This window comes from Vombatus ursinus, unplaced genomic scaffold, assembly GCF_900497805.2.
Source record: "Vombatus ursinus unplaced genomic scaffold, bare-nosed wombat genome assembly UNPS02010461.1, whole genome shotgun sequence".
NCBI lineage: Eukaryota > Metazoa > Chordata > Mammalia > Diprotodontia > Vombatidae > Vombatus > Vombatus ursinus.
The window spans coordinates 7576561-7641493 of NW_020950239.1; the positions used below are offsets into that span (position 1 = coordinate 7576561).

General features: G+C 38.1%; 1 protein-coding gene across 1 annotated transcript; it reads left to right on the forward strand.

Annotated features, from left to right (window-relative positions):
- The first annotated feature begins 6909 nt into the window (after window positions 1-6909).
- Window positions 6910-37223, forward strand: EREG (epiregulin). Its single transcript, XM_027854500.1, has 7 exons — window positions 6910-6951; window positions 7186-7331; window positions 7859-7938; window positions 24334-24420; window positions 31752-31875; window positions 33222-33371; window positions 34136-37223. Exons 1-7 carry the CDS (start codon window positions 6910-6912, stop codon window positions 34224-34226), a joined length of 720 nt encoding a protein of 239 aa, XP_027710301.1. The 3' UTR covers window positions 34227-37223.
- The last annotated feature ends 27710 nt before the right edge of the window (window positions 37224-64933 follow it).

Here is a 64933-nt window from a genome sequence, read left to right on the forward strand (position 1 = left end):
TCTCTTTTGTCAGTAGGGTAAAACAAAAATTCCTCAGTCTGGTGTGTAATACTCACCTTCTAGACTTACTTCACATCACTGCCTTTCATGCAATCTACATTCCAGGCAATCTGGCCTGGCCTACTTACCAACAATTAAAGTCAACATTCTGTCTCTTCCCTCCTAGATGCTGTACACACTTGCACGGATTCCTTTCTTTTCTTCACCTGTTCTAATCCCTGACTTCCTTCAAAGATCATTCCAGGTGTTACCTTCTACAGGAAGTTTTTCCCTATCTCCCTAGATATTGATGCTCCCTCTCTCAAATGAGCATATATGTATCTGTTTCCTTGTTGGATAGCCCAGTAGAAAGGAAGTCTCTTGTAGATAGGGACTGTATTCATTTTACTTTGGGCTCCATGTCTAGGGCAGTGCCTTGCACACAGAAGGCGTTTAGTAAGTGTTTGTTAAATTGAATTAGTCCAGAGGAAAGGAGAGGATTTGGTGTGGTCTAGTAACCTTCAGGGGTTCTTGTAGCTTACTTTTTTTAAGATTGGTCAAAAGATCAAAAATCTAAAGCTATAGGGCAAGAATTGTTAACTGGGGCCCTCAGAAAGATTCCAGGAGGTCTGAGAAACTGTTTGGAAAAAAGTCTTTATTTTACTATAAATTGACTTAGTAATAAAAATATTCAATTTATGCAATTTAAAATATTCTGAGAAGGTAACCATAGGCTTCACCAGACTGCCAAAGAGACAAAGGGACAAAAAAAAAAAAGGTTAAGACTTTCCAGTGTGAAGGAATTTAGAAGCTAGTTAGTCTATTGGCTTCATCTTATAAATGAGGAAACTGAAGCCCAGATCACATGGTGCCACATTTAGGACCCTTTCCCCAACACTGCACTTGTGGTCAGATTTCTAGAAAAAGTCCCCTTTTATTCTTTGTCCAAAGTTGCTGGACAACTTTGCTGAAACAAAGTCCAAAGACTAAATCACATTAATATTCATGTTAAAGATGCATTCAGTATTGTAAGATGGGTTCTTTAATGCTGCTAATTCTTGGTGCAAAGTCTTTGGTCACAGAAGCCTTTTTATTTTAGGAGGTTGCAGAAGAATTAGCAAGAATCAGCAGGAGATATGAATATTGATGCTTCCTGGACATGACTAGAAAATCCTACAAAAGTCATTTCAATAAGGACAGAGACATTCCAAACTTTAAGGAGAGATTTCCAATTAAACGCCCTTTCTGTATCATTTTCAAGTGATACCTGAATATCCCAGACATTTTTATATTTAATATTCTATGAGTATTCATAAATCAACTTTCAGATAGAGACTGTTAAAAAGTCACAACTAGTGCTATGTTGAATAATAGTTTCCAAGAAGTATCAAAATCAATATATCATGTAATGAGCCAAACTCTCTAGGAATTTAAAGATTACTGAGCATGTGTATGTGTGATGAAGCCCAAGGGGCCGGCTCTTTGGATGTGCCACTTTCTAGCTGTTATTACTATTTGTAAATAAACAAAATCATGTTTTCAAGGGATGACTTGCCATCATAACACAGATGGAGTATGTTGCTGGTGCTTTTAAAATACTCGATTATGTTGCATATATGCACTATTCTAAGATCATTTCATTGCTTCTCTCTTTCGATAAAAGCCAGTAACCCTCAGATTTCCTTCCTTCCATAGACCTGAACTCAAGCATAACTTCACAGACAGAGGATGTATACTTATATGCCAAGTTACCTTTTGAGGTATGTGATTGTAATGGAATATTATTTTTCTATAAGAAATGACAAGCAGGATGATTTCAGAAAAACCTGGAAAGACATACATGAACTTACACAAATTAAAGTGAACAGAACCAGGAGAACATCATACATAGCAACAGCAATATTGTTCAATGAAGAACTGTGAATGACTAAGCTATATTCAGCAATACAATGATCCAAGAGGACCACAAGGACTAATGATGAACCATATTATCCATCTCCAGAGAAAGAACTTAAATTAATTGAGTGCAGACTGAAGCATGCTATTTTTTTTCACTTTCTTTTTTCATTTTTTCTTTTATTCAAGTCTTCTTGTACAAAATGAATAATATAGAAATGTTTCACATAATTGCACATGTATAACCTAGATCTGACTGCTTACCATCTCAAGGAGGGGAGAGGAGAGGGAGGGATAGAATTTGGAACTCAAAGTTTTAAATGAAAACATTAAAAATTTTGGGAAAAAATTTAAAAATACTTTTCAATACATTCTGAGGAGAGGAGAGCCAGGAATATAAAAATGGTCTTCCACCTAAAGGTTAAAAGGAAACTGCAGAGGTCCTTTCTCATAAGAAATCTTGGGTTGTTTTTCCAAGTTTTATTGATATGTTTTATTTTTACATTACAAACATTTACACAATACTCCCACTTTGTTAGAGGTCTTTTGTAACAAAATTAAACAGTTGAGTAAAAGTAATAATACAATGACCTCATCAGAAAGTACATGCAACAGTTCATATCGGTTGCATCCCCCTTTTCTATTAAAAAAAATAACACATCTATTTTTATCTCTTTCCAATCTCCCACCCCATTGGAAAAAGAAAAAAAGAAAGAAAAGAAAGTGTCTCACAGCAAAAATGCACAGTTAAGAAAAATAAATTATGCAGAACTATATATGTTTCATTCTGTATCCTAAATCCATCAGCTCTCCGTAATGGGTAATATGTTTTATCATCTGTCCTCTGGAATCATGACTGGTCATGGTATATTGATTATAGTTCTTACAGCCTTCAAGGTTATTTATCTTTACAGTGTTGCTGGTGCAATATAAATTGCTTATTTCACTCTTCATCATTTTATAAAATTCTCCAGAGTTGTTCCTTTTGTAATCTTGATAGCATACATTGCTCTGGCCCTATTGACTTCATGATACACTAGTTCATATCCTTCTGTTTCTTGTTTAAATCATCAATTTCCTCACATTCATTTACCACAATTTATTCAGTCATTTTCAAGTGTTGCACGAAATAGAAATCAAACATATAAATTTCCCCTAGAGGTCATCAAAGTCTCTTAAGTTGTTTTGTTTTGTTTTAAAAGAAAGGTTACAGGTAAAGGGTGATTGATTATACTAGGTAGTATTTAACACCTCAAGATAGTCAGAGTATAAAGATAGAGAGACTGGACCTGTGACTTTATTGCTTTAGGGAACTCCCCAGGTGAAGTAACTCTATCTTCCAATGAAGAACAGTACCTGCTCTACAACTTAAAGGCTCAGGGAGCTACTTAGAGCATTGGGAGATGAAGTGCCTTGCCTACTAGTAGTCACACAGCTAGAATGTGCCAGAGGTGGACTTGAAACCAAATCATTCCAATGACGTTGAAGAAAATCTTCCCAATGATTCTCTCCCTCATTGCCATGTTCCTTAGAGTCTGATCTTGAGCTTGAGAATCTTGATTTTGGGCAAGATACCAAAATTTTCAAAACTCAGGTTATAACAATGTAATCCAATGTCAATCTATTTATCTTAGAAGGATGCAATAACAGCAACAATAAATATAAGCATAATAATTATGTGTATTATTATAACTTGTCTTTATGTAGCACTTTAAGATTTCAAAGTGCTTTACATATGTTATTTCATTTGATCTCAAGAACCAACTAACAACTCTCCACAATCATCTCGTGATTTAAATTCAAATTCATTAGCAGGTTTAAGTCCAGTAGTCCTTGTGAAGTATACTTATTTCTTATTGAAAAATAACTTTTTTTGGCATTCCAAATTCCAGATATAATTGACCCTAGCTTGATGGACCACCAAAAGATGAAATGGGCCTTGGAAAGTAGAATTGCAAGATCTGCTAGAGTAATCTTTTTTTGTTTAGGGTTATGGGTCTTTGAATGGGAAATGTGATTATTTGTATACTTCTTACTTATTATCTTAGTTCTAGCACTGTGTGACCTTGAACAAGTCAAATAAACTCTCTTGGTTTTAATCTCATTTGTCAAATAATAGGGTTGAACTAGATCAGGAGATCCTAACCTGCGGTCCACAGACTCTCAGGGAGCCCATGCATAAATTTCAGAGGGTCTGTAAACATTTATAAAAAAACAACAACAACAATCCTACGTCCTTATTTCAATATAATTACTTTGCTTTGTAGTCTTATGTATTTTATTTTATATTATACATTTAAAAACATTATTCTAAGAAGAGCTAAGAATACTTCACATTGAAATCTCAGGGCATACTCACAGCTCAGACACAGAACTCATTTTACAGTCTGTATCCTTTTTCAAAACATTTTTGCTCATGGCTATTTATCCTGTTTTTTTTTTTTTTGACATATAGTACCAAAACCACAATGAGGTAGCAGCAGAATTTTATGTCTAATTTCACATACTAGAGAGAGTAGAGACCTGGCTTTTTTTTTTTTTAAGAAGAGATCGATGGGATTCACCAGATTGCCAAAGGGGTCCATGACACAAAAGAGTTAAGAATCCCTGCTTAAGGTCCCTCCCAATCCTCACCTTTCTTATAACTTGAATCTCCAAAATTTTGACACAACCATTTCTTTAAATGAGTTTTGTGTTCTTTAAGATTGGCCAAGATGATATTGTCTATACATGCACTTGGATACAAATCCATGATTTATAGTTCTTGGTTTAAGTGGGGAAAAAACCCTCAAAGGAATAAATAATAAGTAATGCTAGTACAGTCAAGGGCCAGTGAGCTTCTTAATGTATCATGAAGAAGCCATTTGTAAAAGCTCATGGCTAAAAGATTGAGTAAACATAGAGCCCCAAAAAGAAATGTGTGTTCACACCATATGAAATCAGACTCTGCTATGGAAAATTTTGGAATCAAGGTTGGAATTTTTTTTTCAAACAGATGATAAGATCTATGTTTATAGGCTTAACCAAGGATGAAATAATTCTTCTCTCCAAATCAATACCATAATGCTGACTAGTTGTGCCTTGAACCCATTCTCCTCATTTCCTCCCCTATATCATCTTTCTCTTAACCAGGCAGCCCAGCTCTGGGTTAGCTTAACTAAAATACATTCAAATTGAATGCATTTTTCCTTCTTGTCCCTGCTTGTAAAGACTTGACAGACTTCACATTGAAATCTAAGGACAGACTCACACTTCAGACACACCAGGCTTTTCATAGTCTGTATCCTTTTTTTTCAAACATTTTTGTTCATGGCTATTTATCCTGCTTTTTGAAATACATAGTACCAAAAGTCACAATGCGGCAGCAGCAGAATTTTATGTCTAATTTCACAAATTAAAGAGAAACCTAGCTTTCCTTAAAAAAAAAAAACCCTAGATCTGTGATTTTATTGGTATGTAGGGAGTTCCTCTACCAGTGCAGAGAAGTGCCTTCTCTGCAATTTATGGTTTTGGAGAACTGCCTGGTCGTAGTGGCAGACTGAGAGGTTAAGGGACCTGCCTGGAGTCACACAGCCAGAACATGTCAGGGGAAGGATTTGAACTAAGTTCTACCTGACTCCAAGGTTGGCTCTCTCTAGAGAGAGAGACAGAGACAGACAGACAGACACACACACACACACACACACACACAGAAAGACAGGCACAGACAGAGAGACACATAGACACAGTGAGAGAGAGACAGAGACAGACAGAGACAGAGACAGAGAGAGAGAGAAAGGGAGAGAGAGAGAGAGTGGGAGAGAAAAACAGAGAGAGAGACAGAGAGAGAGAGAGAGAATCGATTCATTAAGCAGTTTTCCTTTGCCTATATGATATTCTAACCCATTATACATCTCAATCTGATTTGTTATTCTCCGGTTTCATGTCACAAAAGAACATAGTCTGACCTAAGAATTTGATGATGAATACAGTTTTCGGGGTTCCATATGGTGTTTTGAGGACTTAAGTTTTAGAATGTAAGTCAGTTTTTGTTTAATGTAAGACTGTTGAAAGCGAAAAGAAATTTCTGAGATGGGGAAAGAAGAAAATAAGAAGTAGGCATCATCAATACTGATCAGTTTACTTATTCAGTACATACTTACGGAAACCTTTGAGAGACACGAAGTTGAGTACTTGCCCTCATGAACTTACCATTTAGATGGGAAAACAACATACACACAAATGAAAAGTTAAATAATATTAAATGACAACATATGATTGGATTTTTTTCCAAACATACACACACACACACACACGTAAGTATATAAGTTTGGAAAGATTTTATTGAAAGAAGAGATCATTGGAAGCTGGGGTAGTCAAGGGCTGCTTTGTGAAGCTAAAACTAGACCTTGAAGTATGGATGGTAAGATTTGCCAAATCTTATGTCAAAGTGGGAAATGCATTCTCAAGGACACATAGGTGAGAATGAACAAAGCACAACGCCGAGGTATAATGAGTAAATGAGCCAGTTTATGCTGGAGAGTTTGTACTGGGGAATACTGGAGTTAAGGTTGGAAAAAGAGAGAGAGATACTAAATAAAATGTCAAGCTAAGGAGGGAGAATATACACTTACAAAGTGCCTACTCTGTGCCAAGCACTTTACTAATTTTATCTCATTTGATTCTCACAACAATCCTGTGACACAGGTATTCTTATTATCTCCATTTTACAGTTGAGGAAACTGAGACAGAAAGAGGTTTTAGTGACTTGCTCAGGGTCACCCAGATAGTGTCTGAGAACAAATTTGAACTCAGGTCCTCTTGATTCCAGGACTTTATCCACTGCACCACATAGGTTTTTGAACACAGAAATGAAATGGCAAAACTGGACTTCTCGGAAGGTTAATTTAGCAACAGAACGCAGGATAGATGGGGGTGGGAGAAAAATTGGATGCAGGGAGCAGTAAAGAGATGACAAGCGATCACCTAGATTGGAAGGGGAGGGAGCAAAAGATAGGAAAGCATTAAAAAAGAACTTCAAGGGATTGTTCTTGAATGAGTGATTTGCTGATCCAATCCCCACCGAGCCCAAACAAGGTGAGGCATTTATTTTTGATGGCCTCACACACACAAACAGCCACATTCCCTAAAACCACGCAATGGGCATCTTTTCCAGGGAAAGCCATTCTTTCTCGGGAACTTTAGCTCGTTCCCTTCATGGATAGTCGAAGTCCTCTTTAATTGTTCCAAGCTTCTGCTAAGCTGACCCCCTCCCCCCTCCACCCCTCGAATAAAGCAGCCAGCCCAGCCAAGAGACTTGGATATTCATAGGGGGCCACCCCCTGTTTCCTTTGCTCCTCCCACCAAGTCACTGCTCTTTCCCTAAGGAACTCAGACCTTTTCGGCTTTACCAGCGCCGGAATTCCGGGCTTTTCCACGTCCCTGCCCTTCATTCCTAAACCGGAGACAAGGACCTGGTAATGTTGGCGGAATTAGCCACGCGATCACACACCCCAAGGGGAGAAGCAGATTGTTTTCGCCTTAGCGAGGTCCAGGTGGGCGAGGATAGTGGGAGAGCTCAACCTCCTTCCATCCTGGCCATGGCAACGTCCAGGGCAGTGTCCTGGGTCACTCCTCCTTCTCCCCCCGCCCCAACCCGCGATCTGGCCCAGCGACTCTCCCCCAAAACTATTACAACATTTTAGGAAGTTATCCACTGGACGGAGGCCCCTCCCATTGGACTTATAAAAACAAGTCACTGGTCTGGTCCACCTCACTCGTCGGACAGGACCGGCTGCATTGCCCCACACATCGTCCGGGTAAGGCACACCTGAGCCCGACGGTCCGTCGCACCAGTCCTCGGCCAGCCAGTCCGGCCTATCGCCACTCGGGATCCACCTTATCTGCCTGCCCCCAAAAGGCCAGTTCCAGCTCAGCCAGAAGGCCACTCTGCTCAGGTCAGCCAGCCCAGACTAAACGTCCCGATTTCTCCATTCATTCTCAGCCAGGAAGCAAAGGCGTGGACACGCTCCCCCACGATGGACAGCTACTTCTGGAGGATCTCTGCTGTGCTGCTCACCATGGGTAAGGTCTTCTACTTTGCCTTTTCCGTTCTTTTTTCTTTCTAATGGAGTTAGATTATAAAATGCTGGATTTAGGCTTGGAAGGCACTGCAGAGGTAATCTAATTCAGTGGTTCTCAGGACCCCTTTGAGCTCCTGAAAATTATTGAGGACCCTACAAAGAATTTTTGTCTACGGGCGTTACGTCTATCGTTATTTACTGTATTGGAAATCAAAATGTCTTAGCATTATTTGTGAATACAGTTTTAACCTCGAGGACTCCCAGGGGTTTTCCGACCTGTTTTGGAAAAAACCGCTGAAAAAGTGCGACCCCACCTTTTTAAAGAATGAGAAAGTGAAGTTCAGAGAATTGAAAGAACTTGTCCAAAGCCGATTAAGTAGAAGTGGCAGAACAGCTTATCTGAACACAGGTCCCCCAGACACAGTAATCTTTCACCTTCTGCTCACTGCCTACATCTGAAGGAGCCTTTTGGGGATGAAAATAGGACCAAGAGGGAAAATAAGACTTGTGCCTTCCCTTCTAAAACCTGGAAAAAGAAAACAAAACCATTACGCAGTTAAACGTGCTGGGCGCGTTCCCACTTTGCCTGATTACCAGAGAGGATGCCTGTAAAATACTGCATGGCATTCCCAGGCACCGGAGAGTGAGAAGGGAAGTGTGTGGGTTCTCTTCCCCCCCCCCCCCCCCCCCACGCTTTCCTCTCTCGAGGCTTCACTCGAGCTGCGTCTTCACCTGCGCCTTACAGGTAGCTACTCCAAACCAGTGCTCATTGCTTCCTGTCCTGTGTGGTCAGTCAATGTGTCACTTAGAGTCGGGCTTTTCTTGGATGGATTTATGGATTGATCTTCATTTATCAGGGGGTTAGGGAGATAAGACCGCTGCTCACAGAGCTCCTCTAGGAAAAAATCTGGCTGGTTCAGGTTGAGCTTTAGTAGAAGGCTCAAGTGTTTCCCAATAGATCTGCTGGAAAGGAGCACGATTGTTCTCGCTTCCCGTCTGAGATTCGAGTGGGATTCCGCTGACCGCAGTTTTCGGCTTTACCAGCGGCGGAATTCCGGGCTTTTCCACGTCCCTGCCCTTCATTCCTAAAGCGGAGAGAAGGACCTGGTAATGTTGGCGGAATTAGCCACGCGATCACACACCCCAAGGGGAGAAGCAGATTGTTTTCGCCTTAGCGAGGTCCAGGTGGGCGAGGGTAGTGGGAGAGCGCAACCTCCTTCCATCCTGGCCATGGCAACGTCCAGGGCAGTGTCTTGGGTCACTCCTCCTTCTCCCCCCGCCCCAACCCGCGATCTGGCCCAGCGACTCTCCCCCAAAACTATTACAACATTTTAGGAAGTTATCCACTGGACGGAGGCCCCTCCCATTGGACTTATAAAAACAAGTCACTGGTCTGGTCCACCTCACTCGTCGGACGGGACCGGCTGCATTGCCCCACACATCGTCCGGGTAAGGCACACCTGAGCCCGACGGTCCGTCTCACCAGTCCTCAGCCAGCCAGTCCGGCCTATCGCCACTCGGGATCCACCTTATCTGCCTGCCCCCAAAAGACCAGTTCCAGCTCAGCCAGAAGGCCACTCTGCTCAGGTCAGCTAGAGCAGACTAGACATCCCAATTAAATCCGCAGTTAAATCATCCTTTGGCCACCTTGGCCTCAGAAGTAGGTAGAGCAGTTGAAAAGCATGCTATGCATATTTCTAATTTACATTACAAGGGCAGGGACTGGGTCTAGATCTTTGAGGGAGGAATTAGGTTTGGGAGAATGCTTCCTGAAGGAAACAAGATTCGATAATCGCCCTGACTTTCTGCTGCTACATTCTAAGGAATTAAAAAATCAAATCAAATCAAATAGTTTGTCCCCCTGTATATTGGCAACCAGGGCAACTAGGTGGCACAACGGATAGAGTACTAGACCCCCTGAGTTCAAATCTGGCTTCAGATACTTACTATCTGTGTGACCCTAAGCAAGTTATTCAACCTTGTTTGCCTCAGTTTCCTCATCGGTAAAATGAGCTGGAGAGGGAAATAGCAAACCTCTACAGTATCTTTGACAAGAAAACCCTAAATGGCCTCATAAAGATTCAGAAGTAACTCAACAACAAGATATTGGCAACCATTTATGGGGGGGGGGGGGAAGAATACAAAATTTTCAATTGTCAAGATTTTTGTTGTTGCTTTTTTTTAAAATGGACTTAGGAAATTAACCTAAACGTCAAAATCTCTTGGCATTACCTTTACACCTCATGTAATATCATCTTACAATGCAGGTAGCTGTTCGGCAACTAAAAATTCAATATTCAAATATGAAACTCTAAGGACCTATAAATAAACTGATTAATTCCTAAGGAGTGTGTTTTTTGTTGTTGTCACGAAAGTGCTTAACCATTTTATTGCACTACTTAGTTAATTATAGTTGACCTGTTTCATCAGCTACCCAAGCCTGTTTCCAAAGAAGCCACTTCAGTTTCTGTTTTCCCAGTTTGTTTAGATATGTCCATACCTCTTGAAAAATTTGAAGCTTAATTCTTTTTATTCTAGTCACTTACAATAATGTAGTTGCCAAAGTCAATGAAATAGCCAATGCCACCTAAGAATTAACAATACGATCTCTATTTTTAATGTGATAAATTACATAGAAAGTGGGTAAGGGATAGAATCACGGAAGTATCAGAATTGGAATGGTCTTTAAGGTAAAACCCGAGTGTACCAGTAACGGGAAAAAAAATTCACCTCAAATGTCAGGAGGAGATTACATTTCTTTGGCTCTTGTTATATGCTGGAATAAGTTACTGAATACTATAAAAATTTCTTTTGAAAAGGACACATTTTTTCTAGGCCTATCAAGCTTTTTGCTGTTGCTTGTGAAAACTCCTTTCAAATGTTATTCTTGAAAAAATGTATAGAATATGGTCAAGATGAATTCAATGTAAATCAATGCTTCTAGGTTTAAATTAGTGTCCCTTTTCATTTGGTGTTTCTTTGTTGCTTTATTTGCTTTTGCAAAATGTAAGTGTGTGTGTGTGTGTGTGTGTGTGTGTGTGTTCTATGCACTTTGATTTCCCCACTGTACAAATTCGAACATTGATTCACAGGGAAATCAGATGACTTACCTAAAGTCACAAAGTACACCAATGGAAAGAAATCAGACTCCTTCAGTTTCATTTCCTTGAGCAACAAGCAGAATAAGAAAGGATCTTAAAGAACTTAAAGATTAGAAACTGTTTCCCTAATTGGCCAAATCAGTTGTGTTGGAGCAAATACTGCTTTGGTGATTGTCCCAGAAATGTGAGATAAACTCTTTCCCAATACTTCTATAAGATTTGCCCAAATTTATAGTCTTAAAATCCAATTCTTATTGATTCCATAAAGATAATGAACACAGTCTAAACTAAAAGAGTTTTGCCATGAGCTTTAACCAAAGGAAAAAAAAAAAGATTCCATTCCAGCATCAAAAAAAAGAAAGTCTTCTTCTTAAACCTGAGAAGTTTTGATAATTGTTATCTTAAGTTTCAGCATGGCAGAAGCAGAGAGTTTCAATTCATGAAACTGACAAGCAAACATTTGGGAGCATTTCTTTACTTAAAAAGCTTCCAAAAGGAAAGTCTCCAAAGAATTATGCTGTTTCTAAGATGCACCCACTCTGTCACTCTTGGTTTACCTTGGAATTATGTCCAGAGTCAGAGGGTGTGGTTGCCACTTGAAGCATTCCCAAACAGACTGACCTGAGCCTTTGGCTGGTTCTAATATCAAATTAACATAGGAAGGTAGTTACGCTCCACGAATTTAATCCATTTATGGAAAGCAGGACCTTTCTAGACTAGGGTTGTCTTGGGATGATCTTGGGCCTTGATTTCACTCAAAATCAAGTAACAAGAACTTTGCAATTTTTTTTCGTTATGTTATATATTGTAATACCTTGTTGAAATGCATATACTAAGGGAAAATATTTTCCAAGAAAACATAATAATATTACTAGCTCGTATGCATACAGTGCTTTAAGATTTGCAAAGCTTTTCATATTTGTTGTCTTTTTGATTCTGACAACAATCCTATGAAGTAGACCTACTGTAAATGATTCCCATTTTTACAGACAAGGGGACTGAGGCTGGCAGTAGTTAAGTGACTTGTCCAGGTCAACAAGAGCTATTAAATTTCTAAGGCAGAGTTTAGACTCAGCTCTTCCTGACTCCAAGTCCAGAACTCTGTTCACTTGCGCCATCGGTCTCAAAAAAAAAACAACTGAATTCCTTTAAACTTGTTTTGCATTAGGACCTTCTATTTCCTATTTAATGATCATTTGTAGTTATACAAATATCCCATCAGAAATCCCATTTAAAGAATCCTATATAAAGAAGAGGTTTCTGTACCCATGGATCCCAATAAATTGGAATTTATTTATTTATATTTGTATATAATATAAATTTATTTATAATCTGATTGCTATAAATCTAACTTCTAATCAGGCCATTCTAATAGATGACAAAGGAAATTCTACTCTAAAATATAATCCCAGAGGTACTTGCAGAGGAGGAACACGATGATCAAAAGACTAGTATGAGAAATTTAGATTATTTTTTAAGTGAAAAAATGCAACAGAGTGAATATTGCCCAATAAAAGCATATGTATGTATATATTCATATACATATGAATATAAAATATATACCATATAATCTCTCTCATATAATATATTAGATATATCTCATAATATGTGTATTGTGAATTTGCATATATATGCATCATTATTGGCCAAATATATTTCACAAAATTCCATGGTAAAGTAATGATTTCCTTAACTTAAACACCATTTAAAAGTTTAAAAAAATGTTTTCACCTCCTTCTCAGGTCAGCTTATTCCCAACAGATCCTTATGACATCTCCTGTGAATTTATCGTATATTATAATAATGTGTATATGCAATCCACCGCTCCACTCCCATGAGAGCAAGGACTTCTTATCTCAACTTTGCATCTAGTACAAACTTTGCTTCTTTCTTCCTCAGTGCGTAGTGAAATGCTTAGTATGCATTAGACGTTTAATAATGTTTTCTTAATTAAATTGACTTTGCACGAAAGCAAGAACATCTACAGGTATCTCTTTACTTAGGAGATGTCAAACAATTTTAATATTGATGGGACATTGATGAGGTAATAGTGACATTATTGGGGACATCACTGAGGGAAATGATTTGAAATAAACACAGCTTGCCTAGAAAAAGCAATTTCCCCTACAGTTGATTAATTAGGAAGTAATCTCTTAGAATCACAAAAGAGAACACATTTCCATGAGGAAATTTCATACCGCATCTCTGATCTACATTCGTAGATTTTCAGGATACTATCACTGACATTAGTGAACTTTTTTATAACATGGAATAAGAGTTGAATAGAGGCTTATAAAAACTTTTCTCAGATGAAGGAAAGATCCTAGATGCCACAAGATTCTAATTAACACTTTCTAAATCCCTCTATTATGTTTAAATGTTTTACTTCAACCAGTTACTCTTGGGAAATGTTCTTATAAGCAGCAAATGAGCTTAAAAAATTTTAGTCAGAATTGTATTTTATTTGAAACTTAAATTCTGGTATCTTGAGTTCATTTAAATATCCCACATGCTTCCTCCTTTCCCCATTCCAGATTCTATGGTTTGTTTGCAATTTCAATATGAACATGAAGCTAAACAAATTTTAATTGTACATGTTATTAATGATAAGAGCCAAACTAAAAATATATTACTTAGAAAACAAGGGTCTTTTGGTACTTGAGCTATAGGGATCAACATTTTTTTCTCATGGAACTATTCCAATCCTCACAATTCACTCAGTCATAAATAATACATCTTCAAAGAAGCTAGAGATTAGGTGGTAGGGAATAGAATTGAAGAGATCATTCCAGTGGAAAACCAGTTTGAATTTACAATAAGAAGTTGCTTATAGTTAATATGTTTTAATGGCTGGCCCTTTCAGAGGTCATGGAGTGAACCTTCTAAATCTAGATTTAGGTTGCTTTACTCATTGACTCTTGAGTGAGTTAATAAGGAAACTGAGGCCCATGGAAGGAAAGAAAAGAGAAAGGGATATGTAGTGTGGCCCTTTCCAGTTATTTCCTTGGGTGTGGATTTTGAGTTTTATTTACTATTGTTTTCCAATTATTTCGACTATTTCCTTCTAACATTTTTGTAGTTGCTGCCAAGGCTAGGCGCAGATTTAGAAAACTAGAATGAATTAATCAATAATCTCATTTTACCTCCATTTTCAAAGGATCAATTAGAGTGGATGTCTAAAAATGTGCTTGAAATTAAAGGAATTCTCCAACATTGGGCAGGTCATTTAACCTCTCTAGATCTTAGTTTCCCCATCTGCAAACTGAGAGGGGAATTAACCCAGGCAGATTTGGTGGTCTTATCTAACTTTAGCTTATGTTTTTAGCCTACAACCAAAGCTAAAGGCTATCTCTACTCTTGTAATAGTAATGAGCACAAAAATAACATATTTGGAATTGTTAACTGGGCATCTAGGTGGCACAGTGGGTAGAGTGCTGGGCCTGGGGTCAGGAAGATTCATCTTTCTGAGTTCAAATGCAGCCTCAGACACTTACTAGCTGTGTGAGCCTGGGCAAGTCACTTAACCCTACTTGCCAGTTGTTTGGAAGATGAATTAGAGGTGAGAAGTTGCATGCAGAAAGATAACAAAACCAAACAAAACTGGTAAATTGGACAAGACACAGAATTTAAGTGATATTGACTTAACTCAGAGGAGGGATTTAAGTCCATGTTTTCTATCTCCAAATGTTAGATGCAAGGAAAGCCAAAAAGTTTAGATAAGGCACAGCCCTTGCCCTCAGGAAGCTTGCAGTCCAGTAGGCAGATAAGATTAAAAAACAATCTATCATTATAATGTAGTCAAAGTCTTTTTAAAAATTATTTTACATAACATCTAGATTAATATATAAGTAGGTGAAGATATACACATATCCCTTGGTGATATTTTGTATTTATTAATGATGGGTATGTAGATGATAGTTAAATTTGAGATCTGAGATCCTAAAAGTCTACACAGCTTTGGCTGAACCATCTGTGAACCTAGAAAATGAGGATAATACTAGTCCTTACCTCACCATATTGTTAGATGATAATGCATGTAAAGTGCTTTGGAAATCAAAACCCTCTACTCAGATTTTTTTTTTACCTGTGCCACCCAGTTCTTACTTACCCTGTTTATGGAATGTATAGATTTCACTGCACTAATTCTTAGACACAATTTCCTTATCTCCTGAAATCTCATACCATAAGCTACCTTCACAGTTTTTGGAGGATGGATGCACTTACTGCATTCTCTGACTGGCAAAATAAATGGCTTTGAGGGTGTGTGTGTGTGTGTGTGTGTGTGTGTGTGTGTGTGTGTGTGTGTGTGTGTGTGTGTGTGTCTGTGTGTGTGTGTTTGTGTGTGTCTGTGTGTGTGTGTGAGAGAGAGAGAGAGAGAGAGGGAGGGAGGGAGGGAGGGAGGGAGAGAATTTTGGTATTTTTACTTTCTATACATCAATTGTCTTTGTTGATTAAAGTTGTATTTTGCTACAATGAGATGTTAGCCATTGTTTCTGAGAGGGAAAAATTCATTGTCAGCAACATGCAGAGATTCAGTCATATCAGGAAGACAATGAAAAGACTATTAAGACCTAAAATCCCCAGGGACACAAACCCAGACTAGTCTACTGGTAGCAGTCTTCCAGAAGTGACAGAATTGGGCTTGAGGAAGAGGGAACAAAGTGTTACCCTTCTACCCTCTTTAAAAAGGACATCAAACAGAATGTACCTGCCTTGTGGTGGTCAAACCCCACAGCTATCCAGCCATATTCTCTCCTCTGAGGTCCATTCTTGCATCACCAATAGCCCATTGGACGGCTCCACCTGAACATTCCATAGGCATTTCAAGATCTACATGCCCAATTCACTTTCTTCATCTTTGAACCTGTCTTTCTCCTAACTTCCCTTTTTTTGTTGGGGCCACCGCTATTCTTTCAGTCACCCAACTTTGGAAGCCTTTTCCTGGTCACCTCCTACCTTTCTAGTCTTCTTACACCTTACTCATCCCCACATATTTTATACCTCAGTGATATTGGCCCCCTTGTTCTTTCTCAATCAAGATACTCCATCTCCTGGCTGCATTCATTTTCACTGACTGTCCTGCATTCTGGCAATTCTCTCCTCCTCTCCCCCTGGCTTTCCTGGCTTCCTTCATATACCAGCTAAAATTCCATCTACTACAGGAAGCTTGTCGAGATCCCCCCTAATGCTAGTGTCTTCACTCTGTTGATTATTGCCTGCCAGTTCATCCTGTCTATATTTGTATATAGTTTCTTACGTGTTGTCTTTCCCATTAGACTCTGAGCTCCTTGAGAGCACGGACTGTTTTTGCCTTTCTTTGTATTCCCAGTACTTAATACAGGAGCCTGGCATCTAGTAGGTGCTTAATAAATGATTGTTGACTTGTTGATTTTCCTCAACTTGAGGGAGTTGACTGCCTTAACTCCCAAATCCAATCAAGTTACCAAGTATTTTCTAGGTTTTTTCCCTAAGATCATCTGTCCCTTCTCATCATCCATATGGCTATTGTTATTATTCAATCCCTTCTTACATCTCACATGGATTGCTACAATAGTTTCCCATTTCTCTGCTATATCTAATATCTGTCATCTCCAAACTCAGCTGCCAAAACAATCTTAAAGCTGGAATCTGACCATAGCACAGCTCTGGAGAAGTCAAGAAGACTTGAGTTCAAGCTATGACTCACTTACTCGCTATGTCACCCAGGGATAGTCACTTAACTTGTCTGTCTCAGTTTCCTCATCAGTAAAATGGAAATAATAATAGTGCCTACCTCCCAGGGTTATTGTGAGGACCAAATGAGATAATATCTATGAAGTGCTTTGCAAATCTTAAAGTGTTATTCCAATAATTGTTAGAATTATTATGTTTACTGGCAGTGGGTAGAGAACTATCCTTGGAGGCAGGAAAACATGACCCATGCCACCTGGATAACCATGGGCAACCCACTTAACTTTTCTTGGTGTCCCAGACAAGAGGATAATTTGGAGAAGGTACCAACCTGTACTGAGGAAATTTCCTCATTCTTCATTGATAGAGGAATTCCCTCTATCTAGACCTCTGTTTCCTTGATGTTGATAGAAGGAATTCCTCTATCAATGAAATTAGAGGTCCAGTCCATATCCCTATCTGAATGTTATACACACTGTCCCAAAAGTCTATCAAGCTATCAAAGCTTGAAACTGCACAGAGACTTTTGGGACACCCTGCATTGTAGAATGCAATAAAACCTGAACTTTCTCTATTATTTGACATTTGCAAAGCCATTTATATATTTTACCTCATTTGCACCTCATAACAAAAAGCTTCGCCCTTGTATTATAGATGATAGACTCAAGGCTAAGTGATATTAAAGGATTTGCCTTTGATCATGAAGCTAATATGTCAGGAGTGGAATTTGAACTCAGATCTTCCTGATTCCAAGTCCTCTATTATCTCATACCACATGACCTTTCACCGAGGACAAGAACTGCTTTTACTTTTTGTCTTCTTGGTGTTTTTTTTTCTATGTTTTTGTTTTCAGTTTTTTACCTAGCCCATGGACTTGGTGTGTGTGTGTGTGTGTGTGTGTGTGTGTGTGTGTGTGTGTGTGTGAGTGAGTGATTTTATCAGTGTAAGCAGCTCCCAGTGAGAAAACTTCCTCTACCAATATTGATCAGCCACTCTTCTATAACTTAGCATCTTAGAGAGTTACTGGAGACTCTGAGAGGTTGAGACTTGCCCCGTAACACAGCCAGCATGTGTCAAAGGTGGGGTTTGAGCCATATTTTTCCCTGCTCCAAAGCTGGCTCCCTATCCACTCTGCCACACTATTTTTAACCTTGAACTTAACCAGTATTTAATAAGATTTTGATGAAAGGAAAAAATAAGGAAAGATTCATAGAATCAAACAACTTTAAAAAAAAAACCCAATTAGGGCAGCTAGCCCTGGGTTTGGAATCAGGAAGACTCATCCTCATGGATTCAAATCTGGCCTCAGACACTTACTAGCTGTGTGACCCTGGGCAAGTCACTTCACCCTGTTTGCCTCAATTCCTCATCTGTAAAATGAGCTGGAGAAGGAAATGGCAAACGACTCTTTGCCAAAACAAAAAAATAAGGATCACAAAGAGTCAGACACAGCTGAAATGATTCAACAACAGCAAAGACAATTGTGTTCATTTGAACAGTACATTTTATACAACAAGACTGCCCTTTCATAAGTGTATTATTATAATATTGCCATGCATTCATGGTTAGTTACAATATAACTTCATTTTAAAAAATGTGCTGGTGTTTTATTTGAATGTATGAGCCTGACATTGCATGAAACAATGAAAATAAAAATACAAGGTTTTAATATATCTAGAAGTAGGTTGTAAATTACTAGTAAATTATAGTAATAAAGCAAAATGTCTCAAAAGGGCCAATTCAGGGTAATCCTATCCTACCTCTGAATGAAAGAGCAATATATATTGAGAGTTCTTGCCCTGTTGCATAAGAACTATTTCAGGTCTTAGATTATAAATGCAAATATCTGCAGTTTCCTCTTACTCTTATCAAGATCTAGATTCATTTTAAACATTTCTTAGGCATTTTTTTTTTGCATTCAGCTCTTAATGAAACATAATTATGTGTTTGTTGGCAGAGAGTAGAAATAGGAGTCATTTATAGCCAAATCAAAGCCTTGCAAAAACTCTTACATTTGCATTCTTCTATAAAAATAAACATGTTGCAAATTGAAAAGTGCTAGCAGAAACTTATTCGTAACTAATATGAAGGGAAGTTTCATTGTTTTTAGTAGGCGAAGTATGACCTTACCTGTTTATGAAATTTAATAACCAGATTGAGGACTTAGGCCTATTTCCATTCAAAAAAAAATCTCTGCTGTTTTGTGCACATACTAAAATCATAGAACATTGGGGAAGAATTATTGTTAACCAGCAATAGGTCGAGTTGGTTATTCATAGAAAATAAAAGTGTGAAGAAAGAAGATTTTGTGACCTGGCTGGGCTGGGTTTTGAATGTTTCTTACATTCTTGAATACTGTAGGAATCTGTGGTGAGTATTCCTTCTACTGATGTGGACTGAAACCCTTCTGTGGTTTAATTGGTGTGGCCAAAATACCTTGGCCTAGTGACGAGTCTTCTGAGGATCAGCCTCTTTTAATCTGGCTTTCTGCTTTTGAGATGACAAACATAAAATCCGTCTCTGAGCTTGTAAGTGAAGCCTTTCTGATTTGGGAGGACCGGCCAGATCTTGCACTCCATGGCCATCACCCTGGAGAGCCGTGGGTAGCTTCCAAGGCAGAATAAGGCAGCAGAAGAGGACTGTGGTTCTGGGCGTTTTTGTGGTAGCTTTATTTTGTCCTTTGATGAAATTCAGTTAGGTTAATTTAAGAAAATAAGACCCATTCCCCTCCATGCCACAATTATTCCTGAGTGACAATTAATTTTTCGACTGTGCCTAGTTTAACTCATCCCAGTATTATTACCTTTACTAATTGTGCTACACAACGTATCTTTTAAGAACAAAGTTAAAGAGAACCGTATACAATTAAGAATAGCATTTCCGACCCCCAGAATTCCTGTGAATGATAGGGCTAGGACCTTCTAACGTAGCGAATGCTCCAGGGAAGTCAATGTTTAGTAATAGGGCTTTGCCCCCATTCCAAAGGATGGCACTCATGCCTCCCACACACCAAGGCCCCTAGACCTATGCAAGGGTGTGGGTAGAGTCCTGACTCAGAGGGAAGAGGTAGCTTGTCTGCTGTGAGTCACCCACCCTACTTCCTGCTGCTGGATGTGAGTTTTCACTGATGTAGAACCATTCAAGAGCTCGTACCCATCAGATTCTTGAGACCTGAGAAGGTCAAGACCCAGGCACGCTTTCACTAAGTTTATATGAAAAAAAGATCGAGTGTGGGAGGTTGGGGGGTTTGGGGGAGAAGAAGCATGTCACATGAACTAGATTTTAAGAGCAATTTTGCTTAGCCTGGGCAAGAGTCTACACTATCACTAGTAGTTTTCTTTTTCATATTGTACAGGCTTTCTCTGTAGAGGTATAAATACACATACACATTTAGGTATATATGATACATACATATGATACTTTTATTTATTAACTATCCCTGGAAGGCAGCATGGTACAGTATATAGTGCAGGTAAAACCTGTGTTACCTGGGGCAAGTCACATAATCTCCCCAAGCCTCAGTTTCCTCATCTATATAATGGGTTGTAGGGTTGGACTCCATGACCTTTGAAGTCCCTTCCTGCTCTCAGTCTATGATTCTGTGACCCTATCAGACAGGTCTTTCTTATCCCCGTGGAGGAGCAGCTGGACCAGTGTGTTGAATCAGTCTGTAGACACCATTAGGGGAGAAAAATCACAGTACAAGCTATTTCAAGCAAGGATTGAAAGTTCTACCAGGATGTAAATAGTTCAATTGTAGAATGGTTGGTCTGTTCCCATAATCCAGAGGAATTGAACTATTCAGGAAATTCATAGGTAAAGCATTTATGCCACCCTTAATTGGTTGAATTTTAGTTTAAGACACTGTGGTGCCACGTAATGTAATATAACTGGTTCAGTTCCGTGTCTATTAGGCATCTACTTGGAGAGGTAATGGAAGATGAGCTGGATTTGAGCTATAGGAGACCTAGATTTGAATCCCAGATCAACTACTTAGTCACTATGTGACCTCAGAAATTCATTTCACCTCTCTAGGACTCAGTTTTCTCATCTGTAAAATGATGAAGTTAAACCAGATGATTTCCAATGTTTCGGCCAGCTCCAACGACTGTGATCTCACATGTCCATGCTAAGTATTAGGGGAGATAAAAAGATAAATTAAAAAAATTCTATCCTCGTATCATCATTCCCTAATAACTACGGCCAAGTAAGTTGAAAGATGGCAACCTTAATGCAGCTGATGAGAGGAGCCTTTGACATGACATTGATATTTAAAATTGGATTCAAAAATGAAATCTTTGCTGCAATATTAATCTAGCAATTCAGCGGCAGGTCTCACGGAAATCTTCCTGATCACTGGACTGGCTCCAAGGGAGGGCCGCAGGTAAGAAAAGCCCAGTTCTCAGGCTGGCACACCCCGAATTGAACGTTCTTTAATTAGCAAAGACAAATATTCCACCTGTAGCCTGAATGAACTGAAACCAAGTTTCTGACAGTGGAAAAATTAACAATGGAAAGGCTATTATCTGGTTTCTGTAAAGTATAAAGAGTTTAGATACTCTGTGTGTGTGTGTGTGTGTGTGTGTGTGTGTGAGACTTGTTATTTCTTGTGGGAAGACTTGGTAATATACCCTTTTAAAGTAATCATAATTTGTTGGGAAGGGTGAATGAGAATAGACACCAATGTAGCTAAAAGCATTCAATTTAAATACATGTGACCATATGAGCTAATAGAGATGGCACAATCCCATAGGAGTATTATATTGGGAAATTGACCAAAAGTTGAAATAGATGAGAATTCAAATTGTCCTTTGCAATGAGCAATGTGGATCAGAGTCAGTTTAGTCTATTTGCATGACAATAAACAATAAAGATCATGTGTCCATATTTTATCTTCAAAGAAAGTACTAAGTATCAAAATATTGGCCTACTCAAAGGTGAAATCCAGATAGACAACCTTAATCTTTTTAAAAACCATTAGCTTTATTTTTTTGTTTGGTGAAGACAGATTTAAGATATACTTCTGTTTCCTAGCCCTCCAATTAAACGGTATTTTCAAACTTCGAAGATTTAATTATTGGCCATTTACAAGCTGTGCTTTCTTTTGGACAAAGCATTTCAGCTCTCTGGACAGCAGTTTCTTCACTTACAAAAATGAAAATTTTGGCATAGATGGCTTATATGGTTCCTGCCACCTTTGAAATCATAGGAGTGCAAGAAATGCATGGGACTGTAGCCAATAAAACCGTGTTCTATTGGTCCTAACACTGTTTGCGTTCAGGAGATTGGACATGCTACATATAGTTTTAGTGAGTGAAAAACAAAGCATTCAGCTTAACAAGTCTATCCACCTGGCATTTCCAGGAGAGAGAATATCCATCCACCAGTCATAGGCATGACTTTTAAAATGCCAAATAGAATACTAGGTGGGCAGTTGTGGGGTTGTTTCCTCTTGAATGAGACCACACTAATTTTGCTATTTGACAGTAGAGGGCACTCTCAGCACACCCTGCCCACAAATAAATATGTATATACATATATACATACATTTATTCGTGCATGCATACATACATACATACGTACACAAATAGACAGCTAAGTAAATAAATAAGTAAATGAATCATTAAATAAACATAACTAGCTAAAATCCTTGAGAAGGAAATCCCAGTTATAACTTTAATTTGTTTGTTTTTTAATTTTAAACTTCACATACACCAAATAAAGTGAGTACTTCCATATACATATTGAGGAATAGAAGGAAAGGTTTGCATACAAAGCTGAGAATCTCTGTGGTGTAGACCTGGCTTTCTGATCTGTCTTGCTAGTTTGTAATTATCTCTAGCCCCTCTCCCTCTAGTTATAACACCTGGGATCATGTCACCTGACCCTGCTCTGGTTTAGTTGATAGGATTTAAACTCATAAGGGGCCTTGGTGATCTTAGGATTCAAATCTCTCACTTTCCAAATGAGGAGACTGAAGCCTTAGACATTTAAATGACTGACACGCATATAGTAAAATTATGATTTTTACACAATTTACTGACTCCAAATATGGTAGGAGAAGAAAATACCTTGTTTTATTTTCGCCCTTTTCTAAACTCTGTGCCCTTTACCTAACAACTATTTCTGTGGAGTGGAACTAGTCACAGAGGTTAACATCTGGGTCTCCAACTTAACAAAAATGGTTCTATTCTGTTCCCCCCCCCTTAAGTAAGTACGTAACAAGCTGAATGAGCACCCTCTCTTTTCCTGTAACTCCTTACATTTTGGCACCTTCTTGAGTGGTTTTATATATCTGATTGGAAGACCGCAGGATTAAACAATGCCTTGTGGAAACCATTGTTCAGGGCACTATAACTACTTCTGTTTCTCTGATGGAGACTCCAGTAAAGGAAGTTTAATGGCCTTCTCAGACTTCCAGATAGTTAGGACAGAGTATCAGAATGCTTAAGTCTGATCTATCTAAGGTATCTATTTGGGCATTTCCTATGTGCAATAATCGGGGTATTGAATTTCACTTCAAATTTATGGAGTGTGTGATTTTTTAAATTTTAAACTATCAATGTAAACTAATATAAAAGGTACTTAAAAAAGAATACTGATTTTTTTTAAGATTCAGTTTCCATGTCAGTTGTTACTGAAAGACCTGAGTTCAAATCTGACCTCAGACACTTACTAGCCATGTGACCCTGCGCAAGTCACTTAACCTCTGTTTGCCTCAGTTACCTCAACTATAAAATGGAGGTAACAGCACCTCCCTCACAGAGTTGTTGAGAAGATCAAATGAGATAATATCTGTAAAGATATTATCACAGAGCACAGAGCATGGTATGTAGTAGATCCTTCATAAATGCTAAGTCCTTTTCCCCAATACACATAGGATTACAGATATACATTTGTCTTTCTTTGATATCTCTCTTAGCTTTACAATATGACTCCAATAAAGAGGTATTCATTTCATTGTTGAGTTGTTTTCATTCATGTTTTACTCTTCATGAACCCATCTGGGGTTTTCTTGGGAAAGATACTGGAGTGGTTTACCATTTCCTTCTCCAGACTATTTTCCAGATGAGGAAACTGAGGTAAACAGGGCTAAGTGACTTGCTCAGGGTCACTCAGCTAGTAAGTGTCTGAACACTTGAACTCACAAAGGTGAGTCTTCCTGAATCCAGGGCTAGCTCTCTATTCGCTGCACCATCTAGCTATCCCAGGCATTCATCTTTTGATAGAATTAATGAAGTTTCTGGAGTTGAACTTATAGTTTATGAATTCAACCCTCTGCTCCTCACTCCTCCACCCCCAGAGATGCTCTCTTCAATTTGTGCTTTTAAATCTATTGAACTTGACTCATGTGTCTTAACTTTCTGTCTTTGGAAAGGTCACTTATGATGTATTAGTTAACAAAAGAATATATATGAAACTACTGAAATGTAATGAATTATACGGTCATGCTAAAGGATTGAGTGTTTCTTTTCATTAATTTTGTTGATCTTGAGATGAGATTTATGCCCAAGAAATTCTTGAAAAGTCTCTATGAAAATTGAAATTATTTAAAGGACTATCAAAACTTTTCTTTTATTTGAAACATTAATTAAAATCTCTTGTCATTTCTTCTTTGGAAACAGGTGCGGGCCTTTTACAAGATGTTCACAATACAACGGTGATTCCTTCATGTATCCCAGGAGAATCAAATGAAAATTGCACTGCTTTGGGTATGGTCATCTTTTTAAAAATATTTCTACATGCATTTATAATATCTCTGTCCCCCTACCCTTCTTTTATGGAACCAAAACAACTCCCCCCACCAAAAAAAAAAACCCTCTAATCATAAGCATGAGTAGTCCTGCAAAGTAAATTCCCACATTGTCCATCTCTGAAAATGTGCAACTCTCTGTATATTTTAAATTCATCATCTCTTCATCAGGGGATGAGTGACATGTTCCATCTTCAGTCTTCTGAATTAATGGTTTATCGTTGCATTGACCCGAAAGACTCTCGTAGTTACTTTTCTTTACAATGTTGATGTAATTGTATAAATTGTTGCCTTAGTTCTACTCACTTAAGTCTGCATCAGTTTATAGAAATCTTCTGAGTTTTCTCTAAAACTCTCTTGTCTTTTGTGGCACAATAATGTTACATTTATGTTCATATGCCATAATTTGTTTAGCCACCCCTCAATAGGAATCCAGCCTCTTAGTTTCCATATTTTAGTTCTTACAAAAAGAGCCACTATAACTATTTGTGTGTGTGTGTGTGTGTGTGTGTGTTCCCTCTTTCTTTGATCTCTTTGGGGTATAGGCCAAGCAGTGTCACTTGGACAAAGGAGAAGCACAGTATAGTACATTTTTGAGCATAGCTCCAAATTGCTTTCCAAAATGGCCGGACCACTTCACTGCTCCACCAAAAGTGTACCTATGTGGGGCAGCTAGGTAGCAAGAGCACTGGGGTTGGAATCAGAAATAAGGAACTCATCTTCATGTGGTCAAATCCAGCCTCAAACACTTACTAGCTGTGTGACCCTGGGCAAGTCACTTCACCTTGTTTGCCTCCGTTTCATCGTCTGTAAAATGAGCTGGAGAAGGAAATGGCAAACCATTCCAGTACTTTTGCCAAGAAAACCCCAAACAAGGTCACAGAGAGTCAGAGATGATTGAAAATGACTGAACAATAAAAACAAAAACAAACATTGTCCCACAGCCATGGCAACAAGTGTTATAAATATGCTCATCTCTAGTAATGTCATTCTTAAGAATTAACCATTTTGAAGAATGACAAAAACTCAAAAAGACTATATTTGTATACATGTATATATGTGGGTATATATATACATATACCCACATGCATATGTATATATACACATATATCCCCACACATACACAGAGAGACAGACAGATAGACAGAGACAGAGGCAGTATGGTGTAGTTACAGGACCTGGATTAAAACCTTGATCATTTTCTACTAAATCTGTGAGCTTGAACAAATAATTTAAACTCTCGGAGTCTCCATTTTCTCACCTGTAAAATAAAGGGATTGGACACCATGGCTTCCGAGCCCCTTCTGGCTCTAAGGTATGATCTATGGCAAATGTTAAATCTGGTCATGCTGTTGCCTCAGTCATGTCTGACTCTTTGTGACCCCATTCAGGGTTTTCTTGACAAAGATACTGGAGTGGTTTGCCATTTCCTTCTCTAGTTCATTTTTACAGATGGGTAAACTGAGGCAAACAGGGTTAAGTGATTTGCCCAGGGTCAAACAGGTAGAAAATGTCTGAGGCCGAATTTCAAATCAGGTACTCCTAATTCCAGGGCTGGAGCTCTATCCAGTCACCATCTAGCTGCCCCAAATCTGGTCATAGGATCACTTTTTTAATTCTAGTATAGGGATTAGATAAGAACTAAAACCTGTGATTTTGGGTATAGGGGACTCCTGAAGGAGGAAACTCCCACCAATAATGCAGGTATCCTTTTCTTTTTAATTTAGAATCCTAGAGAGCTACCTGGGGGTACTGAGAAGTTAAGTGTCCATGGTCCCACAGCCAGAATTTTTCAGAAATGGGAGCAGAATGTGTGAAATGAAAAAGGAAAACCCTGGATTTCCACCAAACAAAATTAATTTTTTTGAGGGGGGATAGATTTTTGGAAAATAGGAAAAAAAAGTGGAAAAGTAAAAATTGGACACTACCTAGGGTTCAGCAAGGGAATTGGACCTTAGAAAGACTTCAAAAGTACTCAAGTCTATAATGTCATATATCGGGAGCTCTACTGCAGAACTCTTTTGAGAAAACCTCTTGGGAGAAGGCAATGATGAAACTGGGTAAGCGGTGATCTGCACATGCTAAGCACTTGGTACAGCTTTGTGTGCGTGCGCGCGTGTGTGTGTGTGTGTGTGTGTGTGTGTGTGAGAGAGAGAGAGACAGACAGACAGACAGACAGACAGACAGACACAGAGAGAGAGAGATTAGCCTTTCTCAACCCTATTTCTGTTTTCAACCTTTACCACCTTTGGGACTCTCGAATTTCATAAAACTTGTCATAACCTGCAGAGCCAGGAAATTGAAGGATTAACAGACCACAAAGCTGATAATGAGGGAAGAGGTGATCCCCACAGACACAGGGGGCACCCCAACTCTCAGCAGCAAGAGCTTGAGTTTGGCAAGTCTGAGAGTCAGGAAGGCAAACTGAGGCAGGGGAAGGAAGTCCAACTTTACAAGGCCAGGGATCAGATCCAAGGAGACAGGCTGAGAATGTCAAACCAGGTTCTAACAAAAAGTAGGTGAGAATACTTGTAATCACATCTCCCTGCCCATCACTTAATATCATAGGATGGTAGGATATGGGAATGGGAGGGACCTAAGAGGCCTTCTAATCTAACGCCTTCATTTTACAGGGGGAAAGCGTCAGAGGGAGGATTTCAATCCACATCCTCTGAATGGAGAGCCAGTGCTTTCCCCACTGTATTTACACTGCTTCAATTTCGGGGCCTCAGTTGCCTCATCTGTAAAATGAGGATAATATTAGCACCTACTTCCCAGGATTATTATCTTCAATTATTATCTCTAATTTATCCCGTTTATATCTTGTTTGCACATAGTTGTTTGTATGTCACCTCCCTCATTAGACTATGTTGTCTTTGTAAAAGGAGGCAGCCGGATGGCTCCGTAGTGCATAGAGAGCTGAGCCTGGATTCAGAAAGACCTGAATTCAAATCCAACTTCAGACACTTACCAGCTGTGTGACCCTGGGCAAGTCAACAAGTTTCCAGTTGACCAAGTTTCTTCAACTGTAAAATGGAGACAATAATAACGCCTATCTCCTGGAGTAGTTACAAGGATCAAATGACGTAATATTTGTAAAGTACTTAACTCAATGCCTGGAACACAGTAGGAACTTCATAAGTCAATCTGTCCCCATCCCTGAGAACACAGACTATTTTTTTGGCCTTTTTTGGCTGCCCAGACCTTAACACAGTCCCTGGCACATAGGTTTATTGTTGTTCAGTTGTTTCTGACTCTTTGTGAGCCCATTTGGGGTTTTCTTGGTAAAGACACTGGAGTGGTTTGCCATTTGCTTCTCCTGTTCATTTACAGATGAGGAAACTGGGGCAAATAGGGTTAAGTGACTTGCCTAGGGTCACACAGCTACTAAGTATCTGAAGTCAGATTTGAACTTGGATGAATCTTGCTGACTCTAGACCTAGCATTCTATCCACTGTGCCACCTAGCTGCCCTTCAGCAGATAGTAAGCATTTAATAAATGCTTTTTGATGATTTGTTGTGAGGATAAAATGAGACATTTGTAAAACTCTTCACAAGTCTTAAAGCTTTATATAAATTCTAGCTGTTTTTATCATCACCGTCATCATAATTATCATTATCTCTGAGGGTCCCTTACAACTTTAGATCTGGGATCCTTTATGAAAAAATACTTTTTTAATTTACAAAGCACTTGCTTCCCAACCCCCCCATAAGTGGTTAGTTTCAATATTTTTATCTCCATTTTACAACTGAGGAAACTGAGTCTCAGAGAAGGGAAATGACTTGTGGACATTCTTATAGGTAATAAATAAATAAAGACCCCACACCACACTCCCTTATAGCTCTAGCAGAGGAAATTGGGACTGGAAATTGGGGCTCCTGAATCTCTGTGGCTCTTGGCTTGGACCTGCCAAAATTCCTTCAGACCTTGGGACCTTTCAATCATCCTCATGTTGCTACCCCGAGTGGATACCTTAAGGACAGTTGGCAGCTGGGCTCCAATGTGTCTTCCCTCGATTTGGGATACTCACACACTCAGAATACCTCACGGTATTTAGATGCCGACGGCCGTGGCAAAGGACAAGTCCCTTCAAGGTGTTCAGGTCAGTGTCAGTTGGGCATACTCCCCTCCCCCTATCTCCTCATAGAGCAGCATCTAAGTACTAGCCCGCAACAACCTAGATGCTACATTGCAGAATCAGGTCCTTCCTGTTCTGCTTCATGCCAGGCTACACCCAGGGCTCAGCACATGGCAGCTGCTCATAGGATCCCTTCATTGGGGATGACAATGGGGAGTGCTGCAGGTGGGACAGCCGCACTGCCCAAAGTCAATGTGTGCAGGTTGTGGGGAAGGAGGGAGAAAGGAAAGGAGGAAGGTCTGCTCCTGCATTCTTTTTTAAAATTAACTTTTGCTCCCAATTAATAAGCATTGATTTTCTCTTCCTCCTGCTGAAGAAAAAGAAAAAAAAAAGTCCTAGTAACACAACAAATTCCCAGGTTGGCCATGCCCCAAAATATTTCCCATTCTGCATCCTGAGTCCATGCCTCCTGTATCAGGATGTGGGCAGCATCTTCTTCCTCTCTGTTTTTTTTTTAATTAGGCTCTTGGGATTAAGTGACTTGCCCAGGGTCACACAGCTAGTAAGTGTCAAGTGTTTGGTCTAAGGCCGAATTTGAACTCAGGTCCTCCTGACTTCACGGCTGGTGCTCTATCCACTGCGCCACCTACCTGCCCCTTCTTCTTCCTCTCTAGAAAAAGATCCCCACATGCCTTGGGGGAGGGGGCACTTGGAAGAGTCCAGATGTTACCAATCATACAATAACTCACTTTTGTCAGGCTTTGTTCTTCTTCAAAGGGTCTTCATGCACATTATGGAGGGAGAGTAATGTAGTGTTATTAGGAAGCTGGCCTCTTAGTCAGGAAGGCCTGGCTTCAAGTCTCATATCTAACATATACCAGCTGTGTTATCTTGGGTAAGTCCTCTTGGTGTACCAGGCAAATCTCTAAGACTCTAAGTTGCAGAAAAGGTGTTGTCTGGCACTGGTAGAGGGAATTTTCCCCTGGGAATTCTTTACACTGATGAAATCACAAGCCCAATTAAAAAGGGGGAAGGTGATGACTTTTCTCCCTATTATACTATTTGACCATCACAAGGACCCCATGAAGGGTGGATGTCCAGAGGGCAATTGAACATTGATATGGCAATTTGGAATAAGCTTTTCTGATTGATTTAGAGGGTTAGGGTGAATTATAGTACCCCAAGTCAGTCAAGCATTTATTAAGCCCTTACTGCATGCTAGGCACTGTGCTGGGGTCACAAAGAAAGACAAAAAAAGGGAGGAGGGAAATTATAAAGACAAATAGAGGTAGGTTAGGCTTGACAACAGCTCTGGATCATATTAATATTAATAATAATGGCAATAATAATGATAGCTAGCATTTATATATAACTTTAAGGTTTTCAGAATTCTTTACAATTATCAAATGAGATCCTCACAACAACCTTAGAAGACAGATGCTATTATTTTTTCCACTTTACAGATGAGGAAACTGAGGCAAACAGACATTGAGTTACCCCACCCAGGATCACACAGATAGAAAGTGTGTGAAGGGGAAAGATGAAGGGAATAAGCATTTTTTATATGCCTACAGTATGCTAGGCACTGTGCTAAGTGCATTATAGGTATTACTATCTCATTTGATTCTTACAACAACTCTGGGAGGCCAGTGCTATTATGTTGTCTGTTTTACAGTTGAGGAAACAGGCAGATAGAAATTAAGTGACTTGTCAAGGGTAACATAGGGAGTGAGGGTCTGAGGCTAGATTTTATTTGGGTTTTCTTGAGTCCAGGCTCAGTGCTCTGTGCACTGTGTTTGCCCCTGTTTGAGGTAGGATCTCAACATGATATATGAGAAGGATAAGTTAAAAGGACTGAGGGATGTTCAACCGGGTGACCTGGGAGAAATACGGTTGTTGCATTCAAGCCAAGAAACCCTGGCATTAAATCCCGCCTCGGACACTTACTACCTATGTGACCCTAAGCTTAACCTCAGTTTGCCGCCATTTCCTCACCTGTAAAATGGTCATAAAAGTAGTGCCTGCCTCCCGGGGCTGTTATGAGGATAAATCAAATAAATTTTGTTAAGTGCTTTGCAAACCTTAAAGTGCCATGTAAATGCTATCATCATTATTATTGTTGCTGTTGTTGTTGTTGTTAAACTAAGAGTAATAGGTGGAAGTTTTATAAAGTGCTACATAAATACTATTATTATTGTTAAACAAAGAGTAGTATGTAGGAGTTTTATAAAATGCTATGTAAATGATATTTGTTATTATTATTAAATTAAGAGTGATAGGTAGAAGTTATATAAAGCATATAAATTCCATCATCATCACCATCATCCTCAAACTAAGAGTAATAGGTGAAAGTTATATAAAGCATCATATAAATTCCACTATTATTAAGCTAAGAGTAATGGGTCGACATTGCCCAGAAGCAGATTCAGCTTAACTCAGGTTGCTGATGAGTTGTTTGACTCAATCCAATTCTTGATGACCTCATTTGGGGTTTTCTTGGCAAAGATACTGGAGAAGTTTGTCATTTCCTTCTCCAGCTCATTTTACAAAAGAGGAAACTGAGGCAAACAGGGTTAAATGACTTGCCCAGGGTTACACAGCCAGTAAGTGTCTGAGGTCAGATTTGAATTCATGAAAATGAGTCTTCCTGATTCCAGTGGCTATCCACTACGCCATCTAACTGCCCTACTTAACATCAGGTAAAGCTTCCTAAAAATGAGATAAGGCAGTGAAGACTGGGCTACATTGTTAGGTTTCCTGTTATTACCCATCAATGCTGTTCTTTGGGCAGTGGCTGAAGGAGCACTCAGTAGGGAGGAGTGTACCTATGGGGGTTCTTGCTCAAGGGTTGGAGTGGAGTCCCCTGTACAGGACCTTAATTGTCTAATATAAGAGTATGCTCTGCTATCCCATGGCATGCTTGGCCTAGCAGATATATATCATCTATTTTTGTATATTTTGTATATTTTTCTTGTCCCTCCTTTGGGATTCCATGTCTAAGCACCTCCATTTCCTCACTTCTGAAGTCCCTACAATTCAGAGATTCTATGCTTCTATTTAAAAAAAAATTCCAAGAGGCCTGGCATCTTGGGAAACTGCCTCACCTGCTTGCAATGGTAGCTGGATGATATATATCATTTTAAGTAAAGTTGACACTCAGTTTTTAAAGACTGAAGCAAAATAATCCATCTGTTTTCCATTCTTTCCACAGTTCAAATAGAAAATAATCCTCGGGTTGCTCAAGTGGCAATTACACAATGCGGAGAGGACATGCAAGGCCTCTGTTTACATGGGCAATGCATCTACGTGGTGGATATGAGTCAACACTTCTGTAGGTAAGTGGCCATCATCACCTCTTGTTGGATAATTTCTTTTTAATTGTTTTACCAACTTCCGGACTCTCCCCTTCCCAAATCATCCTTTGCAGCTCTGCCAAAGTAATCATTGTAAGGCTTCCTAAATCTGACCATGCTCCTCCCCTGCTCCACGTTCTCCAGGGGCTCACAGTGCTTGGCACATGAAAGGCACTTAATATATGCTTATTGGGTTGAATTGAACTAATGTGTATTTTGTGTATGCCTTGTATAAATTTAAGAAATTTTCAGTCAATATAAAAAAGGAAAATGGGCACACATGTTTTCTAGAGTTGTTGTTGAGACATTTCAGTCACCCCATTTGGGGTTTTCTGATACTGGAGCAGTTGGCCATTTCCTTCTCTAGCTCATTTGACAGATAAAGAAACTGAGACAGATAAGGTTAAATGACTTACCTAGGGTCACACAGATGGTGTGTGTCTGAGGCTGGATTTGAACTCAGGTTATCCTGACTCCAAGGCTGGTACTTTATCTACTACAGCACCACCTAGCTGCCCTATTGTAGAGTATTCAGTTAATTACGCTGTTGGATGAGGCCACTTATCTCCATAAAATCACAATTTACTTCAGATATCGCAATGGCAACTGAGAAGCTTAAAAAAAAACCACAATATTTGTTCCTTTATAAATGGCCAGCATTCATACAGTGCTTTAAGATTTGCAAAGCATTTTACAAACATCATCTCATTTGAGCCTCACAACAATCTTGTGAGGTAGAGGCTGTTATCTCCATTTTACAGATGAGAAAATTGAGGCAGATAACAGTGAAGTGACTTGCCTGACCAGGGTCACACAGCTTAGTAAGTGACTGAAGCCAGATTTGAACTCGGGTTTTCCTGAATCATGATCCAGCAAGCTAACCACTATACCACTTAGCTGCCCCTAAGACAATTGTATAAAATATAACACTTAGCTTTTGACATCCAGTGATGACTTCTTTTATAACCATTCGCATGCATGAGAAATGACTCTCTTTCATTGTTTAATTGTTTTGTGTTCTTTTAATTTAAAAAATTAAGGTACTATTCTCTGCTGAGTACTAGAAATACAAAAAGAAAAAGATAGATAGATAGATAGATAGATAAATGATAGATAGATAGATGGATAGATAGATAGATAGATAAATAGATAAAAAATAAATAAATCCCTGCCTTCAGGGAGCTTATATTCTACTGGGGAGTAGGGAACAGCATGTCCACAAGGTCACAAGATCATGGTTTCTGCTGTGCAAAGCCTCTATATTTCCTTTCCCTCCAAGGTTACTCTTGTATTAAATAACTATGTCCATCTTTTCTACTTTTACCTAGGTGTGAAGTGGGCTACACGGGCAGCCGATGCGAGCATTTTTTGCTAACTGTTCAAAAACCCTTGAGCAAAGAATACGTGGTACTGACTGTCATCCTTGTTCTTCTGTTCCTGATTGTCATGGCTGGCTCTATATATTATTTCCTCAGGTGGTAAGACACAATTTCTTTACCCTCTTCTTTTTTTTCTTTTTTCTTTTTCTTTTTCTTTCTTTGATGAGGAGGGAAAACCATATTGGTAGTATTTATGAAAGTGTTGGTGGCTGACCTGAAAGCATAAGGGTAGCCAGAGGATAATAGGGAAAATGCCTTGAATTTGGGGTGTGAGTCTACAGTCATGGAAACTGGGTTTGGATCCAAACTCTGCTATTCACTACCTATATATCCTTGGACAAATCATTTAATCTATCTGGCCTCAGTTTTCTCATCTGTAAAATGAAGAGACTGGACTAGACAGGTTCCAAGGTCCCTTCCAACTCTATATCTAAAATCCCATAGGTTAACAGTGATTTGTCATTAAAAAAAAACCATACCATATGTCCTATAAGTTTCAGATTCTTGAAATAAGGTTTGATGGGCATGTCTCTTTGACATTCAATAGTATAGTTCCGCTTTTGATCATATAAAGTCAACAACAACAACAAGAAACATTATTATGTACCCGTGGTTGATGATAATCACCAAACAGTGAAGTCCTACGTATTTACCTTGCATTGAAAATAACTTGAATTTGGTAAAGACCATCTGTAGAAAGTCTGCCATAGATGTCTGGTAGCACTGATTATATAAGATGGGGGTCCATGCAGCTTTTGAGTTCACATAACTATTTCTCTTGTTAAACATGGCAGGCTTACTTTACTCTTGCCTGTGCTGACTGAAGTACTAATGTTTGTTTTTTCATCTTCACATGTTCCCAGGTATAAAAACAGAAAAAGCAAAGAATCAAAGAAGGAATATGAAAGGGTGACTTCGAATGATGAAAGGAACTCAACATTGCTACAAGTCTGAAAGAAGTAAATGGCACATGCCCTACTACCTGTCTGGTGACAACCTCTTAGTGTTAATAGTTTTGTTTTATTAATAATATTTATGTTCAAAACAAAAAAAGGTCAAACCATATATTTTTTTCTTTTAAAAGAAGTCCATGGAAAAGATATTATTTTTATTTTTTATTTTATTATTTTTGTATGATGAAATGTTTGCTAATGTATAAAGTGCACATAGTATTTTATACATAAAATCAATTTTTGTAAGAAATTCAAACTCCTGGGCTAATTGCTTTATTGAAAGCAACAAAACTTGTAAGCTTGTACAGGAATTTAATCGAAGCCAGCTCTTGTAATGCATCCAGGATACTCAAGCAAATGTTGACAAATAACAGCATACATTTCTTAGATAATAATTTGTTGGAAAACATCATGAAAATTGACATCAAAGGAATGACACTGGAAGGTGAAGATACAATTTGCCTTGGAGTCCTGTGACAAACAAAACATTCAAAAATGAAAAAATATGGACAATGGCAATGGTCTGGGCAAAAACTTGTTTTTTCTCCACTCTCCAGCAAGAACTGAATGGTTATTTACCACAAGTGGCTGTGTACAGTATTCCATTTTAGGGCTTAATAACTGTAGAAATTCAAAATCAGTCCAAAATGATTTCCCATCAGCAGTGAACTAGAGTTACCATGGGATATTAAGTCAATAAATGTGTGTACATACCTCTGGTTTTCTTGTCTACCAAGTGAATGCTACCCGATTGCTTTCTGCAGCATGATGAAATTCTTCAAAGCTTGATACTCCAAGATGCTAATGGAACTGGGATGTCATTGGCTTGCAAATGTCCTCCAGAGATGCAAACCTTACCCCATACTGTGTGACTCTTGTCCTTTCTCCCCTAAGTCTGCCATAAGGGCTCCACCCAATGTGCTAGAGGCCAGATGAGTATTATAAATTAGTCCTTAATGATACATAACATTTTCCCTACTTAAAAACTTGATGGCTACATGGGTAACAACCATTGGCCAGATAAGGCAAACATAGCCAAGCTATCCCTTTTTCCCAGTGGTTTATCTGCCCGATCGACATTGTTTGAAGCGATTTCACAGTCTTAGAGTTTGTAAGTCATAAGTTCTTATGACACATTCCTATGAAGGCTGTTAGTCACAAAAGGCCACATGTGAGGTAATAGACAACAATCTTCTTTTGTATCTAAACTAATAATCTATAGGACTCTCAAGTCAGTTCCTAGGAACAGCTTTTAGCAACTTGATCCTTTTAACAAGCCTTGAAATGTCAAAAATTATTAAAATTGAAGGTAGGGCTATTTGGGATCTTGTGTCCAGTGAATTCCCTTCTTTTCCCTTTAGATTTTTCTTTGTCTTCTGTTCTGAGGTATGGGACCATAGCCAGGACCACAGTCATTGTGGGACAACAGTCATTGGCTCCAGGAGCTTCAGAATTTTTATCCTTTGGTGGCTATAAATTGTACCATGGTAAAAAAAACAGACAGTTGTCCTTTGGACATAGTGCCTATTTCTTGTGGACTTATGCATCATGACTTGGGTTTTGAATAAGTTTCTGTTTTTTAAAAATCTTAGAAATTTACCCAAAAGATAAATTCAATAAAGGTAGAGTAGTAAGACATTCCAAGTGTCGTAACTGGATCTGGTTGCACAAATTCAATCAAATTGTCCTCCAAATTCTTTAAACACTTAATTCATTGAACAGATTTGAGCATCACCTATGCAAACAATAAGCATAATTTTTTCTGTCAAGGTCATCATGCTTTCACCTATATTTATGCCTTGGCTATTTCTAATCCATTGTCTTACTGAAATAATTGTTCAATAGCAATCCATTCATTTCATTTATAGACATGACCTATATTGAATTCACTATCCAGAATGAAGTGAAAAATCAACACTGATTGATTTTTGTTTTGGTTCTAACACCTCCCAGTCCTTCCCTACCCCACCTCCACCCCAGCTTTAAAATCCATCCCAACGACTAACCTCCATAAGGAGTTGGAGCTTTCCTTGAGAAAGCACATGAAAGAAATATGAACTGGAACTGGTATTAGGACAGAAAGTAAATCAACATAGCTAAGGCTTTTATTTTCAAATAAAAGTCACTTGTCACTCAGTAGCCACACTGGGCAATGCTGTTTCCATGTTTCCCATATGGTTTCAAAGTATCCCACATTTAAAATGTCCATAAAATACCTTCTTTGTGCCTTCAATAGTTATGCAGTTCACTATGGATGCCTTTCCTCACCTTTGCTTCCTGTAATTATTTTGTTTTAAAAAGCTGAGAGTCAGAGATAAAACTTTAAAAGGGCCTATGTCTGTCAAAGACATGAGTATATGAATGGTGACAAGTTTAAAAAGCTCGATACTAAACCCATAATTTCCCAGAAAGTTGTAACAATCTACTGTTCACTCCAACATTAAGGTGGAAAAATAAACAATCCTAAAATAACCAACACACCAAGGTCTGGAATTGCATTAAAAGGTCTTGCTGAAAACATATAACATTTAATTCTAATTGCTAATTTAATAAAATCTCTTCCTATTTGCTTAAGTAGTTTCATTCTTTGGATGCAAGATGATGTTAAAGAGTGGCCTAAAGTCTCATGTCATCTCCCAGCATGACACACTCACAGTGACCTTTTATGGTCTTAAGGATGATAGTTAACTGAATTTCAGCTATTTGTTGCATGAAACTAAATCATACTTTCTACAGTGGCTACAGTGCCAATATCTATTTTCTCTTTAGTTCAAAGAATGTTATTCACTTTGGGAGGGGTATCTAAATTTGACCCACTTTTTCATTATTATTTAAAGTCCATTTTGCTAATTAGTTTTATAGTACCAAAACCTCATTCTAAACATTTACTGCTTTTTCCCAATTTCAATGATATTAGGGGAGAGGACAAGTCTTGGGCCAACCATGTCTTTACAGAATGTCTTAATGTTTTCACCCAAAAAAAAATCCATGAGTAGTATCTGACTTTCAAATGTTACATATTGTATATAAGATTCTATATATTTTTTTCACCTTGCTTGCAAACACTGTAATTGTTCTATAAAACATTCTAGGATACAGTTTATATTTAAAATCTTATTAAACATAAAATTGTATTGTATGCAATTTGTTGCTTATGATTGTCTGAACAGTAAGAGCCTACTGAATTGTATCAATTTGTTGTAATGAACAGTATCAGCTTTGATAGTAATGTACCTTAAAGTATTGAAGGAGAATGTCAGGACTACATACTATTGCACATTTTAAACATATCTATTGGGAGAAAAACAATTAAACATATTACATAAAACCAATATTGATTTATGGTCTCTGTTCTAAATATCATTTTGTCCTTTGTTTTTATTAGTTTGTTGTTTGGAACATTGAATGCATTTTTTGCATTGATATTGATAGGTCCCCAAGTATTGGAATATTGAAATATTGAGATAGGTCCTCAGGTATTGAGAACCCTAGGAAAAGATAGATACCAGGAAGATGGGATATTACAGGAGTCTACAACTGTAAACTACCACCTGGGTGACAAAAGAGTAACCAGATGTTCCTTCGACAGTGGGTTGTTGGGTGGGGCAATTTAAGATTTTAAGATTTAAGACTCACCCAAGTGAGTCTAGAATGACACATTACACATTTATAGTGTGGTGGGGGGGAAGAAATGGATGAGAAAGAGAGAAAAGAGCTCAAAGGAACATTTGAGTATTGTAGAGTGGGAGTAAAATCTTGAGGAATGAGTGTAAGGGAAGATGGGTTAACTAGTATTGTATATTAAGAAGACATCCCCAGGTGAGGAAATCCATGATTTTTCTAGGGGAAAAGTTGGATGGAGAAAATAGGAAGAAAAATCAATGTGATCAGCAATAGAAGCAATATCATGGGAGGATAGAACATTAAGACACAAAGTAGAAATGGTTCAGGAAAGAAATCCCAAGCCTATGATGGAGGTATGAGATGGTAGTGATGGTGGATTTCAATTATATATATATATATAATATACATATGTGTGTGTGTGTATGCATGTGTATATTACAATGAACAATTCCATATATATTTCAAATATATGATCTATACATACTTCAAATATATGATATATACATATATATATATATATATATATATATATCTCAAATATATGTGTCTGCCATATATATTACTTCTCTCTGAAGAGGCCAAAAGCAGGACAGCTAATAAAAATTTGACTCGCCTTGATAGTTTCCCACTTCAAAAGTACAGGAATCAATAAGGGGAACATCTATTCTGGATCCTATTCTCACCAGCAAGAAAGAAGTAGTTGTTGAATCAGAAAGGAGGGGAATCTCTTGGGGAAGGAACCATTTCATCTTAGAATTTGCAATAAAGGAAAGCTGAGCATAGTCTGACATGCACTCTAGTTTGGGACAGAGTAGATTTCAGAAGTTTCATAGAAAAGACAGACAAAATTCTATGTACAATGCCAATGAGGAGGAAAAGAAGGTGTCAGATTGAATGATGTTTATATCCATGGAAGTCAAAAATCAAACTGGATTATTTGTAAAGAAGAGTGAAGCCAAGGCAGGTAACAGAGAATAGATACAAAAGAGTGATAAGGTCGGTCAGAATTGATAACTCTCAAAATGAGCCAAAGCTGACCAGGAAAAGTGTGTGTGTCTGTGCGTGTGTGTGTGTGTGTGTGTGGGTGTGTGGGTGTGTGAGTGTGTGTAGTTAAATTAGAGGAGGGAAAGAGTGAAAAACACAAAGTGATATGGTGGGTTAGATGAATTTGGACTGACATTCATTCAGACAGAATTAAAATAGTTCAGCCTTGGAGTGGATTTCCAAAGCTGAGTTAATTAACTCCCTCAGGAAACAGAGCAGTCTCTCCAGAGATCAGGTCCTTAAGTTTCAATTCCAAATCATATGAAGGGAGACATTAGCAGTGTAGTTGGCAAGATGTTTCTGTTTCCTGAGCTTAGAGTACACACACACACACACACACAATCTTTTTTCTTTTTTAAATAAAATACTAACTAGCCACACCTCCACCATCTTGAATTTTTGTAGGTCATTTTCTGAACTCAAGAGCAGGGCTTTACATTGTCTCTATTGCATTTCATCTGATTATAATTAGCTGGTTACTCTTGGGTTTCAAGATCTTAGCTTCTGAATCTGCCACCTCATGAGTTAGCTTTGTGCCATCAGCAAATATGATGTGCGTGTTCCCCAAGTTATGTTAAAGGGCATAGACTATGCACAGATCTCTGGAGGCATTCCCCTGGAAATATCCTGCCAAGTTGATATTGAACCATTAACTCCTATTCTTAGAGTTCGACCATCCTTCCATTTCTGAATGCACCTGCTTGCATTATTGTCTAGTCCACCTCTTGCCATCTTTTCCACAAGAATAATATGATATATTTTATCAAAGCCTTTGCTAAAATCTTGGTAAACCAAATCTATGGCATTCTTCTCTTCTCTTAGTAACCTTGTTAAGAAAGGAAACTGGATTAACTGGGCAAATTTTGGTGAAACCTAACTCTGGTTCTTTTTAATCATTGCTTCCTTTTCTAAATATATACTAACCATCTCTTTAATCATCCTTTCTAGAATTTCCCCAGGAAATGAAGTTAACTTACTGAATGAATTGAATCAATCAATCAATAAGTATTCATTAAACACTTATGTGCCAGGGACTCTGTAAACACTGGTGTTAAAAATATAAGCGAATAAAACAGCCCTTGACCTCAAGGAGCTTACATTCTAATAATGAAAGACAACATATATAAGGGAATGATGGCCAGGGAAGGGTATTTTTGAGCAGGGAAGTCAGAAAGAAGAAAATTGACATATGTTTTTCAGGAATGATAGTGTTGACTTCATTTCTGCTCTCAGAACATTAAAACATATTGGCCTAAGCCAATATTTTTCAAGTGGGCTGCAAGATCACTCCAGGATCCTGATATGAGAGGGTAGGGGTATTCAAAAAGAATCATAAGGATTGAGGCCATCAAGTTGCAAATTATTGTTTGTAGGGTGACACCATAAGCAAATTACGGTAGCATGAACAGTTTACCTGTCAGATTTATGGATAAAGAAAGAATTTATGACTAAACACAAGATAGAGAGCATTACAAGATATAAAATGGTTAACTTTTATTATATTAAATTTAAAAGTTTTAGAACAAACAAAATCAATGCAGCCAAGATTAGAAGGAAAGCAGAAAGCTGGGATTGGGGGAAAGGGCTTGTGGAATTTACATTAAGTGTCTCTGATAAAGGTTTCATTTCTCAAATATGTAGAGAAATGAGTCAAATTTATAATAATACAACTCATTCACCAATTGATAAATGGTCAGAGGATATGAACAAGCAGTTTTCAGATGAAGTAATCAAAGCTATATACAGTTATATGAAAAAATGCTCTAAGTCACTATCAATTAGATAAATGCAAATTAAAACAACTCTGAGGTACTACTTCACACCTATCAGATTGGCTAATAAGGTAGAAAAGGAAAATGGCAAATGTTGGAAGAGATGTGCAAAAACTGGGGTGCTGATACACTGGTAGTGGAATTGTGAACTAGTGCAACCATTCTGGAGAGCAATTTGGAACTATAGCCAAAGGGCCATAAAACCTTTCCAGGAGTGGAGAACCTGTGACCTCAAGGCCATATGTGACCTTCTAGGTCCTCAAGGGTGGCCCTTTAGCTGAATCCAAACTTCACAGAATAAATCCTTTTATTAGGGCAATTTGTTCTGTGAAGTTTAGGTTCAGTAAAAGAGTTGCACTTGAGGACCTAGAAAGCCATGTGGTTCCCCACCCTTTCCTTTGACCCATACGCCTTGACCCAACAACAACACTATTATGTCTGTATCCCAAAGAGATTTAAAAAAAGAAAAAGGACCTATGTGTACAAAAATATTTGTAGCAGCTCTTTTTTTGTGGTGGACAGAATTGGAAATTGAGAGGATGCCCATCAATTGGGGAATGGCTGAACAAATTGTGGTATATGGTGGTGATGGAATACAATGGTGCTGTAAGAAATGATGAGCAAAATGCTTTCAGAAAAACCTGGAAAGATTTACACAAACTGACACAAAGTGAAGTGAATAGAACCAGGAGAATATCATACATAATAACAGCAATATTGTACAGTGATGAACTGGGAATGACTTAGCTTTTCTTAGCAATACAATGACCCAAGATAGTTCTGAAGGACCTCCAGAGAAAGCATTAATGGAATCTGAATGCAGAGGAAACATACTGTTATTGTACTTTCTTCATTTTTCTTGGTTTTTTTTTTTTGGTCTGTGTTTCCTTTCACAACATGACTAACATGGAAATATGTTTGCATGATTGCATATGTATAATCTTTATCAAATTGCTTGCCTTCTCAGTGATGGGGGAAGGGAAGTAGAATGAAAGAGAATTTGGGACTCAAAATTGTAAAAAAAAAAAAAAAAGTTAAAATTGTTTTTACATGTAATTGGAAAAAATAAAATATTAAGATTTTTTTAAAAAAAATTCTTGTTTGTAGTTGGAGCCCACTATGTATGAGTGGAATGTTCTGGCCTTCTTTATCTCCACAGACCATGAGTCCCTCTCCACTGCAGTGCCAGACAGAAGCTGCAGCACCCAAGCCAGTCACTTGGTTGTGTAATGATATCTGTGAGACAACTTGCAGAATTGTGTGCATTTGTTCGGGGGAAATGAGGGAAGAGAATACGGAACACCAAGAGAAGAAACCAAAATCAATGGGGAAGAAAAGATTTTGGGGGAAATGAGTTTGAGTTTGAGACTGACTCCATTAAAACAAATACTACTAGCTAAACTTCCATAAGAAAATACTTTGCTTCCAAAACAAGCGAACAAAAATCATTCATGCTGACATTACAATGAAAATCTGAAGCAAGGATAAATGCTTGGCAAACTCAAATATGATACTAAGCTTATACTTCCTGTTGGTTTAATAAAGAAAAACCCATTTCCTGCCTTTATTAATATCTTTAGATGATAAGATAATTGATAGTTTTGTTGTAAAAAAAATAAGCCTTGTGGAACTCAAAAATATATTTTTTTATTTCCTAATTAATTGTAATTATGCAAAATCATTTTTCTTGGGCATACTCAAATTAATGTAACAGAAAGAATAGTGGATTTACAGAAAGAAAGTCTGGGTTTTACATAAATAATTTAACATTTCTGGACCTTAGTAAAATGAGAACATGGGAAGAGCTTGCAACAAAAACACTCATGAGGGTGAGACCTCCTCTGGAGGCATCAGATAACCTCCTTGCTAAAGGTCTCATTCTATGACTTTCTGAGAAATCAGACATTATTCAAAGTTCACTGAACTTTTGATTCCTGAATTCCCCTTCCAGGGTACAGTGCACGAAACAGAGGACACCAAAAAGTACCTATTCTTGCAGAGAAGTACTATTACTGCTTCTTAGGTGGGTATTCATCTGTAATGTATTGCACTCATAACAAAGGTCTTCAACAAGCATGCCATGTACATAAAGGACATGCACGTTTCAGCATAGCTCTGACAGGAAACCCTTGTCATCCTCAAAACAGATGGTTGACATTGCTCTCTTGTGTTTGTTTGTTCTTAATTAGAAAAAAAATTTCCTCTTCTACCAATTTCCATGATCTTTCCAATTTCTTTTGCTGTTTCTCAGCACTTACATTTCCCAGTTCCTTCAGCATCTAAGGATAAACAACTAAATTGAGACTAGTACTGATAAGTGATCACACTATTCAATGTCTTACCACATATTTCCATTGGTTTGGAATCAATTACAATATTTTTAATAATTGTAACAGTGATTAGTGAAAATTCAAATATAAATTAATTGATTGATTAATTGATTTGGATTCAGAAGACCCAAGTTCTGCCCCCATCATATCCTATATAATTTTGGACAATCGATTCACTTTTTTGGACCTTATTTTCACATTTGACAAATGAGGGAAGACCTTTTCTAGGTCTAAATCTATGGTTCCACGTCATCTTTGTTAGGACAGATAAGAGAGCTTGCTCTAAACCTGAGTTTCAAGAGAATGTGAATCATGTGCTTGCTTTAGATGAAGTAGAGATTAAAGTGGGGAAAAACTGGCATGATAATATAAATAGACACCTTATCAGTAGGCTGGGCCCTTTAATAAAATACTGATTGGACTAGAGAATAAAATTTTGAACTGGACAACTCATTCAAGAGCTGTATCAAGAATGCCATCTCTTCTCCACCCCAATTCCCAATATGGCTCAGGCACCATGTAACTGCAAAGCAAGTAGCATGCTACCTATAGTACCTACCTTAAAGAATTGTTGTAAAGATAAAATGAGATAATATTTGTAAAGCACTTTGCAAACCTAACGGGCTAGCTAATGTAGTTATGGTTTCTTAGGCATCTTCAGACCTCAACGATTTTCTCCATCAGAAGAGACATTTGTTGGAAACTCCCTGATATTTGAATCACTTGTCTAAAAAGGCATTAGTCCCTACCTTTTCTTCTCAATCTGATTAGCTGTCATGGCTGTTTCCCATTATTTTCACACAGTCTTGCCTGCCCTACTCACCGTATCTATTAATAAAGAGACAACGGCTGCCTCAGGTTCTAGCCAAAGGCCCTGAGCAAAAGGATATCTCCTCTTTTATGGGTTTTGAGGAGCATAAAACAAAGAACAGAGCAGGGTAGGTGACATCATGGGTTGAGGGCAACCTGATTGGTAACATATGCAAAGGGACCAAAATGATTGGTTAGAAGCTTGTGGTGAGGGGCAAGCAACAACACCCTCCTTCTCTCCTGAGACCAAGAAGTCTTAATTATTTAAATACACCCACAAAGCCAAAGTTAAGGGTCCATATTTCTTTTGACAGCCAACCAGACATCCTTGAAGGATAGCTTGGTGATGTAAAGATATTAGGTCTGACTCCTTTATGCAAGCCATATTCTTCAAGGTTAGCACAATTCCTTAAGGCAAGAATAGAATGGTAATTAGCAAGAGAACTGGATCTCTAAACTTAACCCATTATAGGCTAGCTTGGATTCTGAACTAAATTCAGAAGCAGAGAATCATGACTTAGGCAGTTACAGGACAAAATCAATTAATTGTAAATAGGACAAATAAGAAAATGATACAGGATCAATTTCAATTATTTTATCTCTTTCATTTTCCTCTGCATTCTTATCCTGTGATAGTCATCATGTCATAGTGCATTGAAGAGTAACCTCAGAGCCAGAAATTGTTGAATTCTCTTCTATGTAACTATGTGAGTGTGTTTAAATCACTTAACCTCTCAGTACTCCAGATTATTCTCTAAATTATAACAAAATTTTTGATCTGCATTGCTCTTTTTCTTTTCTCTCTATGCTCTCTCACTTGGTGATCTCAAGCCCTCCCATGGATTCAACCATCATCTTTATGCAAATGATTCCCAGGTATATTGATCTAGCCCTAGTATCTCTCTGGAATTCTATTTCTGCATCATCAACTCTCTTCGGACATCTTGAACTGGATGTCCCATATCAAATTTAGCATGTCCAAAACAAAACTCATTATCTTTCCCCCCCAAAAAAGATCATCTTCCAAACTTCCCTATTATTATCAAGGGTATGACCATCCTTCTAGCCACCCAAGTTTGTGAGCTCACTCTCATCCTTGACCCTTCCTGCACACTTAACATATCTGATAAATTGCCGTATCTTCTAACTGGTTTCCCTGCGTCACATTTCTCCCCATTTTAACCCATCCTCCCTACTGTTGTGAAAGTGATTTTCCTAAAGCTCAATTATGTCTGTTGGAACCTTCTATTCAATAAACTCCAGTGTCTGCTTGTTACCTTCTGGGATCAAATAGACAATCCTCTAGCATGTAAAAGTCTTTACAATTTGTTATACCAATTAGCTGATTTAAGCTTAGGGACAACAGAATGCCCTAAGGTCCACATGATTTTGACCTCTTCACCTTTAAGAAATTTAAATTGCTCCATGAAGTTTGGATTCAGTCAAAAAGCTGCACTTGAGGACCTAGAGGGCCACAGGTAGCCTCAAGGCCATAAGTTCCCCACCCTGATCTAGGTCCTGATTCTTGTGCTATTCTTGGCAGATTCACATGAAGAAAGCATAAGAGTATGCTGTGCTTGTTCTGGTCTTCTTTACCTGTCCTGATCCATGCTTCTCTCTCCCTGCTATGGGAACTGACCATTGTTCCTCGCTGTGCCCCCTGCTACAATTCCTGCTTTCCTGGAGGCTCCTTCATCAAAATGTTTTCACCACAATTCTTAATTGCCAAATGTGAGAACCCCTTCTCAGTACTCAGCCCTCTTGACCTCTCTATAGCATTTAGCACTGATAACATCTCCCAGCCCTTATGTGTTCTTTTCCCTGGGCTTTCCTAGTTCACTTCCTATCTACCTGGCTGTTCCATCTCAATCATTTTTGCTGAATCATCATCTGTATCCCAGATTTGTCCTGATTTTTTTTCTCTCTTTATATTCATTGCCAAAGGTTCCTCTGTCATCTCCAGGTAGGTGACTCTGAGAGCTACATAGCTCACCTGGGTTCCCATGTCATATCACTAGAACATTTCCTATTATATGTCCCATAGACTTCTTAGACTAAACATGTCCAACCAGAACTCATATTTTCCCCCATATACTCTTTTCTTAACTTCCCTATTTCTATCAAGAGTATCACCCTTCTAGTAATCCAGGTTGCCAAAATCAGAATCATACACTTTCCTTCATCCTTTATATCTAACCAGCTATGAAATCTTGTTGACCCTATCTTACATCCATTGTATCATTCTCCTTTATTCCACTTACATAAACATTAAACCTGATAAGCAACAAAAATCCACCTTTTCTCATTCCCATCCTCCACCTCCTTTTCAAGAAAGAAAGAAAAATAAAAACCCCTGGTGCAAACATACATAGCCAAACAAAAGAAATGCCTACATTGGCCATGTCCAAAAATGTTTCAATCTGTACTCCAAATTTAGGAGTCATCTAACATCATATTTGATCATCACATTAATTACAGTCCCAAAATCTTTCAAAGTTGTTTTTTTTCCCAATATTATATAAGTTTTTCTCCTGGTTCTGCTCACTTCACTTTGCATCACTTCATGCAAGTCTTTCCAGGTTTCTCTGAAACCATTCCTTTCATCTACAACATAATAGTATTACATCACATTTATATGCCATAATTTGCTCAGTCATTCCAATTGCTGAACAACCCCTTAGTTTCCAATTCTTTGCCACTTCAAAAAGAGATTGCTATAAATCTATTTGTACATCCTTAGAGTTTGTGTTGCTTATGACTAACCTGTCCCTTAATCTATTCTCCCTTTTTTTGCCTCTCCTTCCTGTTTCCCTATTGAGTGAAATATATTTCCACAACTGTGATATATGAGATGTTCAGGGAGAACTAGCAATTGTGCTGAAAGGTCTTGCTGAGCCCTTTTCAGGGCTGTTCATCCATCTTTGGTGTCTGCCTTGACACAACTCTCATCTGTCACTCCAAGAAGCCGTAGCATATGCAGCAACCATCTTCAGGTAAACCATCTCAGCAGACTGGCTAAACCAGGTTGAAACTGACAGGCCTTAAACCTATTGGTGAGTTGCAGGGATGTCTACCTCAAGCATATGAAGATTTTCCCTGGTGGAGTAGGAGGATGAGAACAATTTGTGCAAAAGTAGCCAAAGTGCTTAGAGCTTGATCAGACATCGAAGTCACCAAGGTCATCCACTGTGTTCTGGGCCATCCCTAGTTGTCTTGACTTTTGTTCTGCCACTGGACTTTGATGGCTCAGGAAGAAAGAGGGATACTGATGACTTTTCACAACCATGTCTCACTTAAATCCAATTCACATGTAAGTCAAGACATCATCTGAGATGTCATTGGTCCTCTTCAAAAATGAAGGACAAACAACAAGGCTGACCTACTTTCCTGAGTATTTATGGGAAGAACAATCAATTGTCAACAAAGCCTGTTTGACAACCTCCTTAATCTTTTGCCAGAAACAATATCTATATCAACAGTAAACATATAAATGCATAATGTGGAGATTATCCTTTCTTGCAGAGTACATGGAACATGTCATGATGTAGCTTACAAATAGCTCTGGCCATGCAATGATCTTTACCCAAATGGACACTGAATATTTGCTTCTCCTATTTTTCCCAACATGGTTGCAGAAGCTAGAAGATTGTTTTGGTCAATTCTCTTTAAGACTTGGAGACTCAAGATTAAAACCAGCCTTATTCATTAAATGAGTGTGTAGTAGACTTAATCCTGCCCTCTCCTGTGAAAACTGTAACAGATTTAACAGAAATAGTTACGTTGACCTAAAAGATCTCAAACAACAAGAGATAAACTGTACCTCAAACGGAGTGAGGGAGTTGCTAATCCAGACCTTCTGCAGAGGAAGAATAACAATCATACTAAAATCATCCTTGGGATGGGAAGCACCTCACTCTTTTAGTTCAATTATATTTCTTAATATAAAAATGTAAAATGACTATGATTTTGGGTTTTGCTTATTAAAAGACATCAAGAGCAGGTGAACTTCAGAAAAACCTGGAAAGATTTACATGAACTGATGCTGAGTGAAGTGAACAGAATCAGAGAACATTGTACACAGTAATAGCAACATTGTGCAATGACTAACTTTGAAAAACTTACCTCTTCTTAGCAATGCAAGGACCTAAGACAACCCCAAAAGACTCATGATGGAAAATGCTATCCACATCGAGAGAAAGAACTATGGAGTCTGAATGCAGATTGAAGCATACTACTTGCTAGCTCTCTCTCTCTCTCTCTCTCTCTCTCTCTCTCTCTCTCTCTCTCTCTCTCTCTCTGTCTGTCTCTGTTTTGCTTGTTTCTTCTTTTTTGTGGTTCCTCCCATTGGTTCTAATTCTTCTTTACAACCTGATTAATGTGAAAATATGCTTAATATGAATGTATATGTAGAGTCTATATCAGATTGTACTCTGTCATGGGGTGGGGGGAGGAGAGAGAAGGGGAAGAAAATTTGGAACTCAAAATCTTATGGAAGTGAATGTTGTAAACTAAAAATAAATATTTTTTTTTAAAAAAAGACATCAGGATGCCACTGCTTTTTGGCAGCTAGGTGATGGAGTGAATGAATTCCTGTGTTCAAATTTGACCTCAGACAATTACTAGTTTGTGACTCTGGGCAAGTCACTTAACCCTATTTGCCTCAGTTTCTTCATCTGGAAAATAACAATAGTAGTATCTCCCAAGTTGTGAGGATAATGAGATAATATTTGTAAAAGAAAAAACACTTTGGAAACCTTAACTGCATGCTTGCTACAGACAATCACCATCAGTATTATAATTATCATTATCATAACCAACATTATTTTTATTATTCACATTCTTAAATCCTATCCCTGAATTTTTACCCATCTTATGAGCCTTTAGGTGCCCTTTGGGCACCATCTTCAATTTTCTAAGGTGGCATTACACTTCAGAACATGTGCTTGAAAATGAGGAAATGGTTAAGAAGGTGCCAAACTACCTAGGAGACTTCAAGTCTCAGATTTCTTGGTAGGAGGGCAAGTCAGTCTTGAGTTAGAATCCTAAAGTATAACCCAGTTATTCTTGTGAATGAAACCTGTGGTCAAAGGATTATTTCATAGAAATTGAATATCATGTTCCAACACTCTCCAATCTGTGGGTTAGTAGATATTAGCATAGAGACAGGGACTGTACTTATTATCCATGGTCTTTTAAAGTTGCTGTGGTAGAAAAATCATACTATGTGATGGGCATCTCTGGTCCTTGGGCAACAGACATACAATCCATCCTCAGGTCTAAACTCAAAATGTTTCCAGCTTGGTAGGGCCTGTCAGAACTTGTGCACCACTAGTACTACTTTAAGGAGTCAGACTAAGGCCATCTTGCATTAGAGGAGAATTGTAGGGGAAGGGGAGTGTCTCTGATGCATTTCTGTCTCTGGTGAAGTGGATTACTCAGAGCCTGGAGGGTTCAGATAAACAATTCTAGTAGTAAGAACATATTCACTAACCCCCCAGGTGAAAGTGTTCCACCTGATGGTAAAATCTGTTGAAAAGTACATAAAAGTTATCTGGGAGAAACAAAACAAAACAAAAGAGTCCCTGAGGCCTTAGGAGCTTCTGACAAGATTCTAAAACTGTCTTTACGTGATCTTTGCCTAAAGGGCCCAAAGCTGGTTCTTGGGCAAACCAATCTGGAGGCAAAAATGACTAAAACTGCCCCGGGTCTGTTCCAAAGTCTAGGTTTACAATGGCGATGCTTGGTAAGTGTTGTGCTTAACTCAAACCATCCCAGTTCCACTCTTGCCCACAATAGGGATGCACAGTAGGGAGACAAGGAGGAAGAAAGGGAGGAAGGAAGAAAGGAAGGAAGGAAGGAAGGAAGGAAGGAAGGAAGGAAGGAAGGAAGGAAGGAAGGAAGGAAGAAAGGAAGGAAGGAAGGAAGGAAGGAAGGAAGGAAGGAGGGAGGAAGGGAGGAAGAAAGAAATGGAATGTAAGGAAAGGGAAGGAGAGAGGGAAAGAAATTAGTCAGCTCAGGATCTGATTCCAGTTGTTTAACTATCAATTATTCATTGACCTAGAGTATCTTCCTTTAAATTAGTAATTTCTTTTATTTCTTTATATTTAAATAAATAATAAAATGACAAAATATATGTAATTTGTAAACAAATAGAATCTGTAATAAATATAAAGTTCCCCAAGTTCCCACAGTCATTATGCTTAGACCTCAATATGTGTGTATATGTCTCTGTGTGTATAGATATATACATATATGTGTATGTTTACAGTAATTTAGCTATAATCTGTGTCACTGTGTCACCGCCACTGACACTCAGACCCTTTCAACATCAGTAGTTGACTCCACTTTTGGTAACTCAGTCTTAAATCATTCAGTTCATTCAGATAATGATTAAACCTTATTAAGTATTTTCCTCATCTTGCTCTTCAGTATTATCCTTATCTTCTCTTCAATGAGCATAGAAAACAGAATTCATAAAATATAGTGTCCTGCTAGTTCCTCATGGACTCTTCTTGAAATTACTTATAAAATTGCTTTATAACACAGTAGTCAAAATAGTTCCAAAAAGGAGATGTTTCTCTTCACCTTTTTCCTGTCTTCTCGACAGTTTCTTCATAAACCTTCCTGATTAACAGATAAACACATACAGGTTATCCCAAAAGTCTTCAAGCAGTTTGAGGCTATAAAATTTTATACGACTTAAATAAAATTAGAAAGCTTTATAGTAAAACTGCACCAAGACTTGTATATGTGGATGGGAATACATATGTATGCAGCTCAATGAAACTATGAACTACACTGTGCAGGATTCCCTAAGATGGATAGGTCATAGTACAGAGTTCTGACAAAAGATGATTCACTAAAGAAAGAAGTGGCAAACCACTCCAGTATCTCTGCCAAGAAAACCCACAGACTAGGAGGGCCTGGAATGCTATGGTCCATGGGGTCACAAAGAGTCTGAATGACTGAACAATGACAATGATGCATAGGTATACATTTTATGTAAATATACGTAAGTTTTCTTCTTTATATGTAGTGATGCTATTGCCCTATTTCAATAAGATTGTCCCAATCCACTTGCCTGCTCCGTGCAGACTTTTGTCCAGTCTCTCATATGATTAATAACGTGCCAGAGTGAGGGGGCATTTTATTGCTATCAAAGTGGCTGAAATATATTGAAAGCATGAACAGATGTACTTGCAGACTAACTATTTAGGCTGAATGTGACCATAAGGAAAGATCTAGTTGAAATCATTGTAGTAGTCTGAGAAACAATATTCACCACTATCCATCTCACAGGGCTGTACACACTCCTGAGTAGCATCTGGTGGCATAAACCAATTGGTAGTCTCAATAAGAGGTGGGTAGGAGGTAGGCAGAGAGACATAATCACCATTATATAATTCCATTCCACCCATTGAAATGATTTCTTGGCATCCACAGAGGTCTAAATACAATGACTGTGGGAATTCTGAGAACTGCATGTGAAACATTGAGAAATATTCCTACTAGTTCAACCAGCTTTTGTTTGGTATAAAACCACTGTTATCCTTCCAAAGTAAGGTTGGGCAAACTCCTATCTCTTGTCGGAAAGTAGAAAAAAAAAGAACAAGAATTTGTAGGTCAGATAATGACATGGAGGAGGGACATTCTTGCATGACATTAGGTAGGGCATGAGGATGTAGCTGTTTGCCTCCTCCTGCCAGCTTTTAATGGGCCAGAATCTCCTGGATGAGTAAGTTACTCCTGGCATATAAACTAGGAACCTTTGGAGACACAAATACAACTCAAGGGTAGTTAATCATGGGCAGCAGTTCTAGGCTATGGATGTTGCAAATTAATAACTAATTACCTAGTGGCATCATGTGAAATAGTCATTTGATTCAGTCTTCCTATAGGATAAATTTCAAAGAAACTTTTGAAACAGACTAGAACTTTCCACTATCTCAAGGACTGTATCAGATTACTTACACTCTGATCAGTCACGCAGGTTAACCATCTCTTCTGTACTTTGATCTCCCGTAGGTATCTAAAGTTTAACAAGTCCAAAACATAACTCACATTTTCTCTCCCTTCTTCCAAATTTCCCTATCTGTCCAGGGCACCACCATTCTTCCAATCAACTAAATCCATAACCTCAACTTTACTGTTGACTCTCACTGTCCCTTAGCCCACAGATTTAGTCAGCTGCCAAGTTCTGTTGTTTCTACCTTCACAATATCCTTCAGAAATCCTTCCTCTTCTCTTCACTCACAGAGCCACCACCTTAGTTCAGGCCCCCATCACCTCTGGCCTTGACTACTTAATAGGTCCTAAGTTCTCTTGACTCATCTGTCCTCTCTCCAATCCATTCTCCTTTCACCTGTAAAAGTGGTTTTCCAAAAGCAGAGGTCTGACCATGTCACCTCCCCAGTTCAATAAATTACAGGAGCTCCTCATTTCTTTTAGATTCAAATATGAATTTCTCTGAGTACTTAAAGTCTTTTATGATGTGGATCCAACTTAACTTTCCAGATAATATACTTTTCTCCCTTGATGCACTCTTTAATCCAGCCACACAATTCCCCACACATGACAGTCCTTCTCCCATCTCTGTGCCTTTCCACAGGCTGTCCTCTATTCCTGGAATGCAAGCCTTCCTCACCACCAAATCTTTGTGTTGCTGATTTCCTTCCAAGCTCAGCACATAAGTAACCTCCTTCATCTTTCCTGATTTCTGCAGCTGCTAATGCCTCCCCTCGAAATCACTTCAAACTTTTGTATGCATTTATATATGACACATGTACATATTCCTTTCCTTTTGGCAGAATATAAGCTCCTAATCTATTCCACTGATCCACCACACTATTTATTAACCAGTGCCAGGTTGTTTTGATGATTACCACTTTATAATACAGTTTGAGGTCTGGTAAGGCTAGACCAACTTCCTTGAGATTTTTTTTTAATTCCCTTAATATCTTGACTTTTTGTTCTAACTGTAAAATATTTTTTGGAAGTTTGATTGGTATGGCACTGAATAAGTAAATTAACTTAGAAATAATTGTCATTTTTTTACATTGCTCAGCCTACTCATGAGCAATTAATATTTTTCCAATACTGTTAAGATCTGACTTCATGTGAAAAGTATTTTGTAATTGTGTTCTTCTCTTACTGCTATAGCTAGCATTTCTAGTACGATATTGAATAATAGTGGTAATAATGGTGCTTTTCTCCTGATCTTATTGGGAAAGTTTCTAGCATATCCCATTACTGATAATGTTTGCTGATGGTTTTAGATAGATAGTTTATCATTTCAAGAAAAACTCCATTTATTCCTATGCTCTCTAATGTTTTTTTAATAGGAATGGGTGTTGTACTTTGTCAAAAGCTTATTCTGCATCTATTGAGATAATCTTATGATTTCTATTGGTTTTGTTATTGATATGGTCAATTATGCTGATATTTCCCTAATGTTGAACCAGCCCTGCATTTCTAGTATAAATCCCACTTGCTCATAGTCTATAATGTTTGTGCTATATTGCTGTAATCTCCTTGGTAGTGTTTTACTTAAAATTTATGTATCAATATTCATTAAGGAAGTTGGTCTATAGTTTTCTTTCTCTGTTTTTGTTCTTCCTGTTTAAGTAATAGCACCATATTTGTGTCATAAAATGAATTGGGTAGGACTCTTTTATATAAAATAGTAGGACTATTTTACTGAATAGTTTATATAGTACTAGAATTAATTGTGCTATAAACTTTTGGTAGAATTCACTTGTGAATCTATCTGGTCCTCTGGATTTTTCCTTATGGAGCTCATTGAGGGCTTGTTCTATTTCTTTTTCTAAGATAGGGTTATTTAAGAATTCTGTTTCCTCTTCTATTAATCTGAGCAATTTATATTTTCACAAATATTCCTCCATTTCACTTAGGTTATTAGAATTACTGGTGTATAATTGAATAAAATAGTCCCTAATAAGTGCTTTAATTTCTTCTTCATTGGTGATGAATTTACCCTTTTCTTTTTTGATACTAGTAATTTGGTTTTCTTTTTTTAAAATCAAATTATCTAGTGGTTGGTCTATTTTATTGTTCTCCCCCATAAAACCAACTTCTAGTTTTATTTATTAGTTTAATGGTTTTCTTACTTTTGATTTTATTAAATCTCTCCTTTGATTTTTAAGATTTCCAATTTGGTGTTTAACTGGAGATTTTTAATTTGTTCTTTTTCTAGTTTATTTTTTTAGTTGCATGCCCAATTCTCTGATGTGGTCTTTTTCTATTTTATTGATGTAAGCATTTAGAGATAAGAAATTTTCCCTAAGCACTACTTTGGTTACGTGCCATAAATTTTGGTATTTGGTATATGGTTGTCATTCTTTTTAATGATATTATTAATTGCTTCTATTATTTGCTCCTTGACCCACCATTCTTTAAGATTAGATTATTTAGTTTCCAAGTAACTTCTTTTTTTTTTGCTTTTTGGTGAGGCAATCGGGGTTAAGTGACTTGCCCAGGGTCACACAGCTAGTAAGTATCATGTGTCTGAAGCCGGGTTTGAACTTGAGTCGTCTTAACTCCAAGGCCAGAGCTCTATCTACTGCACTACCCAGCAGCCCCTCCAATTAACTTTTAATCTATGTTTCCATGGTACTTTTTAGAATGTAATATTATTGCATTATGATCTGAAAAGGATGTATTTAATATTTCTGCTTTTCTGCACTTGGTTGTGAGGTTTCTGTGGTCATTTTAGTGTAGGTGCCATGTATTGCTGAGAAAAAGGTATATTCCTTTCTATCGCCATATTTTCTCCAGAGGTCTATCACATCTAACTTTACTCAAGTTGAATGTTGAAAACTATCTTTACATGTAATTGTAAAAAAGAAATGGCAAGGAAAGAGTGAAGGTAAAGTTATACTTAGAGTTAGACAATGCTTTACATTAAATTATTGAGCAAGAGACCAAGGTTTTTCCAGGTTGTCCCATCCTGGGGAGGGGGGTATCCACCCTGGTCTTTAAGTACTTGGCCATCTAAAGGAGGCTGAGCCCCACCTCTTCAGTGGCTTCATCTCATTTGTCTTAGGTATCCTCTCAGAAATGCAAGATGGTATTATATCTTTCTGACAGTCAGATGGTTTAGCAGGGCTTAGATAGATGCCAGTTCTAAAGGGCAATCATTTGTAGAAGGTCAGGAGGGTTCCCAGCCAAGGAGATAGGACACAGGGAACTTCTCCTGACTGAGTGAGGAGCAGCTACCCTTACAGCCTATAAAAACAAACTTGACGCAGTTCTGAAACTATCAACTCTTGAAAACTTGCTTTTTGACCTTTCCCTTGTTTTTTGAAGAAAACTGTAGAGGGAAAAAGATCTGTCCCCACCTTTGTCCTTACCCCCTAAACAGGAGCACCAATGGCAAGTTATCTGAGAAGCACATGGTGTGTGAAGCTCCCCTAAGATTCCACATTCTACAAGAAGCCTTTTTCAAGACCTCTTAATACTAGTGACTTGCTGCTAAGATTATCTCCAGTTTCTCAATCATATGTGTGTATATACACACATACATATGTGACAAACTAGTGATAGTACATAATAATAAAGTATAACGTATACACAAAAGGTGACATATCTGCATGTACATACATATATGACAAATCAGAGATAATCTATGTATATATGATAATCCAAGATACATGTATATCCTCCCCAAGTGATTTAGAGAGTGATAAATGAAGTCAACAAAAATTCATCTACCACCTTACTATGTGCCAGTCACTATCATAATCACTGGGGCTACAAAAAGCATAAAAATAAATGTCACCCTTGATCTCAAAAAGCTCACAGAATTTAACGGGGGAAACTACATGCAGTCAAATACGTACAAACAATATAACTTATATGTATATAGTATGTACACACATATGTATGTATATATGTACTTATATAAATATGTCCACATAGGCATATACATACAAACATATATTCATGTACATGCATATGTGTATATTTATATGTGCACGTGCATGATGTACATGTTTGTGTGTATATGCAAAAGTATGTGCATGTGTGTATATGTACATTGCCATATATATTTGTGCATGTGTATGCGTAATGTACTCTTTGTACATAGAAATTTGCATTGTGCCCCATTAGAGTAATTTTTCTCTACCATTAAACTGGTGACAGGGACTAGTATATATACTATATATAGCATACTATATATTTATATTAATAAATGTTTGTTCATATGACTTGACTGATCTCTGTCTAAATCGCCAGGATGGGATTCTCAGGGTTGATAACAGTATTGGTTTGAGGTCCTGATGTACCCTAACTCCTAGAAAAAACTTCCATACTCTAGCAGAACTAGGTAGGACTGTGATCAAAGATGTATTTGCCAGGATAGTGTCCTAAAAGAGTATCTAGCTTCTTCAATGGAAGAAACCTAGGGACAAGGTTACCAAATGACTGTTAGTACACTCCAACATAGAATACAGAAATAAGATGAGTGATAGACTTGAGAAGGAAACAGAAAAGTTGTAAGAGGTGGACAGTGCAGTTTTAGCATTAATTAGGACAAAAAGAGAAAAGACCTTGGGGGAAGGGCATAAGAAGCCTCTTGGAGGCTGAATATTATTAGATTCATAGTCTAGAGGGGACCAAGTCACTAGGCTTTCCTCTTCTCTGGCAAGGGATACCAATGGTCTAGGTAATGTAGCTCTACCTCTCCCAGATAACACGCTTACATATCCCTTTATATTGAGAGCCTGACACTTACCTTCTATCTGACCAGCACCAAGGTGGAGGGCAATTTTGATGAATGGGGCACTATATGACAGGCACTGTACTAAGCAGTAGGGATGCAACTAAGAAGGAAAAAGAAAGCCAGTTTCTGCCTACAAGTAACTTTTATTCTAATAACTGAGGAAGACAATCCATAAAAAGCAGTAAGTGATAAGGGATACCTGGGGACAATGGCGGGAAGAGGGGTGGAGCTGCACTGAGGAGGGGTTGGGGTGGTTAAAGACCATATTCTTAGAGTCAGAAGCACATTTGGAAAGGGAATGAAGCATGGCTGGTCTAGGTCTGCATCCAAAATGGAGGGCTCAAAAAGAATTCAGCAGTAAGAGAGAGGGGCCATGTGGGTGCAATGATATTGCAGAGGTGATAAGGTCCCAGGCATTGATGGAAGTTCAAGGGTGAGAGGGCAGCTGAGTGTCCTCAGACATTCAGAACAAACATGATTGGAAAACAAACAGAACAAAACATGATTAGAAAAGAAAAGAGGCATAGAAATGGAAATAACACAGTTTGAAGAACAAAGTTTCCTTGTTTTATATTCATAATGTTTACTTAAGAAAAGCCCTACCTCCCTTTCCTTCTCAGAAATGCTAGATAGGAAGTATCACTTTCATATGCCACTACTTCTTTATCCAAGCATAGTTTCTTCTATTGGGTCTTGAAAATGAATTCATTTTGCACTTCTTTAACCCTTCAACACCCAAAAAGTATTACACACTTACTATGTACAAAGCATGTCAGGATTTGAAGGTAATTCTATCTCAGGGTAAAGATGAAAAAATGACACAATGCTGGTTTCAAGAAGCTGCCAAGGCAAAATGCAAAATGCCTAATCAACAATTCCACAAAGTGATTGATGTTCTAATAAAGTTCAAGTAGTATTTTCTGAGCAGATTATGTAAGTAGTGATGTGAAATTACTGAATCTTATTCTGTATTGTACACTTGGGAGCCTTCTATGTTTATCCTTTCCTTTGTGTATAGGAATAAACTACCTGTTAAACATTCCATTCGTAATATAGAGTATCTTCTTTAAATCTAATGCTTTTTAGGGACTCCCAGACTTGTAAGCCATAATCTAATTTACCACTAAGCAAAATCATTCTCCAGTGGTTCTCCAGTGTTAAGAATTTAATGAGCCAACAAGTTTGATAAAAAAAGGATTCCCTTCTCATTAGTAGCAGGCTTCCCCAGGACTGAAACAGGTCGGACCCATCCAAACCACATTCCTGAGTAGAGGACAAGGAGTGGCCTATCAGCAGTTCCTCAAAGCTAGATCATCATACCCAGAAGTTTTCTGTTTCCTCAATCAAAAACTCTGATATTCCTCTATCTGACTATAGCCTCCTCTCAGTCCATCCCTCCCTATACCTCATCACTCCAGGTCCTTTTCTTCACCCTAAAAAAGACCTCCAATCTTTCTATTTTCTTAGGACATTCCCCTGCTCTGATTTTATTTTCCTCTTTTCCCAGTGTGTACTGTATTATTAATTAATTCAACTTTGAATTACTGCACTGAACTAGAGGAAGTCGCAAAATTGTGCTGTTTGCTCTATAATTTGTGTTATTTAATTCCAACCAGGATCTCACTACAGCAAGGCAATCCTTTTATTCATCCAATTGATTCTCTGCCTCATTCCCCTCAAAAACTATTTCCAGACCATCTCTTCTCCTCAAACTTCCTCCTCTTCCCATGCCATTTTAGCCAAGACCTTCACCTCTAATCTTATCAAGAAAATTGACACTTCCTTTTCTCCTCTTCATCTCAAAACCCCTTGCCATGATGTCCAACTCTATCTTTCCTTCAGGGTCTGATGAGAAGGTGGCTCTTTGCCAAGGACAACTCCACTATACGTGCCTTAAGAACCATCCCACCTCCCTGTTTCCTCCAGAAGATTGTTCCACCTCAATCTTTTCCATCTCTAATCTTTAACCTCTTCCTTTCTACTAATTCCTTCTCTGATTCCTTCAAATATATATCTTTCCCACATGCTTTAAAAGCAACAACACAGTCTTTCATTATGCCCTTCAATCTCTTCAAGCTCTCATGCTATATTTCTTCTCCCTTTCTCAATCCAATTCATACCAAAAAAAAAAAGTTGTTTACACTCACTGCCTTGACTTCCTCTCCTCTTATACCTCATCCTTTTTGCAGTCTGGCTTCTAACCTCACTACTCAGCTGGAATTTCTCTCTTCAAAGCTACCAGTGATCTCTTAAATTGCAAAATCTGATTATTATTTCTCAATCTTCATTTTTCTTGAGCTATCTGCTAAATTTGGCATGGTTGATCATCCTCTCCTCCAGGATTCTTTCTCCTCTCCAAGTTTTCCTGACATTATTTTCTCCTGGTTCTCCTCCTCAAGTCTCCTTTGCTGATTCATGATCCATATCATGACCTTTAGCTTTTATTGTTCCCAAAGACTCTGTCCTGACCCCTTCTCTTCTCTCTTATCACAGTCTTTCTGGATGATCTCATTAGCTACCATGAGTTTACATATCACTGCTATGCAAGTGATCCACAGATCTATTTATCTAGCCCCAGTCTCTTCCATGAGTCCCAATCCCACATAATCACTTCCAAATAGATGTCCCATAGGCATCTCAAATTCAATATGTTCAAAATAGAGCTCTATATTTCATCCTAAATCCCTCCCCCAACTTTTCTGTCACTTAGAAAGGACACCACCATTGCCATAGTCACCCAGGCTTTCAATCTCAGTGTCATCCTCTAATCACTCTCCTTAACTCCATATATCCAATCTGTTGCAAATTTTGCCTTTTTTCTCTACAACTTCTCTCAAATACATCCTCTTTTTCCATGTACACAACTACCAGCCTTCACACTCCAATTCCTGCTTAGCTGAACTATTGCAGTAACTTCTAATTGTTCTCCCTGACTCTAGTTTCTGCCCATTCCAATATATCCTCCATAAAGCTACCAGAGTGATTTTCTTAGGGCACAGACCTGCTCATGTCACTCCTTGATTCAATAAATTCCTACAGCTTCCTATTACTCCAGGATCAAATATTAAATCCTCCATTTGGCATTTGGAACTTTTCACAAGTTGGCCTTAATCTACCTTTCCAGTCTTCTTGCATATAACTCCCCTCTCCTTACTCTATAGTTTATCCATGTTGTCCTCCTTGTTGTTCCTCAAACATGCCAATATGTCTCCCTTCTCCTTATCTTTGCACCGTCTATTTCCCACATCTGAAATTCATTCTATCCTCACCTCTGTCTCTTGGAATCCTCAGTTTCCTTCAAAACTCAGCTCAAGAACCACCTTCCACATTACTCTACTGATTTTCCCAGCTTCTAGTGCCCTCTCTCACTAAACTACCCTAGATACATTTGGTATATATTCTATATATAGTTCTTCAAATAGAAGCTCTCATCCAGTTTAAAGTCTAAGCTAACTATCAATGAGAATTGTTTTGCCTTTCTCTTTATAACATTAATGCTTAGCAAAGTACTTAGTAAATGTTTATGGATTGATTGATTTAATTTATTAGAACAAGTCTTTATTGAATGCCCAATGGGCATTTGGCAGTGCATTAGGCAGTTCACATTTTAATATGACCAGAGAGATTAATATATGATTAGATGTCGGTCTCATTCTTTGTATGATCCCACAAATGCAAGTGGTCATATCAAACTTTGGAAAATACAAAAAGAGCCAAAGTGCAGGAGTAGAAATTGGTAGGATACGAAGGAAGAATGTCACTCTAGGCACTGCTTTGCCCTTGCGTTAACTAAATAAACCACTCCACTAGCAATGAACAAACCATGAAGAATGATCAGCATCCAATATAGTCCAGCCAATGAGAGGCCCTGAAAGAAGATTAGAGGTATTTGTCAGAGAGAGAATAGGAAGTAGAAAACTGTCAGGGAGCAGAAATGACCTCTGTTTCCTGAGTTCTGCAGCTGAAGATAATTTTGAGAAGCTAGGAATGGAAAAAGAGATGGGAGATGCTTAGGCCATGAATGGAAAAGCAGATAGGAAACATCTGATAATTTCTGGCTGATAGAAAGACTGAATGAATCTAAGCACCTGAACTGTTTGGGAACTTGGTTTTGGGCAAGTCCTTAACCTGGTTTAGGGCTTCTTGGGTTTGGGAACGATTATGAGAGGAGTCGTGCACATTCTGTGCTGTAATTTTTTTTGAAGATACTTGGTTTATTCCTTGTGCTTCTATGGTCATAAATACCAGCTCCATACAGTTAACCATAATCGTGTGATCAACCCCATGATGCCATACTAATGTGATTAGGGCATGATGAAAAGTAGCACAAAAGAAAGAAGACAGTGTTTCCCATTGTGTGGGGATTGAGTCAAGAAACTTGTTGGCTAAATCTGCAGAAATCACAACCCTAGACTTGAGCACTGGCATCTACAAAAGGGGCAGATCAAGGGAACAGAAGTAGCCAGCTTTCTGGGAATCGTTATGAGCCTGGCATTTCCTTCAAGGGTTCTCCTATTTTGGATGGACCAAATAATTGCCCGAGTGGGTATGAGATTGCCAAACTTTACTTTCTACCATTCAAAAAGTGGTAGATATTTGGTTTAGAAGTTCCCTTTGGTTGTTTAATGCAAAAATATTAAAATGTGGGGAGTTTCCAAGCCCCACTCCCACACCTCCCTCACTTTCCCAGCACCCCATATCAAATATGCAGTGTGGTAAACCCTTGGATATTTTCTCAGATTTTCAGTAAGTCTCTGTACCCTTATTAACCCTTAGTTCTTGGCCCTGCCGCCTCCCACCTGTTGCTCTGAACAGTCTACCACTCCACTATCTAAAGGAGTTTAGGGAGTAGGAAAGCCTCTTTGTATTCCTGTATCCCATGAAGTGCTGTTGTTATTACATAGTATTTGATCTTACTTCCTGTAACTTTTACTGTGGACAGTGTTCTCCAATGGTCTAACCAAAGGTGATCAGATTTAATTCTTGAAGTTGAAAGGTTTCATTTTTTCTCTTTTCCCTTTTTCCCCCTTTGGAGGCAATCAGGATTAAATTACTTTCCCAGAGTCACAGAGCTAGTAAGTGTATGAGGCCATATTTGAACTCAGGTCTTCCTGACTCCAGGGTTCAATCCACTGAGCCACCTAGTTGCCCCTTTTTCTCTTTTGAAAATAGTCATTAATCTATATATAGCAGCTACATTAAAGTCTCTGGGGAAGAAAGCTGACTAGAAATTAAGCTTGAGGGAAAGGAGGTAAATGGCTTGTGTTATTCATGGGACCCTTTTCTCAAGAATTGGGCTTTGGGTTGTCAGAATAAATGACAATGTTGTTTGTTCATTTTTTTAAAAAGAGATATTATGGAGGCAGCTAGGTGGCATAGTGGATAGAGCACCAGCCCTGAAGCCAGGAGGACCTGAGTTCAAATCCTGCCTCAGACCAAATAAATTGACACTTACTAGCTGTGTGAGCCCGGGCAAGTCACTTAACCCTAATTGCCTAAAAAAAAAAGAGGCATTATGTTCAGTGGCTAGAAGGTATGCAGGAGGAAAATCACCAAGTCTTTGTGCCATACTGGCAATAGGTAAGCCTTGGTGAGAGACTTCTGGGCTTGGGAGACATCTTGTGTGATGTCCCTTGGGAGAAGGACTAAGGGTTGGGTGCAAATGAATCTTAGCCTCTTGTCATTGCTGGTACCTCTCAGTCTAGCCAAGAAAAAGTATAGATTAGTCTGGAACCTCCAGGATATGTTTCTAAAATTTCTTTTGGAGCAGTCTGGCCTTTAAGGAAGGTTTATATACAGAAGACATCAAGTTTACAGATATGTCCTATAGACTTGGCCCATTCCATTGGCAACTTTCTTTTTTTTAATTTTTTAAAATTTATTTTTAATTTATGAAATAAAATAAGTATTTCCATAACATAGTACATTTAAAGAGATGATTGCTCATGAAACTACAAATCTACTATGCACAATTTGCTATTCCTTTCAAATATGCAACAAAATTATCATGAGAATTTCTTTTTTTTTCTTCCCCCGTCCCACTCTAGAGATGGCTACCATTAGACTCAAATAGACATATATATGTAAAATCATTCTATACATACTTCTGTTTATCGGTTCTTTCTCTGGATGCAGATAGCAGCTTCCTTCATAGGGCCTTTATAGTTAATCTGGGTATTTACAAAGGTCAAAATAATTCATTCACTCAAAGTCATTCTTAAAACAATATTGCTCTTACTATATACAATATTCTCTTGGTCCTACTCATTTTGCTCTTCATTATTTTGTGCAAGTTTTTCTATGTTTTTCTAAGATCACTGAGCTTATCATTTCTTATGGCACAATAGTATTTTATCACAATCATATACCACAACTTCTTAAGCCATTCCCCAATTTATGGGCATCCCTTCAATTTCCAGTTCTTTGCCACCACAAAGTGAGCTGCTATAAACATTTTAGGACATATAGGCTTTTTTCTTTTTCCCTAATCATCTTTGGAAACAATTCAGATCATTCTACATACCATCACCACTGAAATGTCCACTTAGACATATGGGGCTAGCAGGGACCTCTAGATACTATTTAATTTCCAAGGCAGTATCACAAAAATATTGTTAAAAGTAATACTTGCTTGAATTTCTTTCCTTGTTCTTGGAAAATGCTTTCATCAGTGCAGATCTGTGCAATTGTGAGCTCACAGTGACTTGTCAGCCTTTGTTTATTTGACATTGACTTTTGTTAACATACATAGCTTTAAAAAATAAGCTTTGGCAAAGTTGACTGCCCTAAGCTACTGTTTGTGATTCATCTGAATGGAAAACATGAAATTAATTAAGTAAACAAGTAAAATCTCATATTGGGTAATCCAAACAAATGTCTGTGGATAAGGTAATGAGTCACTTCTCTCCAAATACTAAATTCTTGCTGACATCAATGAGTTTATCAGTAGTCCTACTGACATTTTTTCTACCTTTAATCATCTTTCACTTCCAGTTCATACTCCTTTTTCTCTTCTTTACTCCCTGTCCTAGACTGTTTGGTTAGGGCTTAAATTGCCCTAACTGCCAATGCTGAGTGTAGCTCCAATGGATTATCCATTGGACCATTGAGGAGGTGTAGTGTCTAGAGTGCTAGATTTGGAGTCAGGAAGACCTGAGTTCTAATTCTGCCTTGGACACTTACTAGCCTGGAATCCTGGGAAAGTCAGTTAACCTCTGTTAGCCTCAATTTTCTCATCTCCAAAACAAGGGTGATAATAATAGCATCCTCCTCACAGTGTTGTGTGGATCAAATGAAATAACATATGACAATTACTTTGCAAACTTCAAAGTGTTACGTTAATATTAGCTATTTTTATTAACCACAGATGGATTTGTTAAGAAATTGTCTAAACACAATTGTTTCCAAAAGTGGATAACATCTGGTTATCCAGGTAGTTCGGGCTACTGAGCTGTACTGTTAGGGGATGCGTCTTTCACAAAAATAGATGTGACTTAGGCTTTTGGGGCAGAGTAAGCTGAAGACCATTAGCCCAAATCCCTAAATAAATGCTTCAAACCCTTGCCTTGCCCATTGAGGGATAGGAAGAGGAGACAATAGGAGTTGGTATTTCCAATACTGAGCAGCATAACAATATAAAATATTAATGTGCTGTTTATAATCATAATATAAACCAAAAGAAGGCACTGAACCGAAACTAAAAAAGTACTTGACACAAAGTAATAGGTCCCAGGTACAACTCTTATTTTTGCTATTTACTTCCTATGTGACCTGAGACAGATTACTCAATCCCTCTGGGCCTCAGTTTCCTCATCTATAAAATGAAGGTATCATTTGACTAGATGGCCTCTAAGGGCCATTCCCACTCTAGGTCAACATTTAGGGCCGCTCGATAATCATACTATTGAGTTTGTGGTCCCACTTATGCTGCACCTACTGGTCAAATTAAGATTCACTCTTAGCCCTCTTTTTTGGTATTAAGTCCCCCTGGAAGCAGGAAGCTAACAAGGCATGAATATAGAATAGGGTTTGTAGCACCACTAACATCAATAGTAATAGCTCCTTCAGCTCTTGGGATCTTACTCCAGCAAAATCAGGAATCCTTGAGTTTAAATCCTACCTCAGAAGCTTACTGGGCAAGTCCCTTAGCCTCTGTCTGCCTTAGTTTCCTCATCAGCAAAATGAGGCTAGTAACAGCATTTGCCTCCCAGGATTATTGTGATGATAAGAGAAGATAATATTTGTAGAGTGCTTTGCACTTATTTAAGCATTATATAAATGCAAGTTTATTATAATTACTACTACTATTACTACTACTACATCTACTATTACTACTACATCTACTACTACTACATCTACTACTACTACTACATCTACTACTACTACT

Excerpts from the sequence above, each read along its gene's own strand:
- EREG (XM_027854500.1), top strand. The coding sequence starts at position 6,910 with ATGAGTGATTTGCTGATCCAATCCCCACCGAGCCCAAACAAG. Across the intron at positions 7,332-7,858 it reads AAACCGGAGACAAGGACCTG|CCAGGAAGCAAAGGCGTGGA; the intron begins GTAATGTTGGCG and ends ATTCATTCTCAG. Across the intron at positions 31,876-33,221 it reads ATGAGTCAACACTTCTGTAG|GTGTGAAGTGGGCTACACGG; the intron begins GTAAGTGGCCAT and ends ACTTTTACCTAG.